Below are 72,089 nucleotides of genomic sequence, written 5' to 3'. Positions count from 1 at the left end.
AGCTGAAGAAATTGCTTTTTCATGAAGTGTAGCAGTTACTGAAACTGCAACAGAAAGAAGAGATTGCTGACCACCACAGAAAGATCTTTTTGCCCAATTAGAAATGGGTATTTGATATCAGAAACTGAAGCAGTGCAGGGAAATTGAAGCAGGCTGTACTTCTTTGCCTTTCTCTTTTGGAATGACTGTACAACATGTATGGACCAAAGCAAAGGGCTTTTCTTGTGGCTGCAATCTCTGCCATTTCTCCTTTCTATGCCAAATAACACAAAGACATTCCAAAACTGGGCAAGTTTTTGTCAAATACTCCTAATCTTAAAGAATTATGATTACGTGGGGATTTTACTGAACCATCATTTTTTTATTATTGTTATATTTCAGTTTGGTCAAGTATGCTGCTGAGAAAGAGTATGTTTCTACCTGTTTTCTATCTTTCAGTGGCAATATATTCTTTGGTTCTGTATCCTTCCAGCTTTGCATGAATCACTAAAGCACCAAATCCTTTACTTTTCAACAACTCCCTTAGTGGATGCAAACCTTCCTTTGACAGAAGTACCATAACTACCTTGTTTACGAGGACAAGGACTAGGGCTCCATGTAATTTTCATCTAAACAAATAACTAAATTTATATGCAGCTTTACTTCCAAATCAGAACTCTCACGCTGGTCTTCAAAATCTCTCTTGTTCTGTTAGCTATATTTTGGAATACTTCTCTGACTTCCTGCCTATTTACTCTCTTACCTGACAAAGTATATACAAGCATTGCCAGGATCAGCATTATAAGTAGTATATGCTCCTTCCACCCCAGAGTTTTCTTCGATGACACCCTGAACATCCTTGCAGAGTTGTAGAGCCTCTGTTCACACTGGCTGAAAGTACCTGGGCTTGGATCAGGCATCAGAAAGCATTTCAAGAAGCTATGTGCCTGTGCTTATGTACCTTTTTGCTTTATGTACCTTTTTTTCTCTTTTTCTTTTCTTTTTTTTTTTTTGGCCGTGTTCAGTGAAGGATATTTTTGTGCTTGTTTATTCTTAAGTTTGCTAGATCCTGATTTCAGTCATCCTGGACTACATCAGAAGTAATACAAATGCAGTAAATCGAATCCCTTCTGGTGTCCCTGAGATCAGGTCTGACTCACTTCTCCTATACCTAGTCTTTAAAATCAAATCTGTTCTTTTTTTCTTTAAAACTGTCATTATGTTCTGCTGTACTTTAAAGTGTAGTATTACTTTGAAAAAAAGAGCATAAAAATGACATTTCAGGGTTCTATATTTGTCTGACAGTTGTTTCTGTTGCAGAAGTGCTCATTTTATAAGTTAAAAAGCTGTCTTTCCTAATACAGTGTTATGATTCAAGTTATTGACACACCATCATCAGATTCTGCGACCAGTGTAGGCTATATTACATTGTAAAGCCTCTGTCTGCTTGCACCACCCTGTCTTCTTCAAATCATGCCCCTGGTAACACTGACAGACCTTTTGCATTGCATAAGCACGTTGGAGGTCTAAAGGAACACAAAATGCAAGGCAAACATACACTGCAGAAAAAAAATGCAGCTCAGGCTTTGTGTTAGAATGGCAGGGATCACTAGTATTAATAACAGTAAAACTTTATGTTTCCTACCAGAAACAAACATAGATCCACTCAAGGTCATTCTTTGGGGGCCAGGTTTGAGGCATAGAACTTTCAGATCTGGTCACCATTCTGCTAAATGTACCAGAAAAGCTTTAATTTTATCTCAATGAGAATCTAAGAAAATCAAGACAGTACCTTTCAGTTTTTCAGAAGTGGTGATCTATTCAGTTGCTTTGGCAAGAAATGTGTTTCTAAGGATGCATAGGCAGCACTTGGCTGGGAAAGGGGTTACCTGAAAGTGATGGATGTAGCACCAAGCAAACTTCCACATATCCTTGCAGTCAGAGGTCTGCCTTTCATTGTATTTTATAAAATATATTAACCAATTTGGCATTAAAAGTACAACTTTTGTCATATTGAGAATAACAACATGTTATACAAAGGAACTAAGGTTGGAAGTTGAGGGAAATTAAAAAAAAAAAAAAAGGAAGAAACAAAGCAAAAGTGAAGACATGGAGCAGTTGTGTTTAGTATGGGGGGAAAAAAAGAGTCCAACATCTTTCCCCTCCATTTTTGTCTTTTTTTTTCTTTTTTTTTTTTTTTAATATACTTGAAAATGCAACATTTGGAAAAATCTACACATCTAAATTTAGAGTCTGTGTTACTTTACTCTGCATTTCTTTATCACACTTTAGTCATCTATATATCATTTTGTAGAAAGCATATGTGTCAGGCTGAAGCATGTCTTATTTTATAAATATTTATTACCCACTGGTGTGTTCCTATCTTTGAAGTTACAACCACTTCTCCTTTTCAGTCCATGTTCCCTCCTTTTCCCTGTTAAAAAAAAGAATCTTGTCAAACAATTTTGTTTATGTGGAAATGCTATGAAGACTAGTTTAGTTTTGGTTTTAGTCTCATCTTTATTTTAGCTTGCCTTGCTCCCCCCCCCCCCTTACTTTTCTTTTTAGAAAGTGTAGGCCCAGAATATTAATGTAAACAACATGATCTCTGCTGCTATTGCGTGAATGCAGCAAGGCAAACCTGGCTGTTCACAGGCTCATGTGCCCATTGGTCTGTCTCCCCAGGGATGCCTTGAAACAGTTTGAAGGAAATATGACTGGCCTTTGAAGAAGGCCCAGAGACAATCATCAGAGGCTGTAACTGCTCCACAATGAGGATAATACAATTTTGTGATTTAACAGGAAGGGATCTTAAAAACCTACCAAACAAAATAAAGCCCAACAACAACCAAACAAATAGTTGGCTGCATCTGAAGGATAACCAAACTGTCTGGTTTGCTGCAGCATAACTTTAATTTTGTCTTGTGACATGGAGTGAATTCTTTCTGCACACACAGGGTCAATGTTTGCTCATAAGATGATCCACCATGCTGTTCTACCAGAGAAAGTGTGGTATTATACTGAGGTAAAAGTGACATAACTAACTGAGAATCAGAAGCAATCAGCTTTTCCAAGCAGAAACATGATGACCTAAAAGTTGTGTCTTATTTTTCTTCCCTCCGTCTTTTCCTCTAAGGAAATTGTATGTGAGGAGTTAGATTGAGCTGTACTCTGAGAGAGCAAAGGGAGGCCCAATTGTTCTCTTGAGCTGTCTAGTGAGAGTTTCTGTTTTACCCTCGTCTACCATTCTCTTTTGATACTGAAGCTGGCTCCCTGCCAAGTCTCCAAACCTTACCACAAGAAGTGTGCCCCCCCCAAACCTCAGGGAGAAGAGGGAGAAAAACAACTAAGAAATCCCGAAATGAGAGAGAGAGACAGCTAAAGTGATATATATAAATATATATAAATATATTTCCACTTATGTTACAGTTATATACAATTGAAATATAAATACAATTTCACAAGGGAAAGGGAAGGGGGAAGGGAAAAGGAACAAAACCAAAATAAAATATATATATATATATATATATCCCGATTAGTAGCCCAATATCTAACAATTAAAAGAGTTAGTAAAGAAATATCTCACTACTCTCCTTGGGACAACCGAGAGTCGCTCTGGAACGATCGCCGGCAACCTCCGTCTCCCAGGGTCGACAAGGCCTAACCAGGCCTCTCAACAGCAGGGAACCTGCACCTCCAAGCCACCGGAAGGAAAGAGAGCGAAGGCCTCTCCTCCTTTCTTCTTATAGCTTGGCTTACGTAAAAATCGTAGGGAATGCTGGGTAAATCTGGACCCTTCCTTGGTTACAAACTGGTCACCGAGGAAGGCCTAGGCCAAACTACCACAGATACCCAAAACCATGCCTGTGTTTTCCAGTTATACCAACCAGTCTAACAAAGCAACAAATGCTGTCTTGACTAGCAATCCCCTAATGTTCAGCTTGCTTTTCTTACTGATGATGAGCATTTAGCTCACACTGATCATTATAATGCTCAAGTCCCTTCTTGAGGAGCAGCTAATTTCTATGCAAGTGTTGAAGACCAGGTTGGATGGGGCTTTGAGTAACCTGGTCTAGTGGGTGGCATACCTTCCCATGACAGAGGTTGTGAACTAGATGATCTTTAAGGTCCCTTACAATGTGAATCATTCCATGATTCTATGATTACTGATTTTCAGCTGTTCTTTCATTATTTTGTGAAGTTCTTCAACAACTCCATGCCATCAGCCATTTTTCATTCCCTTTTTCAGATTTTCATGCTCACAGCACAGTCCCTAATACTGAGCCAGACACTCATAACATGTCTCCTTTTCCTTCATCTATTTTAATTAAAAATTAGGAAAAAAAAAAAGAGAAATTAGTTTTGTGTGTGTGTGTGTGTTGTCTTCTTTATTGCATGATGGGTTGGTTTCTTTAGGAAGAGTTAGTCTTTGTAAAGTCTTCCTGGAAAATCCAAGCTGACTATATCAGTGTGTTTTTCTTTCCATGAACTTGTTGATTCCTTCAGAGAAATGAAGCAGGTTTTCCATATAACAAGCACACGTTGACCCTTATTGCACGTATCTTCTTAACCTTTTAACTCATTCTTAGATATTACAGATTTTACAGGGTGCTCTGATTCTTTTCAAACTTAATGTAATATGTTTTTAGAATTATTTACTGATATTTCTGTTCCTTTCAATTTTTCCTCACTTAAATATTACCTTATCCTGCTGACCCATCATACTGGTTTTTGGGGTCTTTTCCAGTACTGTGACTTTAATACAGTATCCTTAAATAGTCTGCAAGCTGCTTTGAAATATTTTGCCCTTTCAGCTGTGCCTTTCAGCTTCTTGAAGTCGTTGTAGGTTTTTGCAATTTCTCTTTCTGAAAACGCGTTCTGCTGTAGCAGAGATAGGTAGAACTATGGACAAGTACAACTTACCTTCTTCCTATTTCAGAACAATGTTATGATAGTAGATTATTACATTGGGTTATGCATAGAAGTTTTCTTCTTTTCTGCATCTGTCTAGATGCTCTCTGAAGAGCTCATGAGTGATAGCAAAAAAATTAATCTCTGCATCATGACTTGATGTCAATGTTACTACATGGGAGTAATTGGAAACACCTGCTGTTGCTGTGTTTCCCCTCTTTGCAGTCCCTCTACTCTTCCTCAGATGCTGCAGACCCTCGCGGTATCTGCAGTGGGTAACTAGCAGGGCAGGTCTGGTACTGAGCTGCTTCTGTTTGGACTTGGAGTTTCTATTTGTAGAGAATGTCTCTTATTTGTTGACATAATTAATTTATTTATCTGATCTTTCTTCTTCCTGTCCAGACGTGGGGGTGGCAGAAAGCTTCCAGACCTGAGAGTATTTTTTTAGGCTATGGAAATAGGAATGGAGGAGCAAAGCCTGAAGCCTAAACCTAGAGATGATTTCGCCACAACAGTTGTGTACAAATGACCAGACTGTCCACTGAAAGCGTGAGAAAGGAGTAGGATTTGCACGAAAAGGTATGTGTTTGAAAGCATGCCAAATTTGAACCTGATTCATACAAAGATAGTTTGCCATTGCTGAGAAAGACCTGAATTGCTTCTGAGGGTTATGTCATGTGCTAGAAATTTTTTTAAAAAATTGAAATAGTGTGATATCTCAGTTGTTAGCCAATCTGTGTGCCCAGACTTCAGATACATTTGTAGCCTTCGTACACTCTCATGATGGCAAAACCAATGAGTGTCGAAAGTCTGAAAGTGGTGCTGTGTCTTCTTCCTGCAATGTGTCATTTCTGAGGCTAACATGACCCTGGGAAGGGATGTGTCAGTGAAAAATACAAACAGCTCAGTTGAGAACTAAGATTTCAACCTTTGAATGGATTCCTTCAGTAGAAAGACTGTGTGAAATTGCATTCTGTAACTGGGAATTTTTCTACCTCTACCCTCATTTCAGTTATCTTCACGTTTTCCAAAGGCATTCAACTCTGATCACTCCCATATGTAGTTCAGTAAAGTGCCCATGTCATCTGCCACCTTACTGTTTGCTCTTCTATACTCAGTGATCTTTCTCAGAAAATAGGACTTCATTTTACTTTCATTTAAGCCATCCAGGTCTGTAATGCCCATCTGACTTCATTAAGATTGAGACAAGTGCATCTTAATTCAGCCGTAAGAGGCATTCTCGTGTGTGCCTAAGTTGTGGAGGAGCAGTCTGCTCAAGAGCCCCTCTAGGGGGCTAGTGTCTCTTGCTAACTTTGCTCTGAATGATTTTTGTTTGTTTGAATTAAGCTGTTACGTTGGTTTTGTCTGCTGTTACATGACATTCTGGAAGCCATAATTCTCTTGATACACATTTCTATCTTCTCAGAAACAGAGTAATTTTCTCATGTAATAGAAACTATATGATTCATATATATAAATATAAATATGAATATGTAAATATATAAATAATATCAATAATTCATAGAATAATAGAATGGCCTGGATTAGAAGGGACATTAAAGATCATCTAGTTCCAAATCCTCCAGCATGGTCAAGGACACCTTTCACTAGACCAGATTGCTGAGAACTCCATCCAACCTGGCCTTGAAGACTTCCAAGGATGGGGCAGCCACAACTTTTCTAGGCAACCTGTGCCAGTGTTTCACCACCCTCACAGCGAAGAATTAATTTCTATCACCTAATCTACGTCTACCCTGTTGCAGCCACTCTCCCTCGTCCTATCACTACATGTCCTTGTAAAAAGTCCCTCTTCAGTGTCCTTGTAGGCCCCCTTCAGGTACTGGAAGGTTGCCCTGAGGTCTTCCTGGAGCCTTCTCTTCCCCAGGCTGAACAACCCCAGCTCTCTCAGCCTGTCTTTGTAGGAGACATGCTCCATCCCTCTGATGATCCTGGTGGCCCTCCACTGGACTCACTCCAGTAGGTCATGTTCTTCTTATGCTGGGCCCCAAGATCTGAATGCAGTACTCCACGTGGGGTCTCACAGGAGTGGATTGAATTTGCCCCTGTGTCCACGAACTGCAGTATCACTGTTCAAAGGCAAAATAAACCCATTTCCTCTCACAGTCTTTATAAGACAAAGATACATAGATACTGTCTAGTCATGTGGACTTTTCTTTCAAACCTTTCACTTCAGGTGCTCAGAGTTGCTGGCTGTCTGATGGGAATGGGAAATCTCCCTGTTCACTTAACTCTGTCCTGCAGAGAGTATTTGGGACTCTATAGTAGATGATGACTTTCTACACTATTTTTCCAGCCAATGCAATTCTAGCAAAGCTGATGAGAAACAGTAGTAGACAGGAGAGATGAGATCAAATGGTGACATTGTGTGATACAGCTCTTTTGAAACCAGGAACCACAGAGAGGTCATAGAAGCTGGGCAGCAGATATTTGCAAGCCATGGATTTGATCACTGTGCTATATTTCTATCAGCAGCACAGGGGAGGACAGTCAATCTGATACCTAGGCAGTACTTAAAATCAGTCTGTGTATTTCCAGGAAACAGAAAAACTTAGGTAAGAAATGAATCACTGAGGACAGCCATAGAACTACCAAAACTTTGACTCTGTTAACCCTGTGACAAGCATGCAAAAAATCATGATATGCACTGAAACTAACCCAGTGACTCAATAGCTCAAGTAGCAGTGTGAAGATGCTCCTCTAAGGGAGGAAATCCACACTGAGTAGACACAATCTGTGTATCTGTTTTGAAAAATCATGAGGTGTTATCTGCTGTTGTCTGTATATTATTAACTTGGTCTAAGTTGTTTAGAACAGGTTTTTTTCAGTATTAGCAGATTGTTCTACTTGTGCAAAAGGCAGTTCTTAGTTCTCCACTGTTCTTTTCAGATGGAGCGTTTCAATGAGCTTGTACAATAGCAGCAGTTCTCAATAGCATTCTTAAAATAAAAAGGAAATAAAATGGCTTCAGAAAATGAAAAAGAAACTGTGCACTATCTAGTACTGCATTCTATGTCATGACAGAAAAAGGATAGCTCCCTGTTTTACATTTGAGATGTAAGCTTCATTTGTACTAGGTTATACAGTTGGAATACAGTTGGAAGTTTATGCAGTTGGAATCAAGTTACCCTTATGATTTTATTGTCTTAGAGCAACTTCCAAATCCAGCTGGATTAATCTTTGCTGGCAGTAATAATTATAGAATCATTTAGGTTGGAAAAGACCTTTAAGATCATTGAGTCCAAGTGCTTAGTGATCATAACAAAGGAAAGAAAGCAAATATTCAAACATGTCTCAGTTCTAACCAAAACAAAGGCTTTCTCTAGCTCTACAGGCCTGTCAGCCTGACCTCAGTGCCTGGCAAGGTTATGGAGCATCCTAAGTGCAATCACACAGCACCTCCAAGATGGACAAGGCATCAGACCCAACCAGCATGGGTTTAGGAAGGGCAGGTCCTGTCTGACCAACCTGATCTCCTTTTATGATCAGGTGACCTGCCTGGTGGATGAGGGGAAGGCTGTGGATGTGGTCAACCTGGACTTCAGCAAGGCCTTTGACACTGTCTCCCACACCATTCTCCTGACAAAGCTGGCAGCCCACGGCTTGGACAGGGGTATTTTGTGCTGGGTCAGGAACTGGCTGGAGGACCGGGCCCAGAGAGTGGTGGTGAATGGTACTGCATCCAGTTGGCGGCCGGTCACCGGTGGTGTCCCCCAGGGATCAGTGTTGGGCCCAGTTCTGTTTAATATCTTTATTGATGATCTGGATGAGGGGATCGAGTGTACCATTAGCAAATTTGCAGACTACACCAAGTTGGGGGAGAGTGTTGATCTGCTGGAAGGCAGGAGGGCTCTTCAGAGGGACCTGGACAAGCTGGAGAGATGGTCTGATTCCAACAGGATGAGGTTCAACAAGGCCAAGTGCTGGGTCCTGCACTTTGGCTGCAACAACCCACTCCAGCGCTACAGGCTGGGGACAGAGTGGCAGGAGAGCAGCCAAGCAGAAAGGGACCTGGGAGTTTGAATTGACAGGAAGCTGAACATGAACCAGCAGTGTGCCCAGGTGGCCAAGAAGGCCAATGGTATCCTAGCCTGGATCAGGAACAGTGTGACCAGCAGGACCAGGGAAGTGATTCTTCCCCTGGACTCAGCACTGGTGAGGCCACACCTGGAGTACTGTGTCCAGTTCTGGGCCCCTCAGTTCAGGAAGGATATTGAGGTGCTGGAGTAGGTCCAGAGAAGAGCAACAAGGCTGGTGAAGGGACTGGAGCACGAGTCCTATGAGGAGAGGCTGAGGGAGCTGGGGTTGTTCAACCTGGAGAAGAGGAGGCTCAGGGGAGACCTCATCACTCTCTACAACTCCCTGAAAGGAGGTTGTAGCCAGGTGGGGGTTGGTCTCTTCTCCCAGGCAACCAGCAGTAGGACAAGAGGGCATGGTCTTAAGCTCTGTCAGGGGAAGTTTAGGTTGGATATTAGGGTGAAATTTTTTACGGAGAGAGTAATCAGACATTGGAATGGGCTGCCCAGGGAGGTGGTGGATTCTCCGTCCCTGGAGGTTTTTAAGATGAGGCTGGATGTGGCACTTAGTGCCATGGTCTAGTAACCATGGTGGTGTTGGATCAAGGGTTGGACTTGACGATCTCAGAGGTCTTTTCCAGCCCAGTTGATTCTATGATTTGTTGAAAATATATTTTCAGTGACGGGAAGCCAATTCAGTTGTCTAGCTTTTGTAGAAAATGTATGATTTCAGTGCATGATTATTTAAAGCTCTGCTTATAGCTGTGGTGGGCTATGCTTGAGCACTGTGCAAATAATCCATTTAAAGTTCAACCTCAGAATTCTTGTTACCTGATTCTCACCCCACTGGAATGTAGCACTAGTCCATTTATCATCGTAGGAATGCAACGACTGGTGAAAACCCTTCATAAATTCACTTTATTTTCAAATATGAGAGTGTTCAGATAATTTCCCACTCAGAGTAGGGATCAGCTGCTTGTGATCAGGTCTCTTTGATCATTTCATCTGACTACCAATCAATTTATAAACTAGTGCATGTGAGCTGACAGCCTTGCAATTTTGTCTCAGTAATGAAAATTCTCCTTTTATCTGTGTGAGCATCTAATTCTGGATTATTCAAGGGAATTATGGTGATGGTAGTTGAAGACCTAACAGCCTGCAGGCAAGGGAAAGTTGCAGCTGGCTTTAGCTTTTGTACTCCATGTATTTCAGAAGTAGTGAACGACATAAAATTCCATTACTTGAATTCAAATGTCCATTTAACAAAGTCACACCAAAGAGAAAGTTATCACCCTGTTCATTCCAAAGAGGCACCCATGCGTTTCACCTTTAAGGTGAATTTTTTTCTGTTATTTCCCAAGTTCCCGTTAATTTCCCAACAAGGAAAGCATATTAAGGGACGATTACACAATGCTTGGTGAAACTCCCTTTATTTATTTCACTTGTGTTGTTGCTGCTGTTGTATAAGAAAGAGCAAAATAACAAAAAGAACAAAGTAAATTAAAATAATAGCTGATCCAAACATTTTCAACACGCTGAAATCCCATTCCAAATGCAAAGACTCTTTCTTTCTGCCTTTTCTTTGCATTGATTTGCACAAGCATTTTCTCTGTGAGCCAAATACATCTCTGGTATAACTTCACTGAAGTCATTGGACTTACACCAGAGGTGGTTTTTGGTCCTCTGTCCTGGGTAAATACAGTAGGAATAAATTGGTCACACAGGCAGAGTATCTGGCAATAAGTGCACTGAGTGGTCCTGGCAAACCAATAGGAAAGATCTAAAATAAAAGCCCAAATAGGTCTTTTACTTAACAGAGGGCCTAAAAATCTACTGGGAGCTGCTGAATACTGCCCACTAACTGTACAAAGTATAGGTAGCATGCCTTCCAAATATCAAAATACCAGACGGAATGCCGTGAAAATAAATAACTTCTAATATAAACAAATGAGAACATATCAAACTGTTACCTCTTTAAACATAATGTAAATAAAAAAAATACCAGTCCTTCTACACAATAAATATTAAGAAACCATTGACATAGTTGAAATGTACTCATATAAATTAACAACTTTAATTACATTAGCCAAACAGACATTGGTTAAAGCACTGCATGTAGTATGCAAAATAATAATAATAACAATAATAATAATATCAACAACAAAACACAAAATGATAAAAACAAAATAGGCTTCATAATATCTTGGCTTTCATAATTTATATATATGTATATACATATATATAGTTGTGTGTATATATATACTGTAGATATATATATAAGATGTATGTATACATACATATATATATATCTTCAACCCATTGTCAATGTATTGTTTTTGAAAGTATTTAAATACAAAGAAACCCACTGAGAATTAACACAGATTCACTATATCTCAAAAAATAAATAGCTATATAACCCAGAAGTGCTGCTTGTTTCAGCCCATGAAAACCTTGTTTATAGTTGTTCACAAAAGGTCAGATTATGACTTTATTTACTCATACTGAAAACTGTTTACTCCACGAGTAGTGTAGTGAGAGCAGATGGGGAGTAAAGCTTTTTTTCAGTGTAAGGAAAGTGATTAGCATCTGATTCTTTTACTGATGCACAGTATTGACATGAGGTTTAACTTTAAGAACTTAACCATTTCCATCACATCTACCTATGCCTCAGAAATAGATTTTGCTCAGTTTTTTGATGCTGACTGGTAATTTTCTAGGAAAGGAGACCCTCTGAAAATCAACGTCATTGCTTACAGAGTAAGGCACAATTCCACATGAATAATAGTCCATAAAAAATTTAATCTCGCACATAGACTTTACAGACGCCTGAACTTCTCTACCTTAAGAGATATTGCTGCCAGCCTCTATATGATCTTGTGGCGTCACAGTTAAATGAACTTGATGGCTTAAATCTCAACGAAATACAAAAAGAAGGAGGTATATATAATGGAGTCCTACTTTGCAGTGATTTGGTAAGAGGCTGTTTCTATTGAAGTCAATGGCAAAACTCCCGTTTCATTCAGTTCTACAGTTTTGGGCCCTAGATCAGTATTCTGCTGTGAGATAAGAGTGCACAATAATTATAAACATTTTAAGCATTTTCTTTTGCTAAATCTGAAGAATACAAATACATTCAGCCCTCCCAAAGAAACATCTTAACATGAACTTCTGTCAGTTTTGTAGGCTTTGTATCCAGTGAGCATTTGACTTGGAGATGGGGAAAGTCAACCAACTGTAGTCAACAGTGAAGCAAGAAGATTGTGGATGTACTAAACAAATATATTTCTATAATTAAGCATATACTGAAAATGTATTTTCAATATAAACAGAAAATAGATTATATGGAAATTAATGTGCTAGTAGTTAAGGGCTTCATTCTTTTTTAGATATAGTCGCACCTGAAAGGAGAAGTAATTTTCGAGGCTACGTGCCATAGGACGACTGCTTAAATATGGTATTTTTAATGCTATTATAAGTACATGCAGATTTAATTAAATCAAATTATCAGGGATGGGGTGTTTTGCTGGGATCACTCAGTCTTGATTAAAATCCCAATTTCTTATTTTACTTTATCATACATTTTTTCATTTTCCCCAACTTTAAATAACTCTGACCACAAATCAAAACCCCATGACTGAATCTAGAGACTGGAAAGAGAAATCTTTAAAATTTGTGACCGATATACACATACAAATGAAAGCTAAAAAGGAGGACTTAGGAACAGTTACTTCTTGATTTAAAAACCTTTTTCTGTTTTCGATGTATCTACCATGAAACATGCTCACAACATCTAAAATCTTATTTTCTTTCCTCACTTGGAAGTTGTCTCAGGCTAGTTTCATATTTTCCAGGGCCAGTCAACATTCATCACATAAAAGGTGGTATCAAACTCTGAATCAGACCTCTTTTAAAAGGGTATTTCTCCTTTGGCCAGGAAAACCATAGGCCTAAACCTACTATGCTTGCAGTCGATGGGAGTTTTGCCATTCTCATCTAGGGGAAGGTTGTGGGATTTCAGGTCTCTGATACTCTCTAAATAATCACTGTAGAAAATAATTTTTATCAACGTGAGCCATCTCACCTGCTTCCCCTGGCCACTACGTTCAGAGATGAAGCATGATGCAAGCAGCCTGGTTTAAATAATTGAATTAAACAATGTTGACTATGGTGCCATTCATTCAAAATCCTTTCTCTCCCTTCACAATGCCCACAGCAAAAGAAACCTGTGATTCGCCCTCGCGTACCTTTACTCATGTAAGTAGTGTTACTGCTCTTGCACAAAGACCAGTAGACATCAAAGAACCTGCTGACACGAGTAATGGTTCTGGGACACCCAATTATATGAATAAGGGTTCTGGAGCACCCAATTTTAAGGCAAAGTCCAAAGTCTAGTGAACTAAAAGGAGCTCTCTAACGACTCTCACAGACTGTGTCCCTGCTCCTGCTGTTTCAAAGCCTGGCTCTGCTTTTAGAAAAATCAACTGAAATTCTGCTACTTGCTTTAAATAAGTGGGATCAGGAACTTGGTTTAAGTTATAAAGATAAATTAGTTGTGCATCTTTGTTGTTTGTTTTTTTTTATTTTATTTTATTTTAAATAATTTCCCTACTAGCATTTGGTATCCCTCCCTCTCCCCAGGAAGAAAACGCAAAAAACCCAACAAACTTCTGCAAATAATTTAAATTAGAAAGCCTTGATATTTTACAGAATACTTTAGTAAATTTAGAGTTTAACCAATTGTTATATTTTTTAATTTTTTTTTTGCAAATTGCAAACAAGTCTGTAAAAAAATGCATTGTATAAAAAGTACATAAATGTATAACCCATTAGCTGTATTATGCAATCTAAATATTGTGGAATAAATTAGATAGAAAACTTAGCTATAAGCACATATGTTGATAGCTATTCAACAGAGGAAAGGGCTTTTTTAAAATTTTTCTTTCTTTTTTTTTCCTTTTTTTTTATTCTCTATTAATACATACAAATACGGACATGCGCCCATGTGCACATACATAAGCACACACACAGAACACACACGCACACATGCACACGCAAACAGTTTTGGCTGACAAAAATGAAGGCCCTGATTACACTGTTTAAAAATGGTTCTTGCGATGAAGGTGCTAACACACTATCCCTAGCCAATGTGACTGGGTTATACTGTGCTATCTTTTTTCTTCTTTTTTTTTTTTCTTTTTTTTTTTTTTTAACAGACTGTGCTCTTAACAAGTTGGGGAGCCACGTTAGTGCTTCTTTCCGTGAGAGGTATTTTGAAGCCTGTCCCGTCAGAAGGCAGCTAACAGGGTCTTGGTTCAGCAAACTTATGAGAGTCTGAAGCTTCAGGCTCAGGGTTATCAAACTCAGTGTAAACAGGGCCTAAAGGTTTCTCCCATTCGCTCTTATCATCTCCCCCTACCCAAAGACAAATGTTGTAAGTTTAACATTCTTTTAAATATGACAGCGAAAAATTTGAAAAAACAACAACTATCTACCTATGCCCTACAGGTTGGACCCTTCAGGTTAGGTGTTGACACTGAACATTAGGTCTTACAGGTGATGCGCAAACCCATTAAGAGTTGTCATGCTAGAGGGTGGTCGTTGAGACACCAGTCTTTTGGCAAAGACTGCATTTCAAACAGAAATCCTACCACAACTGCCTTTTTCTGTATATTTGCAGGGGCAATGGTGGAAAGGGCCCAAAGCTGCTTGCAACTTTACATCAACACTTTCTAAGTGTATACCAGTACTTTAGGTTTCTCTCACACAAGTACCAATTTTGAACATGTAGCCTCCCACTTGGCAGTAAGAAACAAACAATCTTATAACATACTGTGCTTTGCACACAAACATTCATTGTTTTAAGAGCAGTAAAATGAAGCCAGAAGTGCTTATACCTTGTGTATACATACATATGTACATACAGAAATATCTATCTCTATATATATGTATATCCCTTGGACAAAGTTGTTTCCCAACAATGCACAGTTGCTGTGCATCTGGGCCAAGTTTAGTGTTGTACGTACAAAAGAGTACAGTTATGCTTAGATGTACCTCAGATCCGAGCACGTTGGATCCAAATCTCAGAGATTTTCTGGGCTTACTTTACATGGCAATTTTCTGCTGAGGGCACTATTTGAATTTAACTGGTTAACAGAGATTCTAGCCTGAATGTAATCAACCCACTGACCCCTAATTCAAACCCTAACTTATTACAAGTGAATGGTACCAACCACAAACAGACTTTTTAGAGGCTCGCACAAATGTCTTTGGTGTATGTGTCTATTCATTTTAAGGTACAAAATAATAATAATTATTATAATAATAAAAATAGCTATTTTGTGTGCTGTAGCAGTTCTTGTATAGCTCACAATAAGTGCAGCTCTCAACCCCTCCCACACCCAACCACCCTCCCTTGCAAATATTTGTTAAATAAGGATTAGACAGGTCAGACACCATTGTAGTGCAAATAGTAAACGATTAAAAATTTTTTTTACAAAATATAGAAATGTTTGACTCCAGTAACTGGACAAACATGTTCCTTTCAAGTATCTCTCACCAAAGAATTTTTTTTAAAACAAGTTACTTCCATTTAAAAAAAGTCTCTCTGATTTTTTTTCTTTCTCTTGCAGGTAAACAGTTTCAAACCAACTAGGTTGCATAGTTCTAACATTGTAAGCACCTTTACAGAATGTAACTTTTATTCTTTCATTCATTTTTTATTCTGTTTTTTTTCTTCATTTTTCTTTTTTCCTTTTTCCTTTTTTTTTTTGTAAATGTAGTGCAGAAGATGAAGGTGTATACACCTGCACATTGTTGTTCTTGATCAATGTTAAGTATATGTATGTGTATAGTGTCTGTATGTATAGATATGTATATAAATACATAACCATATACATATACACACAAACACTACACACCTGTTCAGTTTCTCTGTAAATGCGGGGGGAAAGCGCTAGTGACTGTATTGATCATACACATGGCTTTTCAATGACATTTTGGACTTTGTCCAAATTGATGCAAGTCAGATGAGCTGCTACCATGGCTTGAACTGATGGGTAACTAAGGGAGGGAACAAAACTCCCCTAGTAATAACTAATGTTTAGTATACTATGTAATAAGACAAGGAGCATACTGAAAGGAAGGGGAAATCCCCAACCCATACCGCTGTTCAGATGCATCTTATTCAAGCCCGGGTTCATGAAGCTTTCTTCCTTTTTTATATCTGAAGTCTTCTCTAATCCTTCATTAGTCTTTTTTTTTTTTTTCCTTTTCTCTCTCTCTTTTCTCTCTCTCTTTTGTTTTTACTTTTATTTCTGATGATTGTTTCATTCAAAAAAGGTTATACCATGTCTGGTCTTTCCTCTTCTTGGGCTTTTGGTACATTTTCTTCCCAATGAGAAGGGTTTTGCGCATACACGAGTCTACGAACAGCCACACTCCTCCACTATCATATTCTGTATGTCTTTCTTAATGATATTCTGGCCATCATCGTAGTAGAGCATGGACATAGGCCGCAGCTTGGTGGGCACACAACATGACTTGAGGTTGGCAAAGGGGCTATGGCCCCGCATGCGGTAATGGTTGATGACAGTGGAGTGGAAAGATAATGACGAACCAGATGTGCCTGCTATATGGCTGGGGCACTCTCCTTCGCAGTAGTTGGCATGATAACCCGTAGGAGCAATGATCCAGTCACTCCACCCTATGTCCTTGAAGCTGACAAAGAACTGCTTCTTGCAGCAGATGTTGACTTTGCCATCACACTCCAGGCCTCGTCTCCGCCGCCTGTGCTGACGGTCCTCTGAGTGCCGAGCAAGCATCATCAGGAAGGGCCGATGCGATTGCTCTTTTTCCTCTTCTCCTGTGAATTCTCCAGGTTCCTTTTCTTTCCCTTCACCATCATCTTCCTTTTTCTTCTTCTTGCCCAGTAGCACCAGGCTGGCTCCAGTCTCTTGGCACAGGTCACAGGCAATCCGCACATCCAAAGAGTTCTTGCCTTGGTCCAGGAGTCTCTGGACGCTGCTGGAGACAGGAAAGATGTGCCAAGTGCTCTTACGGGTGTCCACTGCCTTTTCCGAAATCAAAGTCTCACTCCTTTCACCTTTCAGCCTCCCATCCTCCATATCTTCTGCTCCTTCAGAGTTGCCTTTTGGCTGCCACTGCTGTTGAAAGAGGCGGATGGTGACTTTTGTCCTGCTCCGGTTGGCTTTGGAGACCTTCAGGAAGAGCCACACTTCAGCATGTTCAACCAGTGATAATTCACTGCCTTCCTTTGAAATCTCAAAGTGCAACATTTTCTTGGCTGTGCCTGATTTAGTAAATGGAAATAGACAGGAAGAACTTGTTAGTATGTCTGCTTACATTCTGTTAAAGAGACTTCTGTTAACTTTTGCTACAGGCATGAAGTTCCCTAGGTTTCTACTTTCTAAATTTTTATGGTTCTTCTGTTCTAATCTTCCTTCACCTCACCCCCTCCTCAGTTTTGTATTTTGTGAAAATTCTTTGTTTTGAAAAGTTTATATTTGCCTGTTGTTTTCCAGCATAATATTTTAACCAGAGTGTTTTGTTATAGCAACAATATAGTCATTATTGTAAAGCATCTTATGACAAATAAGCATGAGTGGCTGCTAAGAGTTCATTTGCCTAATCTGTCTTTGTGATCACTGTTAACTGAAAGGTAAAAATGCTTTATGATGGCAGTCCATATATATCATACGCATAAAAATCTGCACTTAATAGCTGGTTAGGAAATGAGGTCCAGTTCTGCCAATTATTTAGCAATATTTTGGAAATTATGTGGGGAAGAGGTTTGCCCTTTTTCTGTCCATAAAAAGCCATTCGTCATATGCATCTTAAAATTAGTTTTAAATGTCAATTGCTTCAAAAACAAACAGGCACTAAAATATGAGCCTCAGCTTTAAGAGTTTTGCAGAGTTATATTGTAAAGAATTGCAGAACTGCAGCAGGCAGATTCTTCATCCCGTGAGATGTTAGCTGTAGATCCTGTTCTTAATTTAACATACTGTACTTGCAGTGATTATAGTAATGGTGAATACATTGGGAAATGAGCTAAAGAACTGTATAATTATGGGGATGGTTCTCTGGCATAATTGTATCAACTTGCTGAGATGTCATGATGATGATTGTGATGGTGAGGAGGTGTTTCTCTGATACAGAGCTCATATCCCTGGCAGAAGTTGGAATGAATAATGGGGGCTGTTTAATGATTTGATCACTAGAGCATGAAAAAGTTAAGAGAGAATGAATTAGCTGGGGGATGGTCGTGATATTATTCTCTTAAGAGAGGTACTTTTCTATTTTCTTGACAAAGAAAGAAGCCCTGATGACATCTTTTGTTCTTTCTTAGCATGGAGGTCAGGATGGACTGGGGTCACACATTTTCAGTGTGGAGATACCTGAATTTAGTGAGACAGAAACAGTATTCATAATTATCAATTTGTCATTGATATTATTCTTGAGTTACCTAGAGTTGTAAACCCGATTTTCTGTGCAGTAGTTCTACTTGCCAGTGAACTGGAATTTTGCACCCTAAAAACAGCAGATGATGATCAAAACAGAAGTAATTGGACACATACAGGAAAAATTGCCCTCACAGTATCAAGGCTCTTCTCCTTGCTTTCCATTGCCACTGAACTTCACTAGTAGGGGTTTCCTGACTATCTCCCTGCTCACCCATTCTCAGGCGAGACAGAAGTGGGGCAAAATCACAAGAGACATCTACCCTGTGTATGCTTGCTAATTCAAGAGTTGCTGATATCTGAAGTTTGTAGGCAGGCTGTGCTGACCTTTGAGCTACCTGTTCCTTTTCTTCTCTGTGAAGTACTGGCACTAACACATTCAGATTTCCCTCGTGGCTTTCCCAGGTCAAAGAGACAGATGTTTCTGAATTACAGTGTCCAAAGAGCACAGCGTTTTGTTTTTGTTTTCCATCTGAGAGTGTGAAATTGTAGACTTTAACTGTCACTGAGATAGGGAAACACATGGTTTGTGTTAACTGCTTCTCACAGACAGCTGATGCCAGTCTCTGAAGTAAGTTACATAAATTTCTCAGGGAGCTACATGAACCAGTGGGACTGTGACTTAGAAAAAGAAGTAGCTAATAGAAAAGAAAGAGCAAGCTGACTGGTACTGTGCGACATGATGGATTTACTGTTTTTCTATATTTTTTTAATTAAGATTTATTCGATAATGACTGAAAGTTTGCTAATCAGTTCTTACCAGCTAACATAATTTTTTTTCCGTTCTGGAAATCAAAATATGGCAAAGTTGCCAGCTGTGTTGGAGTAGACGTCAGGTGGTAGACACTAATCCCACTCCTGACTTACTTTGAGCATGAGGAGGTGTACAATGACATTCTTCCAGTCCAAATAAAGTCTGGTCCAAAAGGCTGGTTGCCTTGCACACATGGATGTTATAAGGAGTGTTCTTTATGAGAATGGATACTTCTAAGGTCTGTGAGGACCAGCCGGCCTGTGGCTTCATTCCCCCCAACTCTCTCTTCTAAAGCAAACTTCTAACTTTAGTTTATCCCTTTCCTTAGCACAGTCTTGATAAACCCTTTCTGAGGGGAATCTGGGCCTTAAGTGAACCTGAAGGCAGGTGATGTGCCAGGAGTCATTCCTGCCCATCCAACCTATTCTGCTTGCTGCCTCTATCCAAGGAAACTTTGGTTGAAAAAAAGGCGGTTTAGACAAGGCCACAGAAGGTGTTCTGGCACCCAGCTGCTCTCTTTTTCCAGAACTCACAGACCGGTGTGTGGAATAAGGATGTATTGCTGGGAATTGCAAAACTTTTTCTGTATTCCTGAGAAACCAAGCTGGGTACAGACAGCAGTTCTGATACTAGCAGAGATCTTGTGCATGGGCATATCATCTGTGCTGGATATGGACACAAAAAACGTACACTCTGGAGAAAGCAGGTGGGTGTGCAGACCTGGCTTGCTCAACAGGGAAAGAAGCTGTATGATCCATCTAATCTGAAAAGCCAGGCAGTCCTGTCTTACAGAACAACCTAATGCTGTTAAGTGTTAATGCATGGTATTTTACATTCTGCTGTTTCCATGCTAGTGGTAGTTGAAAATAGTTACGAATTGACATATCTGCAACAGCAAATATTCATATGACTTTATGCACTGGCCAGAAGCATAGTGATGCAAACACTCTTTTTGACAAATATTTCATGAAAGAAACAGGATCTCGAGAATCCTTTTTATTAGTTTTTCAAATGCTCATCTATGTGTTAAAGTTGAGTACTTCCTTATTACAAAAAATATTTGAATAGTTCAGTGAAAATACATAAGTATTGCCTTTTCTTTACTTGAGAGTAGTGAGCTTGAGCAAGGTAGCCTAAAACATGACCTTATACAGGGAGAACAGCCTCCCTATATGTTGTTAGCTATAATTTCAGCCACTCTGGATGTAGTTATCTACATTTTCACAAAAAATTGTGAATTAAGATTCTAAGGAAAAAACATACAGGGAGTTTATCTGAGCCTAATATTTCTGAATGAAAGAAAATCCTGAGTCCTCAAACCTGCATAGCTAAAAAAAGTTTTGTAGTGGTTAAAAAACACTTTCCCTTTCACAAGTATTTTTAGAAGGAGACTGGGAATGGTGCAAAGTTGGGGATAAAAAGCACGCTTTCACATTAGGAAAAAACAAAGCTTTTCTGAATTCTCTTCACATTCACAACTAGTTTGTTACGATCACACAGCACAAATGGTATGAACCCTGCAGTCTTTAAGAGGTCACTATGCTCAGACAAGTTAATTTTGAAATCAGAGTTTGGCCTGTGCTAAAACTAAATCGAGACCTCTGGATTTGGATTATTATGGTCACACATTCACTTTGTAACAGGATCTTTATTTCCAAAAGGTTCGGTGCTACAATAAAACAAATTCTTCAAGTGTTCTGAGACAAAAAAAACCCCAAAACTGTATTTCAGTTTCTCCAGATATTGCTTACGGATTTAGCAGTCTTTCCTTTTAGGTCTCAGTTAACAGACAGGATCAAAGCTTTGGAAACACATACTGTTCATCTAACTGAAGGTAAAAGAGAGACTCCTGAAAGTTGCGGGTTGTATCACTTCCATAATTACATTTTGTTTATCCTCTTGTCCTGCCTTTATATCTGCCACAGCTGATTTGTAAGGGTCTTTTTCCATTTCTAATCATCCTGCTCCTCCTGTCTGACTACTGTGGAAAGACCCACAGCCCAACACTGGTAATGCCTTCATCACTTTCACGTTCATATAAACAGCAATGTCAACAGCCTGGATTGTTATCATAGCAGAAAGCAGCTGAAAAAGGAGACAAGGGATTACTTCGAGCCCCCCTTGATTTCCTCATCTCCCTTTCTTAAAAGTTTGGAGAGGCCACCTCTCTGCTTTATTGCTGAATGAAGTCCCTTCCAGGATAAGAGCTGTGATGCCAAAGGAGCAGTCTAGCAGCACAAGTGACACCAGCAAATGCTGTGAGAAATGGTTAAAAATACAAGACCTAAGTAGTAGTGCATATATGGTAAAAGGTTTAATGGAAGGAGTTACTGAATGGAAAGAAAGCATAGCATCAGTATATATAGCATGGGAGTTTGCTCATATCTGTTTTTCTCTTCACTAGTGCTCGCACACATTTTTAAGAGAGAAACCTGAACATGCAAGCAGAGGAGAGCCTGCACAGGTACCCTCCTCTCCACCTCTGGAAGGGCTATTCAGGGCTTACACACAGGACTCAGCACTCAGTACCTGCTCCCAAGCAGCCCTTGGTGACGGGCACAGCACAGGAACCCATGGAAAGATTGACAAAACCCTTGAGGGCCTAGGCACAGAGTGACTGGAGGGGCAGCCCTGCATGGGCTCATGCTGGGCTCACAGGAGTAATCTGCAGCTCCAGTGTGCTCTTCCTCTGAGGCTAAGGATCCTTCCTTCAGTATGGCTGGCTTTAGCTATGTAGTCAAGTTCCTTTATTTGCAATTTGCAGCAGGATTCAAGATCAAGCCCTGTTAGTTCAAGCTATATACTTATATGTATACTAGGTAGAGTCTAAACTATACAAATAAAAGGATCTTCTGTTGAGTAAAATGCTGAGATACTTGATGAAATTTTAACCATATGCTGTTAAATAATTAAGGCTGGTTTTTTTTCATAATGAAGGTGATTATCCTTTCTGACATTAGAGTGTGACTTATTCTTAATTTCTTTTAATACACAGCATTTAAATTTTCCTTTAAAAATACTCACTGTGTAAAAAGATGCTGTCACTTTAAATTTCTATGCTTCACCGGTGCTTAATTTTGAACCATTTTTGCATTAAGTGAACTGTTTTTCCATACAAAGCTAGCTTTTTTTTCCTTTTTTAGTTGCTAACTTTACTACTGCCTATGTTTAGATTTGGGGGAATTTGTACTGCGTGCCAATCTGTAATTACATTCAAAAGCATCCTTCCCTTCACTTCTCATTTCCGTTCCCCAGGAGACAGAAAAAAAATAGGTTACTAGAAAGGTTCCTCTAAAGGGAGTGAAGAGAAGAGCACAGTTATTGAGAGATAATTGCTCAAAATGTTTACTAATGAGTGACCACTGGAGTCAGATGAATTGTTTGCAGTGTAGAATTTATTCAGTGAATTCAGCACTGTTATCGTCTGGCAATTATCCCCTAGGCAGATTGATTATTATAAACATCCTATTACCATGATTAGACAGTGGTCATTTCTGTAAATGCCTTTCAGCCTATGGAGCACTGGCAAACAATTTATTCTAACTATTCATTATCCGGCTTATGTGACTGGTCATCCAGGTTGCAAACTTTTATTCCTGCTCCCTAAGTGTTGCCTCTTACAATGGGAGGAGAAATTACAACACAATTAACAAATACCTTATCTTTATGCTCACCTATTATTTGCTTCCAGAAAGAGGAGATTTTGTTGTAAGAGAAAAATAAACCAAAAATGAAAATCAGGAAAAAGAACTATTCCCCAGGCATTCTTGGGGGGGTGGAGGGGGGGGGAGAGCGGTCAGGGAGGGGGAGAGGGAGGGAGCAGGGAGGGGGGAGAAAGCAGCAGCAACTTTATTTAAATACCTTTTCTTGAAAAGTTAACCCAAAGAGGCATTGACAAGGTCATTTAGAATGTGGAACAGTTCAGTTCTGGTGAACCCTGACTCTCTCCTGCTATTTTGTTAGGAGGGAAGCACTTTACATCCACAGCTTTGAGTTCTTTCCAAATTAAAAGCCCTTCCCCCACATGGCTTTAAATATTTAGAAACAAAAAAGGTGTTTGTTTGGTTGAAGTGGGGTTTTTTTTACTTGATTTTTGCATTTATGTCTGAAATAGCTGAAGTGAAGTTTAGGGTCATTTGCACCAATAACATATTCCAAGGTAAAAACAATACCAAGTCTTTGTCTTTTATAAAAGAGATAGCAATTTTTTGCACATACTTATAATAATTTGTTGTAAAATCTAAAATTAAGTGGATTAGAAGACGCCAGTCTTTTTTCACTAAAATATTTAATTTCTGTGCACTAAGGCCCAAACCTCAAGCCCACTGAAATGAATAACAGAACTTCTAGTTGCTCTCCAGTAGACTAAGCTTCAATGCTAAATCAATGTTGCAAAACTCTGTTGCATTAAATGAGATTGCCTTTTCATAGACTTGCATTGCCTTTTCATAGCCTTTCATTGCCTTTTCATAGACATATCTAGATATAAGAACTTCTCAGCATGAATAATTTACATGTATGCAGTGTAGATATATCCTGCACACAGGAAAACGTGTGAATACACATACTTTTCCACAGGAATGTTATGTGTAAAACTACACAGGTATATAAGCATGTCTACCTCAGCATGCCTGTACATAAGGACATATGTGTGCCTATACACACATACAGGCAAATACACGTTCAGATATTCCTAACTGCCTTTCCATGCAAATCTGTAGGCATGACTATACACAGATATGGACACATACAGTACTTTCTGTCTCTCTCAGGTATCTTTTTCTAGACTGGTTCCCACCTTCTCAGGTTCATCTGTGCTTTCTCAGGTTGTTCTTTAAACAACCAACCTCCCTGAATTCTCACATTTTAATACAATAAAACAGATTATTACAGAATGGCTTTCCTCTTCTGGAATTAACTTGCTTTAATTTCCTAAACTTGAAATCTTCAGCATAGCATACCAGAGGAAAAAAATAATCAAGGGAAAATAGGCTTGTTTTCTAAAAGCCAAGGAGACTGCATTAAAAAAAGATCTGAGCAAACCATCTCAGATGATGATTCATGGTCACATTTCTCAGTATCTTGTAAAAAATAATATTGATAATTTCTGATCTCTCTAGATTTCCAGAACTTTTAGCATCCATCAGTTTATCTTTTTCCCCTCTGTCTGTTCCCTTCCTGTACTATTTTCCTTGCAGTTTTCCACTCCAGTGAATCTCTACCTTATAAATAAACTAGAAGAGAGGAACAATCTGCACTCAGAGAATTTACAGATAAGCACAAAGATCTCAGAGAGTCGGGATCCAATTAGGTAAAACAGGAGTTTGAGGGAAGGCTGCCTCGTGTGAAGCAAAAAGCCTTTGGAGTGTGCCCTCTCGTGGACGTTCTTTGCTCAGCACGAATACCTGTACTACTAAATACAGCTCCTTTCAAAAGAAAATTGATGACATTATTCATAGAGACATAAGCGATACATCCTTTTTTTTCTTCCCGAACTCCCAGATTGGCTGCATAGGGGTAAGTATCTTCCTAGGAAAAGGCATGAGTATATACAGACATGCATCCATCTGCACATGAAAGTGGGCATCACATGATCAAGGCAGTTAACCTTGAGTTAACTGTATGAAGTATGAAGTATGAAGTGGTATAAAACGATAGAATTGGTCTAAATAGCTGTCAAATATCTCCTTTTTTCCCTGGCAGTTCTCCTAACAATAAACCTTTGGATTTCAGTATTTCCATCCAGTAATTCCTATCACCTTCTCGGGGGCTGATGTTAGCAACCCGTTTCATTGGTAGTTTAGTTGCCAGGATCAAATTCAGTTGGCAAAATCCCAGATCCACCTAATAAGCTATCTACTTAAAATAATAAGTGAGCTAGTAACCAATTATATTTTATGAGTATTGAGTATCTCTGTTATAGAACCTGTTGGATTTGCTTGTCGCAAAGTTATATGACTCCTCTCCTCAAAACACTCTTTAAAGACCTTGAAGTAACCCACAGAACTCTGGCATGGCTACCCTCACAGTACAACTAACCGAGGTTAGTAATCTTAGTTTGATAGGCAAATAGAAAATAATTTTCATGTTTTACTTGTAAGAGTGCCAAAGGACAGTAGGGTGCATTTGTAAACTTTTGCCCAATATTCACAGTCATTAGTTTTGCAGAGATCTGTCTGGATTTGTTAGCTGTGAAAACTACCTGCCAACTGTTTTGCTGATTTCCTGGACATAACTACACCTGTGCTTCAGACAAGTTCACTGCATTTATTTCCCCTCTAATTGTCTGAAGTCGGTGCTCATTTGAACTTTGCTATTTTAGAAAATAGTCTCAAGCCAGAGCCACATGCACAGGGCACTGTTTGTTCATTCACTCCGTTTCTTTGTATGTTTGAGGATATGGCTGATGAAAGATGGAAATACTACTTTTTTATGAAGGCAAGTAGTAAATGTGGCTTCTGAAAGGTATGAGGAATGGCTGGTTTATGTCAAGCCGTACTCAAAGGAACAAGAAGCCTAAAGCCTTATTTTTCTTTTCATAGACCTTTATTTGATACAACGTGAGATGTTTCCATTCATTTTCATTGATTTCTTATTGCCCTCTATTGAGACAGAGTGAGTTCCACATTAAAAGCAGAAAGAACATTAACCCAACTGTGAGAGGAACATGTTTATTCTCCTGCTTGGTGTTTAAACTTCTTCATCCTATTCCCAGTTTTCACAGAATGAAAAGTGGGGACTGTCCGTGTGGCTATATTCTATTCCTGTCTTTTTAACTCATAGTTCCCTTGTCTTTGCTTTTGCCTCACTTTCCTTGACAGGAAAAACATAGTGCTTTAATATTTGAAAGCAAAACTGCCTGTGCATGATGAGAAGAGATCCCATGTGGAGTTTATTTAAGCTGTTGCAGCATTAGCACCTGTAAAATGTGGTAGATCCTCTGATGTTAGAAAGACACCAGATATGAATGGCTATAGATGAAGAATATGTTTCAGCAATCTGAAGTTACTCCAGAGAGTGCAGTTATCACTTCCATTATAAGCCCAAACCCAAAGAGCTTGGTTTCTAGGTTGCTAATTGCTCCTCCCTTGTCCCAAATCAAAGCCTAGCAGGTATGGGAAAAAGGTACAGACTAGCCCTCCTGCCTTGGCTTCCAGGATGTCCCTGTCCTTCAGCTGTGCAACTCCATAGCATAACTGCTCTTAAATTAATTTTGCTAGCAGCAGTAGGACAATGCTATGTAAATCAAACTGAGTGATGTGTCAGTATTGGGTAGCTGGTGGTGGGGGGGATCAGTGGCAGGATGATTGGCCAGTGTGTGGGCAATGGCATGATTTTTGCTGCTCACGTGACCCCGAGAGCCAATGGCTTCGGGAGCCGCTGTTGGAGGGTGTCTTACAGAGTAGGCATATATCAAATTCCAAATTCCTTTGTGTCAGAGCTCAGGAGAGACAATAATGTGTTTACAAATGATTGGGACTCACACAGTGAAGAGAAACCACTGTTCATGCCATATGTGTTCCACTGTGCTCAGAGCGAGCTGCTGAAAACCAGGTGGGGAATCCGACTCATAGATAGCTTAGAGATTTCCTTGCTTTTACAAATTCATTTCTAAACTAATGTTGAGCTGCCCCTGCTTCTAATGACCTCTGGCATTGACACCTTCTGCCTGCTTTCTGAAGAGGAGGGGATGGAAAATTTGAAAAGCCTGAGCTCTCATACTGAAAGAACTGATGATGTGTATATTGACAAGGACTCCAAAGGCAAGGATTCCTTGTACAGTTGAAAATCAGACAGCTAGAAGGAATGTCTGTTCTTAAAAGCATGCACACTTCTTGTGCACGGCTTCCCTGCAATCAGAACATCTGAGTCAACAGGTTTTCAGGACTGGAAACTCTGAGTGTTGTCTTAATTGTTTATACTGCTGCAGCAAACTTTTAAACAAAAATGTTTGGAGTTCCTTTGCATACTTTGCCTACCATATGCTGTACCAAACAAAACAATGACATTCTTTTAAAACCGTCTTGGCAACAGGAAAAATGCTTTGGCTAGACAGCATCATAAAAAGTTGCTGTTAGTTAGATGATAGAGTTATTGCAAGATACTGCTATTGATGCATGCATGAACATACTCATTTATAATAACAGATATATATGCAGATGTAGATACGTATACATTGAATTAAAATGGGTTCTGGTCCTATTCGTGTAGGAACAGCACAGCAAAGTACAACTTTAGAGCTGTTTCCTATAAGCAGTTGAAAGGAGTCTTAAGCCATTACTTAGTAAATATACATATTCTGAGCTCTTACTGTGTAAGTGTTAGGGGAAAAGAACTGTGAAAGAGTTCAAAATACACCATATCAAGGTTGCATTTTTTGTCTGGAATGTTTTAGGAACAGAATCTTTTTTCCAGTATGCAGAAGTCTGCATTACAAATTGGATCAGCTACAGCAACTTGTCCGGTTCTATTGCAGTCATCTGACAGTCCCTGCAACTCTTTATTGCCAAAGATGCTGTGTTAAATTAAAAAGAAAAAAAAAAAAAAAAAAAAAAAAAAACCAAAAAAACAAACACAAAAAAGCCCTCTCACTTTTAACAGTTAAAGCTGCTTCATCTGATTTTATAACTTTCACTCTAATTTTTACATGAAAGGTTGTTTCTAAAGTAGTTTGCAGCTCACTTTCTGTCTTGATAAACTCTCCAAAAGGCTTCAGACTTTTTTCCTTCACCATCAACTCTGCAATCCAGTACTTTACTGCAAGTACTCTGGCTTCACAGACACAGTTTGGAGGACCCTGCTGCAGCCTGACTTCCCTGTGTGGCTGACTGTACTTAGCAAGTGTAAGCTGTAGCCAAGACTAAGTCAGAAAAGTCAAATTCCTTTGGAGTCCTATACCACCCCCCCCATCCCATTCCTTCTTCTCCCTTCCCCCAAGTCTCATCCTACAGTCTTTCAGAAAACATTATTGCTGAGAAGAAGAAAATAATTGCAGTTTTGGCACAAAGGATATTTTACAGTTTTGCTTTTCAAGCACTCACCTGATTCTGCAAAAGTGATGATTTCTGAGGTTTGCTCCACAACTTCATTCATTTCAGCTCTTCTTCCAACATCATCCTCTATTTCCACATAACCATCCTCTCCCACCTTTCCCACATGGAGTTTTTTGATGGCATTTAAAAGTGCTGCCTTGGGCACCGGCTGGGTGATATTAGGTCTGTCCCTCAAGTGCAACATGTTCAATATGTGCTTCTTTACTGCTTCCACCATCTCAGGCTGTGAGCTGGGCACATCCTTTGAAAGCGTGGCAAGGGCACATGATGGACAGTCAGTGACTGAACTGTGCCCCTCGGATCCTGGGGTTGGGGAACTCCTCACTATAATCCAGCAAAGCACCAACAGAAATCCTCTCTTCCAAAGCAAAGGCATCCTGGCAGCAGAAGTTGTTGTGATTCCCTTTTTGAAAGGCCCTGCTTTTCCTCCCCCTTCACGAACAGTTTTTTTGGGGGGAGCTGGTTTAGTTTGTTTGTTTGTTTGTTTGTTTTTTCCTTCTCTTCAGCAAATTCTCTGGAACAAGAACCAAAAGTTTTCTGTGAAGTTTTGTTTGCAGGTTCCCTCTCTGAATGCAATAAGTGCTGTAGATGTTTGTGGCTGTCAGGGAGAAGAGTTCTGACTCTGTCTCAGAGTAGGAGAGAGACACAGAGAGAGGGAGAGAGAGAGAGAGGACGGATTGGCCTAAAGTGAGTGAGTGAATGAGAGAGGGAGGGAGTTTTGTCTGTGAGTAAAGGCTATGATTAGGAAGGGGGAGGAACAGGCAGGCTGGCTTCCTTATGCTCATTGCTCCCCTAACACACACCTCTCTTCAAATATCACTACTCGTGGTTCCTTCCCTCCTCCCTTTCTAAAATCTCTTCCCATTCCTGTAAATCTCCTCTTTTTTTTTCTCTCTCCGTTCGCCCCTCCCCCCCCCCAGCTGTCATTTCCCCCTTTTTTTTTCCTTTTTTTCCCACTTTCTTTTTGTTTTGTTTTGTTTTGTTTGTTTTATTCCTTCGACATATCACTGGCTTAACTAAACAGAGGAAACATGAATGAATGAAAAGGGTGAAATCTTTAACGAGCACCTTACTCTTGGTCCTGCCTGGTATTGTTAGGGATAGCAGGAGATGTTAAATAGCTTGTGAAAGAGATGGGGATGAGGGGAGTGGCTCCAAATATTTTAGACAGAACATTATTCTGCCCTGAGTAGAAGAAAAGATCTTTTCTGGAGGTTATTAACACTGGCAAGAGATCTGAAGGGTGCAAAATCACACTGTTATTTGGAGGGCTCTATAATACATGATACACTCCCCAGCTGCAATATGCAGTCAAGCACTGAGAGTCTAAACATGAGTAGGTACAGCACATATCTGTGATGTGAAGGTAGTGCCCTCCCACCAGAAATACCCCTACTTTTATGCTAGTCTGTGCCTAGAAGTTCTCAGGTAGTTATATTTAGGTTTGGGTTTAATCAAGCAATGCCTGAAAAATGTTTTGAAGGTAAAAATTGTTACATGTCATCTGGCCAAATCATACTTGGTTCTGGCTCAAGCAAATCCCTCATCGATGCCAATAATAATTCTGTCTGAGTGAAGGCTGAGTAAGATCTTCTACATTTGGCCCATTGTTATTAAAAGGCATGTATTGCTTCATTCATTTAAATCATGCAGAGCAATCATAATATTAGAATAAGACAGTAGGAATTAAAAGAAATCTAAAGCATTACTAGGAGCAGGAGTTTCAACCAGTGCTGGTAGCCCCTTGACAGTTTATGCTCTACAGTGAAAAAGCATTCCCGATGTCACTGCCATGGCTTCATGTTGCCTTCAGATTCTGTCTCCTCTCCATTCTGTTCCTTACTGAGCGAAGTTGAAGTTAGCCAACTCGCTTACATTTGAATTTGATAATGGAAAATGGAAAAATTACAGCTATAACTATAACTTTTTGGGATTCTTCCCCTCCGGATGTTAACTTGTACAGATTTTCTTAGAACAGCTTCTTCTTTTTTAGTGTTTACCCTTTTCCTTCCTTTCATTCTCTTTCTAACACAGGTCTATCTTCTCAGGTGTGCTTACCTCCTACCCAGCAAATATTCCACTTTTAGTATATTACCATCAACCATTGTATTTCACAGTGGAAAGGAATAATTTATAAATATAAGCATTTAGAAGTCTCTAATTTCCATGAGATGACTACAGGCACATGGGCTAAGAGACAGGCAAGGAATTATAGTTAGAGTAAATGAAACACACAGAAGTAATTGAACAATCAACCAAAGTTTTACAAATGTTATATATTGCAAGTCCTTTTCAATTAAGCTCTTTTATAAGTCTTTTACTGTTATAAGGCATCCACAGTACACCCTCATCTGTGTTTTACTGACCTCAGTTGCTATACAGTTATATACTGTTACACTTACAGGTCTGTCAGCATTATAAACCCTGCAGCCATTCTTATAAACACATCTTTGTAACACAAACCTCACTATAATACATTGAAATTTCTTGGATCTTGTGAACAGCCCAAAGTCTGTTGTAATTATACGAAGTCTGAAAGTCAGCTTGAAATAGAACTAAAAGTTTAATGGACGAAAAAATAATTTCAGATGAAAATATGCATTCATGATTAGATGTACTAACAGATGACATAATTAAAGGAGTTATTTATAGTTCTAATATAGCACCTATCCCAATAGTGTCTGATGAAAAGGAAAAGATAGACATAAACCAATATAAAATACAGACAAGTATGTTTGGGTTCTTGCTGTGGAGTATACGTTGCTTGCCATCTACTAGAGGTACACTTATCACATACAATCTCTATTACATATAGGGATAGCATATTTCACTTGCATGCCATGATGATGACAGATTTAACATTAAAGCATAACTTTCTAAAAACCACTGTTTTCTAAAAGAGTCTGTCAATACCGCTGATTCCAGTTCATTTGTACTTACATGCATATACATATGTGTACAAAAATACATAGCATTTGAATACATACAGAAATGGTGGTTCAGACTCTTTCTATAAAATTACCTGAGCTGCAAAGGTCTGTATATGTATTCATGCAATATAACCCTAGCAATATGCAACAGCATGCACAGGAATTAAAAGTTTCGGTTTTAAAAGAAAAAAGCCGATTTAAAGTTTTACCTCTCTAGTCCTGACTCTCAGAAGGAGACTGCTGTATTGTGCACTAAGAACTGCTGAAGTTCCTCTTTGTGGTATTTATAATGCGAAGCTTTGTACTGTACTTCTCATGTGTACACTCACATATAACGTCTGTCAAAAGTAAGTGGGCCGGATCACTGTGCTGGATTGGTTAATCCTGTTACATCAGCATTGACTGTTTTTCCTGTATGAGACATACTTCTGGTAATTATCTAATGGAAACTCCTAATTGTCTAGCATGACAAAATATCGTGGATTCAACTTGTAGTGGTGATCTCCATTTAAAGGATAGAACTTAACATGAGACTGAAAGCAAACACTATGAGTCAGGAAGACACACTCCAGCTTGTTTCATTGCATAGCTATATAGATATTATTAGATGTAGATTTCACTGATTTAGTTTAAATATAGTATTTGCCAGATATTTAATTACCAGTTTGCAAATTGTTTTCTTCTTCTTTCATACTCCAGGATATATCAGATACTCTTTCTGCAAATTTGGATCCTTTTCAAATTCAGGAAAATGCATTTTAGTAAGAATCCTTTTGCTGTGGATGATTTTTTTTTAATTCAATCTCTGAATAAATATGTCCTTCTGTTTAACTTAGGGATCCCTTTAAAGCTCTTAAAAAATGAATCATGTTGCTCCTGCCCAAGTCTCCTGGCTTTTTGACATGCAGATTGCATCACACTATTAAAAATGGCTTAGACATCTAAAAATAAAATACAATGAATGACAAGTCACATTTTTTGCAAGTGTGATATTAACACTTGTGGAATAAAATAAAAAGCAATTTTCATTTCATTTTACCTTAATGAAAATCAGAAATAACTATGCCAATTAGGCAGTACAGAAGTAATATATATATATAATACATATATTATATATATACACACACACACATACATGTGTATACATATATATGTATAAGGTCGAAAGTAAATCTAAAATCCATCTCCTTTCTTAAACACACATAATAACTGGCTTTATGTGGTACCATTTATGACAAATGGCATGATCATGCAGTCTTTACTCATTCAAAACACCCACTGATTACCAGAAAATCCCCATCCTTCAGATTTTTTTTTGGCCTGAATCGTACTTATAATTGTATTTTTGTGTCCTGTTGGTAATGTCAGTTTAATCTGTCTTGGAATATGGCTGATCTGGATCAGAGAAGAAAGATTTAAAACTTTCAGTTTACAGTGATACCAGAGAGTCCTTAAAGCAGTGTTGATCCCAACTAGTGTATGTGCTGTATTCACACAACAGCTTTGGTAGAATGAGCAAAAAATCAGAAGTTAATGGGAAACATATGACCAGATAGGTTGTTTTGTTTCCCATTTTTAATGTGCATATAAGAAATTTTCAGGCTGTAACATGATGTGGATTGAAGCCTCTTGAAACAGGTTTCAGTAGCTTTCCTGCAGTCTGATTTTGGTGGTTCCAGTTGTTACAAAGAACAGCTTTTTTATGGTTTCTTTTTCCTTTTTTTTTCTTCTGTAGCAGTGAGAGACTTGCTTCAAGAAACAGATAATGAGCATGCATATACCTAGCTATTCACAGTTATTTTTAACGGGGATCCTAAACCTAGTTTTGGCAAAAGACTTTTCCAGTTTGCTATTCTGTTTCTGTTTTTCTCGAGACCAGAGTGAGTTTGGTTTTAACTGTCATCCTAAAACTCTTGAAATTAGTTACATACTGGTAGTGCAGGGACTGTTGCAATTTGGCAGCAGACGTGCTCAGCAAGGGATCTTGTATTGCACTGGTTTTACAGAGAATGGAAGATTTGCCCTGAAAGTAACAGAGCTATCTTCTCCTTGGACTCACAGTAGTGTGGTGCTCCACTTGCAGCAGCTGGTATGAAGGCTGCTGACCATCTACTGATGCAGCACCCAGCCGGTCCGGAACTTCTCCCGCAACGGCAGCGAGTCAGAGAATTCCTGATGAGAAAGCGTGTGGTCTGTGACAAAAAGAGAAAGCTACCTAGTGAAGTACAGCAAGCATGTATGTGATTTATAGTGCAGGATAACTTCTGAAAGGAGTTTAGGAGAAGTGAAAAGCATTATTCATTTCAGAGCATGCTCCTTATTGCCTCAGGGAGTTTGTGTATAGCTTTACCAAAGGCCTAATGAAAGCTTTACTCAGTGACTAATTTTTTTCGCACCTATTTCTCTCTTTATAAATATTTTTCTCCCCATCCCCCCCGCACTTCTTTTCATTTTGTAGAACACAGCAACACCTGCTGGCAGTGGTCCGGGAGTACTGCTGGAAAGACCCACTGATCTAACTCTTCAGACCAGCTGCCATTAAGCACTGCCAAGCCATATTAATGAGCTGCCTCTATTTTTACCCCTTCCTGCCAGAAAGGGCAATTGCTCTTGGGAAAGACTGTAGTTGGTTTTTTTGGTTTTGTTTTTGGTTTTTTGGTTTTTGGGGTTTTTTTCTGATTTTTTTTTCCTGTCAGCTTCAGAGTCCAGACAATCATTGTTCATTTAGTGAAGCTGGGATTTCTAGTTTAAATTCTGATACCACTGATTTAGTCTACATAAAACATCAGAGTGATGCTGAGCTCACATGCATATTTTAGTTCTAAGCTGGATCAGAAATAACTAAAGGAATGGGACTGAGAAAGAAAGGTTAGTATTCCAGCAACCTGTCTCCTTTTTCCTCAGTTGTGGATTTTATCTTACAAACCATAAAAAAAGTGATCCAATACCACTTCGTTATTCACTCAGTGGATACTGTGTGATTCACTGACTACTTTGGAATCTCGAACTGCATACAACATATTTTTCCATGTCCATTCCTGCTTTGAAGAGCAGCCGTTAGAAAACATACTGTCACAGATTTCTTTGCAAATCAGCTGGAATTTCACTCTGTTGTACCTTATTTTCCTGTAATAGCAAGAAAAGATATGCCAGAAACTTATATTTAGAAGGTTTATGTTTCTACTTTTATGTAAGTGAACCAATTAAGGCTGATCTTGCTGTTGCTACTAACTCAAATGCTTATGTGCTCTTTAGAGGGGCCAGTGATTTCAATAATAATTAGTGAGCTGGTCAAAAAATAAAGTTCATCTGAGGATAAGAACTCGGTCTAGAGCGTAGGGTAGATAGTAGCTTTCAATTTCTCACTTTTTTTTTTTTTTAATATTGATGGATGACACTTTTTGTAGGGGGGCAGGATAAGTATAAATGTTCTGTTTTACAAAAATCTTATGTAAAGTCAATCTGACTAACAAAAGCAAGTAGTTAATTTTCTTTCTAAACTATACCTATATCTTCTGACCTGACATTCATTGATCTTTTTTCTTGCCAACTCATGGAACAGTGAGCTTTAACAAGGATATTTCATGTCCATGCTATTTTAGCATTTGTGTTGCCTTCTTATACTTAAAATAAAAACCAAGGCATATCAATACATAAGGTGGGTGACACAGATGATGTTATTAGCATGATGGGACACCACTTAAATATGTGTCATAATCAGAACTTGCTCAGAACTTCCCATTTGGGGGCAAACCTATTTACAAAGGGAATTTTCCTGAATTTATAGAAAGAGTATGTAGTTAAGTTGTAACTGGAGAGAGTAGTCCAAGGAACCAAAGTTTTTCACACAGCTTGTTCATTTGACAGGGGATTTTTCAGTACATTACTGGAAAAGTAATCTTTTTTTTCTTGAGAAACAGCTCTGTAATGTGTAAAATGTCTTCAGTGGTGCTGTCCTCAAAGATATTTTGAGGTTATGATTAAAGTCACATCAATGATTCAAACCACACAGGGAAGGACCACCAGGTGATAGATCCTGTTGGCTCCATGTAGGGTGAAAAATTTATGGCTAAAGTTGGAGCAGCATTTAACATTTATATGTGAATTTAAGCTACTATTGAAAGTCCACTAAGTTAATTTGCATGCTGTTGAAAACTTAGACCGTTGCACAAAGCATACATTGGAATAATTCCTTGTGTAATTGTACTTCAGTCAGCATAGTTTTATCAAGGACGTCTTTGGACCAAGTTCAAAATAATGGGAAATAGCATTATTTCTCTGACAAGCGCTGAACTCTCTGCTCTGTGTCCCTTTTACTACAGTTAGTCAAATCACAGCACAGACAACAGTCTAAGTACAGACTGCTGTTATCTTTTGGCTTCTAGGGCCAACTCCCGCTGCCACTGAAGTTAGTGCTGACTGTGGGAGTAAAAATCAATTGAATCAAGCTTTGACTCTAAGGATAAGTATTAACCTTATGGATGGAAAGAGAAACAAAAAATCGGGCCTTAGACAAAAGCTGTTCAGATGATTATTCACTGATGTACTAGCCAAAGTAACATTGTCTGTGGATTTTAGAAAGATTTACAACTGTTTTTGCAACAGGAGCACTGGACCCTTAGTTAATGTAAATGGAGGTACCTCTTCTGACTTCAGAAATTGGGTTGCATCAGTAGAAGATCTGATGTAAAGTCTATTTGTTTAATTTAACTTCTATGTATTAATGTCTTGTTTTTAGCTTTTCCTTTTAAAAACAGATCCTAGTTTTTGTCTTGTATGAAAGGTCCAATTTCATCTTGTTTTAGGTCCCTCAGTAATGGGGATACACTTTGTCTATTATGTTTTGATTACTTCTAAATCTGCTGATGTATGGAAGGGAATTGAATGAAGCTTATAAGATTGCCCCTTTTGTTGAGCTGAACTCAACCAGAGACTACACTCGAAAATCTTCCAAGGTAGTCATCATGCACAGGTCATTGGGAAAAGTTGCAGTGCCACACATTAACAGATATTCCCATCTGTGAGAGTGGCCAACAGAGAATTGCCATAAGTGAAATACTGAGGACATGAACAAGTGACTTAAAAAGGATATAGATCTTCTGCATTGTTGCTGCTTTGTCATTGTAAATCCTCTGTAGAGCAAATCACTGTAGATAAAGTGAATACATCCTGCAGTAAAAATGGTAAGAGGACTCCTGACTGCTTATAACTGTTTAGTGAACAGAGTTTTAAATGGGGACAAGAAAATCTGGATTCTATGGCTCTGTTCTTGACTGCAGAGGACAAGCACCTCATGTCCCCCTCTGTAAAGCTGAAAGAATCAATATCTGTTCTGAGATCTGTGGGGCAAAAATATCAAACCAGCCCTTGCTGCTGTTTGGTTTCTCATGGCCACTGGTTTCCATGAGGGTTATTTAAACTAATGTTTGGGCTCATGTCCAATACACACACAGGTTAAGTCTGAGAGATGGGTTGAGCTTCAATGATCATTTTCATGGAAGCACAGGAAATTATTGAGAGCACTTCACATGTGGGGAAGTGAGGGGAGTGAAATGAACAGTTATCAGTTACTGAGGTAATGAAGGTGCCCACCTTCCCCATACATAGTCTCCCACCTCCTGCCTCTGTTTTAACAAGCACTAGAGATTACCCTGAGATTCCAGGTTCAAATGTAAACCTGCCTAAGTTTTGAGAATTTATCTCAGATTTTTCCTCAAATCTGGGGATTTAACACTTAAGATTTGACTTGGTAGCAGGAAACTGAACTTTGGAGTGGATATGGGATTACCAAATCTGGATTTAATTCACTAATCCACTTCCGTTAATTTTTCTCATGTGACTTCACATTTTATGGTCGAAATTTTATACTTGTGGTTCAGTGCAGGTGGGACGTGTAACACGTAGTCCGTTAAATACCTACTTGCCAGGTGTCTGATTACAGACTGCAATGTGCAGGAACTATTAGGTTTAAGTCTGTTTATTGGTGAGCACAAAATAATACCCGCCAAGCTCAGAGGTCTTGGAGAAGTGCTTTTAAAATGAGCTTTATAACACCCAGTAACAGTTAGGGGAACAGAGGGTTGATAGGCAGCAGTGATGGCCAGTTGCCTAGAATATCAGTTCCTCTTCAATAACTTTTGTATGCCAACTATGAACTTATAAACAGTTATTTTCTTTATTCATTGTCTGCTTATTGGTGTCATGCCCTCATGATGACTCCTGCTAAAAGGGGTGACATAAGGTAGCTCAGAATAAAGTTTTTGTGTGCAAACAGGGCTCAACTGTGTGTCTATGCACACATTTTTTAATTGCTCCTTTGAAGCTGCCCATTCAGGGACAGTAACCAAGCATCTAGGAAGTATAAAAACAACAAAGAAGTGTTCAGATGTTTCTCATAAAGCAGATTCTTTTTGGGGGGTTAGTTCTGGTTCTTTTTTTTCCCCCTTAAACTGAATTTAGGTCACGTGATCAGAGTCAAATTGACAGCTTTGAACAATAACTTAATCTGCTTGCTCACAGGAGAGAATAGCAGGGACAGCCACAGGACAATGTTCCTCCCTCACCCATGTTCTTGGGTACACAGAGACTAGCTCATGCCCTTGGCTCAACAAGTTCTTGAGATGTTCAACAGAGTTGCCTGTTGTAGTGTTTTGCTTTGAGTGGGAGCTGAGCTGAAAGAAGTGAATGCTTTCATACAAATCAGCAAATAGCCAATCTAGAAGTGGCAGTCAGGGAAATATTCATGAGGGATATCTGCAGACTAGGGAGAGAGGAATCTTGGATGTATTATTTAGAGGTCTCCAAACTTAAAAGTGTAATGTGAAGTGGCAGTTCAAAAAGGCAACAAAATGTTGGATGTTGTCAGGAAGAGTGTGAGAGCAAGACAGAGGGTACCATTTTGCCACTAAATATATTTGGTGCACCCACAAAGTGAATGCTGTCTGCAGTTCTGGTCTCTGCATCTCAAGTAGGATATATTAGAGTTAGAGAAGAGACATTAAAATTATTAAGGTTTTGGAGAAGCTGCTTAATAAGAAAAAAGGGAAGAGCAGCTTGGAGAAGAGAAGGCTGAAAAACCATATGCTTGGGGTTTAGAAGATCATGAAGATGGCAGATAAGGTGAATGCTGAACTGTTATTCCACCAAATCCTGCAGTACTAGGGGGAACTTGTTGAAACTAGTAGGAGAAGATTTAAAACAGATACAGTGCTTAGACAATGAAAAGGGAGCTTCTGGGATTTGTTGCCACAGGAGGCTGTGGAGGCAGGCAGTATCAGAGGACTCAAAAAGGTCCATTAAAAACTACCAGAGGGAATAGGCAGGGACATAGCCTTTAACATCCTTAATACAACAATTGCAGATGCTGGGGAGCTTGAAGGGACGGGCCCACAGAAAGCAGCCAGGCTCACATTCTCTCTCCAAATAGCATCTACTATTGCCACTGCTGGAATGAAAAAGGGGGTTAGATAGACCACCAGCACAACCACTCAGGGAGTGTCCTTATGTAGTAGTGAGGCACTCCTGTCTCCATGCTGTGGAAAGAAGAAAGCTCCTGAAGGTGATTCAGAGTAAGATCTAACTGTTCCTGCCCTGAATCACCCTCAGGAAAGCCCATCACTCATCACCAATTTCAAAGGAAATTTACTCTAGACAAAAGGAAGTCTTGTGAATAACCACGTTAATCACAACAGACACAAGCTGAGTTTGAACTCTTGCTCTAGAACAGACAAAAAGTGTCATATATAAAAACTCAATCGAGGCACTCCACAGTCATTTTGGTGAATGCTTTTAAGAGCAAAAACACTGTATCAGATTATTGGTTAACTTTGATCACCAGCAACTGGAAACATTTCCTCAGCCAGTGATGTTGAAGCAGTATGTCAAGCTCTGGTTAAGATGAAAAGTTAAGAAAACATTTTTTGTATACATTAGACTGCTTTCTCATAGTCTCAAAGCTGAATCACTAGGAAAGACTGCCTCTGCTGTCTAGCTGCAAAGCTGGTCTGAATCGCCCAGGTATGGCCAGATGTCCTAACATTTATGGGAAGTCTGCTGCATGTTAGCATCTGGAAATGAAACAGGCTGTGAGGCTGGAATAGCAGGATGACTTCTGACTCAGAAAGAAGGGTGAAAGTCAGGATGTGATTCTTTTGTGTAAAAGCTACCCCAGTAGATTCATTTGAGCACTCCAGCTCAGAGACATGAAATAACTGCTTAAGGGACAATTAAGTATTTCATGACCTGATTTCTACATACAGTGAGCTATTTGGATGTGCAAATATAGACATATTTGGACATAAATTACTAGAGTTACACATGTGAAACATTTTTAGGCATCTGCTGAAAACCTGGTCACTCCAGAAAAAAAATTAGTTATTCCCAAGCATATTCTGAGATTCAAGAAAAGGCTAAAATACAGTACAAACTGCACAGAATCGAAACTTACCTTTTGAATGTTTTCTAACTGTGAAGTCAATTATAAGGGATAAAATGACTGATCTCTGGTAGCACAAATACTTGGTATATAAATTTTCTTCAGAAATCAGCTGATTAATCACCACTAAATCCTTTGAAATAGCTATATGTCTTTTTTAACTTTGAAGATATGAGGTGGGAGCTTGCTCATGGTACTTAATTTGCTGTTCAGGGCTACCAAAGAAGTCTGTGGTCAGGATGGAAATGGGAACCTACCATGATTCTCAAGCTTTTTTCCTACTTGCTAAAATATGTTTCTACCTACTTATGAACTGTAAAACCACACAAAGCTGCACAAAGCCTCTGACAGAAATGTTTAGAATACAGTTAACTGGTCTGCAGTTGACCATTTCAGTATCTGTAGTACTCCTCAGCTCATCTTCTGGCTGAGTTTCCAGATATTACCATTGGGACCATTATTCACTGATTTAGTTTAGAAAATTCTGTTTGTTTCACTAACAAGAAGTCTTTTGTGAAAGTGAGAAGTACAATGTTATTAGTGTTTGGACAAGTAAACAGTTAGTTTGCACACTCTATCTTTTGTTTAATTAATGTTCAGAAAGGGCATTTGAATTTCCCAGCTCAGAGACAATTTTGGTAATATAATGTCCAACCTCTGCAGCTCCAATTTGGAACTGTTTTCTTAGTGCTTGTGGGACAGAGAAGTTGAAAGTAGTTTCATACAGCCTTTATATTATCAGTGCAAGTGCTGTACACCTCGCACAAAGAAGTTCGTTTGATGGAAAGAGCCCAAAGTATCTGACCTTCTCTCAGAGCACCCCCTACTTATAGTCTGGGCTGCACAATGTAAATGCTGTTACTCCACAGGGGTAAGAATTCAATTTATACTGGTAGTGCTTTCACAAGAGCATTTCAGTTCAGTAGGTAAATATTTCCAGGTGGCCAAGTCTAATTTTAGGGAGGGCAAATTTGCAGAGGTTAAATAGCAAACAAGATTGTTATAAGTCTCTATCAATTTGAAAAAAAAGAAAATGTAATTTAATACAGCATTCTTCCAAAGATTAACCGGAGGCTTGACACACTACATAGCATGTCTGACTGTGTTGTTGCTATTAAAATCCATGTTCCAAACATTCGTAAGCTTCTTTTGTAAAGATATTCTGGAATTAGCAATGAAGAAAAAAGATATCACAATACCAGTAGATGAAGCAGAAGATGTGGATCATGCAGCTTTATGTTGGAAAGGCCATTAGGGGAGTTTTTTACTAGTTCTGAGTCTGAGTGTGCGTGCATTGAATGAACAGAGAAAGGGAAGAGCCTGCTTCAGGCCAACAGAAATATCTTGCAACTGTAAAATGAAGCAGAAGAGTTTAAATGGTGGCTCCTATTCAGAAGTTCCACCGGAAGTGTCCTTCCAGTTTCAAGGGCCCTTTGTGATGTCAGATGCTGTTAGCCCCTTGTTAGTCACTGCCAGAGGAAAAAAAAAACCCTCAGCAACACACAACGAAATTTGGTCAGTTTGCTCAGCTGCTGTTGATGTCACCCCTTGCCCACTAAGAGTAAGTTACTGTAATAATCCTCCCCTTTTATTAATCATAACTTTGTAGAAAGCAAGAACTGGGTGACATCTTTATTGAAGAGGACTGGGTCAGCTTTAGTCAGCTTTGCTATAACATCTCTTGTGTGTCACATGAAAATAATTACCAGCTCTCACTTTCCATGTCGGACCAATCATCCCCTTTTTCCCCCTTATGAGGCTACAAGCCTCTGCCAATTTCAAACACCTGCTGAAGGTGTAATATATTTAGAGGTGAAAGAGACTATCTTTAACTGGAAGTTGGGATATTCCAGGGGATCCATATCATATGAGGCCACTTGCCATATAAACCATTAATGGTATTTATTATAGTAAAAGCATCATCTTCCATAGTATAACATATTAAAGTGCCTCAGATACAGGCTATCTCACACTCTGAATGTGATTTCAGCATTGGTATATTCCAGTATGTTTTTGCTGCTCTGCTTTTGTTTTGGATAACATAAAATGTTTGTCTCCTTGAACAACTATCTATATAAAAAAAGACAAATAAGCTAAATTTCAAGGGCATTTTTTTCATTGTTGATTTTTTGAAAGATATTTAATTAGTTATTTGCTAAGAAGTCAATGCCTTTTTGTTTGCTGACCTATTGCCTAAGACTGAAGAAGAGACAGACTCTACCCTTCACTTTTGCCTCCATATTTCAGTCATTTTCAGGACAAAAATACCTTCTTACTTCAAGAGAAGTGCAGTTGAGAAGAGGAATTTAGACAGTAAGGGAAGGTTATTTCATTAGGGCAAGCAATTTTTTCACACCAGGGAAGGAAATACAGGAGTTTGAGTTAGACAGTCTGTCATGTGTCTGTCTTCTAGTTGAGATGTTTTCACTGTCTGATACCTTCTCTTGCTGTAGAGACTTGAAAACTGTCATTAAAGTTACATATTAACATTCTCTTTGGAAAGTTAGTTGTTTGAGATTCATAAGTTTTTCACTGATAAACAGTCTCCTCAGGTGAAGTTATTCTTGTATTTTTTCCAAAACCTTTATGATTTTGTGCCCCTGCTTCAAAATCTCTTTTTTTAAAACAAAAACAAACCAAACAGGAAAAAACCCCAAAACCCCAAACAAACAAACAAACTTTGTAGTTTCATAAACAGAAGAAGTACCAGTTTGTTACTTTTTTGCAATACAGTACAAGGAGCTTCGCTCATTTTGTTTATTTACTGTGACCTTTTAAGGTTTTCCCCTGGGGCAAAATGCCACCTGCTGTATGACAGGTATTCTCTGTTGGAAGGTGTATTGCATTGGTCTCCATGGTACTAAGAAATCTGTAGCGCACTTGAGAAGAACTTAACGAAGTTTGGTCAGCATGTAAGATAGGTCACCTATACAGATCCACTGTCAACTAAGCACTCTGCATAAGTGATCTATATTATTATTATTATTATTATTACTTTGACACCAAACTTGCATTGCCTTTAGCAGTTTCCAGCAATGATTTAATATTATATTCTATGTTGTGTATTCAGATTGCAATACTGAGACATTGGAAGGTTCAGTGGAATTGAAATGATTTGCACTGTTCTAAGCAGTTCCCAATGTGCAATAGAAATTCTTACCTGTGTACCTGTTCTAAACTTAGGAAACTCTGAATTTTTAGGAATCAGATAGAGTGTAATGAAACTAAGTCTTTTTTTAATAGCTATAAAAATATTAAAATAATTTTTAATATTTCACTATATTTTGTAATATTTATAGGTAAATATTTAATTTATGTAATGCATTTTACACTTGAAAAAATGCATTTGATCTGGGTTTTGTTAACATAAATACATTATGGCAAACAACATCTGTAGTTATTGCTAAACTTGAAAGTAATCCATTATAAAACATGCATGCAGTCTCCCATTTTCCTTTTTACAGAAAAAAAACATGGAACAGAAATATTTATCATTCATGTTTGCTCTTTTTCCTTCATTACTGCTGACATAAAAATTCCAAATAGAATTTCACTTGATAAATTGGAGGTGTTCCATTTATGCCTGATTTATAAACTAGTTGGGACAGGAGGTATTTCTTTTTGCAATTAACATGTATTGATCATAGAGTTTCATTAATACTTTTAGCATTCCTCTGCATCTAATTTATATTCATTGAAATATCATGCTGTTCAATATTTCAGCAGAATCTATAATTTTAATGGGTTATCAAGAGCTTTAGTGGAAAAGGAAAATCATATCACTAAAGAACACCCATAAAATAAGATGATTTGGAGAAATACAAATTACTACAGATAAGCAACACTTAATCTGATGTCAACTGATCTGGCTTAATCTTCCAGTCCACTTAGGTTAGCCATAAGTTGCCATAATGTTTAAATTATCCACCTTTCTCAAGGCTGTCTGATTTATATTTAACATCATGATATTTGTCATATATACCATTTTGCCTGATTTTCTACTTCAGTCTGTCTTGAAATTCTGTGTGATTCTGTGAAATATGCTATAACCTTTAAAAAGAAGTTGACCATGTCAAGTTTGAACAGTGTTACTGGAAGAATGCAGGAAACTTGCACTGCTTCTGGCTGTAAGATACTGTATTTCGTGCATAAAGGGGATTTTGGTCCCCAAGCCATTAATCTGGCACCTTTCATGAACACTAAATTCACAGCCAAAAAAGTTTAGCCTAGGAAATATAGAATTCTGTATCCTTTTCAAATCTCAAGGAAAATATAGGCAGTTGGAAGTTAATTAGAAGCTTAAAATTTGGCTGGAATTACTTAATGTGCTTATTCATGAAATTCAATGTGCCTAGATTTGCTAACTTGCCCCATACAACCTCACTCCAGTATTTGCATTTTCACATGATAATACATTTGAATGTGTATTAGCATCACGCTGCAAAACATGCTGCTCTACCAAGCAACATTATAAACTTAAGTTATAAAAAATTTTATGTTGTGTAGTATTGGCTTGATTAAGTGAGTTTCTGTATGTTCATGTATGATTGCATCTACATATGTATATATATAGACATGAATAGGTGAGTATGATTTTTTATGTGTATGAAGCCAAGTGCTTCACTAGCCAATTTTTTGGAAATAACAGGAAGGAGGTAGACTTTTAAAGTGTTTCTATATGGATTGTCCTGTCAGTTTATGTTTTTTAAGCACAATTTCTCTGGCCTGTATATGCACCACAAATATCAACCTCATTCCCTCAGAACAAAGAGCAAGGGCAGATTTAGGCACTGTACATCTTCCTAATGGTTGTGACAGTAGGGCTGAGCATTGTAAACACTGCATTGTGGCATTCAAGTAGATGAATCCCACTGTTGATTTCTTAACTGCATTTAGTTATCTTATGCAGTTATAGATGACTGAGGCTTCCCTTTTTCACACCAAGTGCACCAGGCCATTTCAGCCGCTCTCAGTTCATATGGTGTCTTGCCAAATGTTTTCTTGACACTTTTCTTGTGAAAGCCTTCTTGCCAAGGGCTTTGCATCTTATTTCAGTTTCAGACTGTGACATTCATTTATTATATTTGAGGGAGTAACACTTGTGGAGTCTCATCTCCAGGGATTCCTCTTTGAAAGTAGGTTTCTGCTCTTCTAGAAACTAGTCTTTCTTTTTCTAGCACAAGGCAGAGATTGCACAATAGGAACGTCATTCTTATAATTGCTCACAAGGTGACCGAGGCTGTTATGACTCCTAACACCTCAGGGAGACAAGTGAACAGATCACTGGAAAGACTGGATGCTGGTCATCATCCCTCATGCCAGTCAAGAAGGGGTCAAAGTACTTCTGAGTTTACCACAGGCACTGATGCTAAGCATGGCTGTCACCATAGGTCTGTGAGATCCATCAGCTGTGGTCCCATTTCACATATTTCCATTTCAGTGGTTGTGTGCTTATTGCCATGAGATGTGGCAAGTTTGGTACTGTAGAATAGATTGATAACTCTTCTACCTGTCAAACTTATCTTTCAGGGCAGAGTTCTCCAACTCTCGTGCATTTATAATGCTTGCCAAGCTGAGTATCACTCCTGATTGGCATCTTTGTCCTTGGATATTTCCTCTTTATACTCAAGATTTAAAGTCTCTTCCAATGACAGCCCAGATTGCCAGTAATATAAATGTCATTGTAACCATTATCTCTGGTCTTTGTAGCTGTCTTTCAAAGTTTTTTTCCTAGGAGTCCTATTAGTCCTAACTAATTACAGGTCCCATTTTCAACCATCATTCTCTTGGAGTTCCTGAAGACTTCAATTAAAAAAATCCAGATTATTTTCCTCAGAAAATCACTGGGAAAGTTCTACTCAATATAGAGGAGAATTTTTGAAAATATCAAAAGTTCTCCATGCTCTGTTTTGGGACATGACTGAACTTTAAAGCACTATACCTCTTAAAGTTCCTAATAATTTCTGTTGGAGTATTATAACAAATGTTTTCTTGAAATACAAACTGTCTTACTTTTCTAGGAAGTTGCTGTTAATACCAAAGAAAGATTTGTGGATGTTCTGGCACACAGTATCTCTGATGAAACCCTGTTCACTTTTTACTATTCAGCTGCATGTAGCTACATGCCCTCAATTACCCTTTTCTTTAAAGCCCTCATGAGATCAGTCAAAAGTCCTTTTTTTGCCTGGATCACATTTCCCCCCAATATCTCTGGCAGCCACATTCAAAATTTGCCAGTAATTCAGTGCTCCCACAGCTTGACAGATTGATTAACAGATTGTTACCAGGCTTACTGCTTAACAAGCCAATTTTTTTTTAAAAAGAATTTGGGATGGCAGTTACCTTGTGATTTGAGCATGCTTAGCTGTTTCAGTTTTGGTTTTGCTTCAGATGTGTCCATTAGAAAATCTCGTTTACATTCACTCTATAAGCTTCTTTAGGCTCAACAGCTGCATCTTTGCTTGAAAACTGAGGCAACGCAATCAGATCATTGTTGGAGCCACACCTTAAGTCCTGTCTGACCCTTTCTACACAGCAGTAATTCTTGTTATTTTATTATTTGTATCGAACAAAGGACCTTTTCCTGTTTTCTTTAAGAAGTGTCAGGAAAGCCATTAAGTCTGTGTGACTCAATATAACTTCACACTTCTTGACCTCCAAAATGCAGTCCCGTTCATGCGTACTTAGTTCCTTTTCTATAAAAGCATCTCTACATAATCCTAGTTTTCTTCGTGTATCCTTGTCTGCCCTGTTAATCTAGAGCCTTTTTCAAATGACTTCTCGTATTTTACGAAATACAAGGTAAAAGAAAAGTAACATTTGAGTCTACTGAAGTCCTCAGAACTGGCAGAAAAGATTAAGGCATGAAAGCTGTTAGAACATTTTAAAATTTCTCAAACTGCAACAGAATAAAAAAAAATAAAAATCTGAATAAAACATTCAGTTTATGACATTTTCTATCTACTTCAACCATTTTTATTTTTTCTACATGTTCATACTATGAGTATTTGAGAATGCAATTTGAAAAGTGTTTTCAAACCCCATTTGTCAATTTCTGAATGATTGGCACTTCTGCTGGGACAAAAATTGAAGGTACTTTTTCTGTCTTTATTTCCCAGGGAAGATATAAAGGAAAACTTCCCTTTTCTATTAAGCTTCAGCTTAGCCAAGTCAACATTTTTTCTGGAAAAAAAAGTTGCATATGATGGAACATTTTCCATCCAAATAAATTCATTTAAATTTTATTATCCAGAACTGCATTACAATGCAGTGTCATATTAAGCCACTACCTTCTGTCACTTGGCTGTCCCTTTCATTTTACAAGATGCAAGTTCATTATATGCTGTAGTATTCTGATTCCAAGGGATTTAATCATACAAGCTAGGGTATAAAAAGTGTAGCAATTTGCCTTCTGCCAGGTCCCATCATTTTTTACTGTATCAAGTTAAAATTATATGGATGGATCAGCATTAGATGAAAGGTATCTGTGTGAATGGAGGAGGCTGATGAAAAGGAGGGTTTTTTTCTCTTAAAAGAACATGTACAAGTATGTCAGAAGCTGAAATGACTAATACTGGGATAGAGATAATGCCTTTGGGAGCATAAGCAAGGCCAAATTTCTGCCCACTTGCTGTCATTAAGTATCCCAGGCTAAAGGAACTTTCAACAAATTATCTTCTTCAGTCTTGCCTCCTTGACCAGTTCTTACTTGACAGTTACATCCTATTGATCTAACTTTCCATCACAGTTCTACCTGCATGGTATCCTTCTCAAAGCCTTTCTTCACAGCAAAGCTATAATGTTTAGAAGTTGTCATCCTTCACTTCTGAGCTATTTCCCTCTACTGGGGAAAAGATCATGCAGTCCTAGAATCATAGAATATGCTGAGTTGGAGAGGACCCAAAAGGATCATAGAATATGCTGAGTTGTAAGGGACTCATCAGGATCATCAAATCCAACTCCTGGCCCTGTACAGGACACCCCAAGAACCATTGAGTCCAACCCCTGGCTCTGCATAGGACAGCCCCAAAATCACACCGTCTGCCTGAGAGTATTGTCCAAACACTTCTTGAACTCTGTCAGGCTTGGTGCTGTGACCACTTCCCTGGGGACCCTGTTCCAGTGCCCAACTACCTTCTAGGTAAAGAATCTTTTCCTAATATCCAACATAAACCTCCTCTGACACAGCTTCATACTGTTCCCTTGAGTCCTATCACTGGTCACCAGAGAGCAGAGCTCAGCACCTGCCTCTCTGCTTCCACTGTAAGGAAGCTGTAGACCATGATGAAGTCTACCCTCTGTCTCCTCTTCTCCAGGCTGAACAAACCAAGCAACCTCAGCCTCATGCAAATTCCCCTCCAGAACTTTCACCATCTTTGTGGCCCATCTTTGGATACTTTCTAATAGTTTTATGTCTTTCTTGCACAGTGGTGCCCAACACTGCATACAGTACCTGAGGTGGGCCCACAACACAGGTGCAGAGTAGAGCGGGACAATCCCCTCCCTTGACTGGCTGGCAACGCTTTGCCTGATGCCCTCTAGGAAAAGGTTGGCCCTTCTGGCTGCCAGGGCACACCAATTATTTATGTTCAAGTTGCTATCAACCAGGACCCCAAGACTCCAGTGTCTCATTCCCCAGTCTGTATGTACATCCAAGGTTGCCCCATCCCAGATGCAGAATCTGGCACTTGTCTTCATGAAGCTTCCTATGGTTGGTGATTGCCCAGTCCTTGTAGTTTGTCAAGGCCTCTCTGCAAGGCCTCTCTGCCTTCAAGGGAGTCAACAGCTCCTCCCAGTTTACTATCATCACCAAACTTACTGTGTGTAACTTTGAGTCCTACATGCAAGTCATTTATGAAGAGCCTTGAGCCTATGATGGAGCCCTGTGGAATCCCACTAGTGACAGGTCACCAGTCTGGTGTTACCCCATTCACTGTTACCCTCTGTGCTTGACCTGTGAGACAATTGCTCACCCACCACATGATGTTTATCCAGCTGTGTGCTGGACATTTTGTCCAGAAGGATACTGTGAGAGACAGTATCATAAGGTTTACTGAGATCCAAAAAGATTACAAGTGGCTTACCTTGGTCAGCTCGGTGGGTAACCTGGTTTTTTTTATAGGACGTTAAGTTTAACACACTTTCTTCTCTTGAAGCCATGCTGGATGTGACCAATTACTTCAGGTGTTTTTCAACAACTCCCAGAATAATTTTCTCCATAATTTTACCAGGCACTGAAGTGAGACTTGACAGGCTTATAGTTACAAGGGCCATCCCTCTTGGCCTTCTTGAAAATTAGGGCATTTACCAGCTTGCAATTCACTGAGATGTCTCCAGATTTCCAAGACCACTGAAAAATCATTGAGAAATGTCTTGCGATGACATCAGCCATCTTTTTGAGTACCCTGGGATAAATACCATCAGGCCCCATAAACTATAAGGATCCAGTTAGTGAAGTGCATAATGCTCATTTTCATTTGTGATTGTAGAAGGATCAGACAGCTTCAAAACTGTCGTAGTAGCTTCCACAGATCTGATTTCTACCACTTGTATGCTTAATTTCACCTTTTGCTCTATAGACAAAAAAGTATGTGTATTTCAGTGAAATTTAAAATATGTTCATTCTTTTTATGCTCCACAGATCAAAAGTACAAAAGTTATATTATAGTGTGGAGTCAATATAACAAGATTCCTCTTTTTCAGACTTTCTCAATGGAAACTGGAAATCTTCTGAGAACAGTGGCTCAGCAGATAGTGTATTCTTCTTTTTACCATTGTTCAACTCGAAATAAAATTCATTTATAGCTCTGTCTTCTTGACAGACAGTAATTTGTATCTTGAAACTTAAGACCACTAACTCATAATTTGCAGAACTTGACCATTTCTGGTCAGGAAAGTTTCAAGTGTGAACTCACACAGAGACTGAATTATCTCTGTCCCCATGAGAAATAGTCCCTCCAGGTCATGGTTGAGGTCATTATTAGAATGTTTTCTAAAGGCTTGTCAGTATTCAGAGCATACTGTTTGCTTGTTCTTGGGGGATTTAACCCTGCAAATTGCTGAGTATTTCTGATAGATACTGAGCACCATCAGCTTTCATTAGGATTAAGATAAAATTGAGGACACTCAATCTGTCTTGAAAATGTTTAGTATTTCATAAGATTGAACCTTGACTGATTTTTTTTTCACTTTACAGTCCCTAAAGAATCTTAAATTTAATTACAAAAATTCTGCTGAAGCTCAGGCAGAATGGACACTAGTAAGTGCCAATGGTATTTGAAACTGTCTGTCAGTGGAGTATTGAATTGCTCAGTCTGGGTTTTAATAGTTTGTACTTTCTAAATGAGTACAAAAATATTATTTAAATCCTATGTAATGTAAAAGTAAGTAAAATGTACTTTTAATGCAAGACAGTACTTGTAGAAATTGTTGGATATCTCTTCTGTACTTAGGGGGGAAAAAAGACATTGGGCTTAGGAGCTCTTTTTAAAAGTCTAGTGAGGGCTTAACATTTTTCTATGCACTCCTTCAAATCAGAGATAACTAAATGATGAGATAAGTGGGTAGCTCTTTTTTTGTTGTTTTTAATTCAGTGAAGGCCTCCCAGCGCATATTCCTGTTGGAGTTGATGAATAGCTCCTTTGGGGTACTGTAAGCTCCACTCAATGTATTTATGGAATATCTTCCATTTACACAGACCACATTTTTCTTGATCGGCCCATAAGGATGAGGAGAGACAAAAGGAAGCTGTAGGCTTCTTTTCTTTTTTTTTCCCTTCTTGTCACTATTTTATGCTCTCAGATTCCATCTGACCTTAACCTTAGAAGATATCCTCCCAAACCCTAAAGCCATCCAGTTAAAGGGTCCATTAGCCATTACTCTTCCTTTTTAGATTAATCAGTTGCACTCTACTTACTTACTTACTGGGAATGAATGGTAAAAAAGGTCTGTTCTTCACCCAGCTCATGAAACAGCAGCATTTTTGATGGACTGTCTTTTTCAGCTATACCTTTAACACAGCCTCAAATGTTTCTTATATTTCCCTTACAGTGCCACTGGCAGCAGATCAGTCAGTGTACTGCAACAACATCCTTAGAGTTTTGCAGTATGTATCAGGTCATGTGAGTTGGCCCAAGGTTGCATACCTCCTCCATGGGCTTCTCTAGCTTTTTCAGACCTGCCTGATGGCTAAAATACAGTGACTGTAGCACTGTTGATGGGGGGAAATGAAAAGGAGATGAATTACAGACAATAACACATGCTTCCATCATGAACTCCTCTCCTATAAGTGAGTGGGAGGTGAATCTGATTCACACACTCCAAGCTAAATGGATTGAAAAGTTTTAGGTAAAGAAAAAATATTCCTCTGTATCAGCGTAGTGTATGCTGGGATGTTTCTGGTTTTGCCTTTTTACAGCAAAACTCATGCTTTATGTCTCAAAATCATTCTACCCTGAAATGATGATAGTTCCCAGTACTTAAATGCTGATGATGCTTGATGCTGTATTCTTCCTATGGCACATTACAGTTCTGGATGCTCATTATTATTCATCATCTTTCTTAATTGTGTTACATAGGGACTGTTTCATGGCCTGTGACATGTGGAGTAGATGTTCTGTGCACTGTTTATAATTAAACATCTAATTCATAGTAGCCTACAGTGCAAGGAATGGTTCACAGATGGTTCCAGATGGTCCTTTCCAGTTCTGTGTTCTCACATTTTTATTACAGTTAAAGGGTAGCACCAGCAAAAGGTAACTGGCAATCTCTGTAACTTCTCTTCTGTGGATTTAAAATGCTGTTTGATCTCCATTTCCTTTGAAAGAAATAAGGAAAAATATGTTACTTAAAATCAAATGCAGAAATGAAGAGTGAAATGCAAAGTTAAATTATTTTGCTGTAGTTAGTTAGAAGGTTCTCACAACTGTATTTTATAAATTTTGTGTTGAATGGCAGTGCAGCTACCAAACCAAGAGCTCACGAAATGTTTTCATCCCTCAAACAACATCTAAGAACATCTTGCCTCTTCTCTGTTATTAGTAGATCTAAAATGCCCATGTGTAGGAAAGCATCAAGACTTTCCAAAACTATACAGATGCTTATCTACATCTATGCCTTTATCTGTACTTATATCTTGCAAATAACTTGCATATGAAACACTTCATGCCTTGCAAAACAGACACATGACACTTTTGCTGCTGCGTAAATATTCCATGCTAATGTTCCCACATGCTTTACGTAACACACACATGCATTCTGACACAGGGGAATGAAGCAACCTGGTGGGGGCAGCTGCAGACCAAAGAGGTCACTGAAACGCAGAAGTGGGAGAACAACAGATCTGCTACAGGAAAGGTCCCAGACCTCCTCTGCAGCAAGTAACTCATGAAGAATTACCACAGTAATCCATTCCACTGAGTGTACAGCTTGTCCATGTCAGACAGGCACACACACAAAATATACCCTAGTTAGCAAGGCCGGGGTAGTACTGAAGAGCTCGTTTTACACATAGTCTGTAACACTGAGTTTCATGCTCCTTCAGTTATTAGTTATGGGGATAAGGATTCAATTAAGCCGATATATGTTTGAAAGTTCCCACTTAGGGAAGTGCATGTGTCTATGTTTCTGTGATTGTGTCGGTGACTGTGGCTCTTTGTACTAGAACTGTGGGCGAATAAAACTCTAAATCCAGAATTAGGGAGACACAGGGTAGACTTTGAATTCAGACCATAATCTTGTAGTTCAGGTTCATCCCTGTTGTAAGAGTTTGTGTGGCTCTGGATGAGTGGTAGTGCTTATCAGTGTCTGTACAAGCAATTGCATAACTAAGACTGACACAAGAGAGTGAGATGGCAATAGGACTAGTCTTGCCCTTTTGCTGAATCAAAATTTCTTTTCAATTGAAAGACTCTGTAGTGTCACTCTAGCATATTTTAAAACAAGATTTTTTTTTTTTAAATTCTGTTTTCTAAAAATTCTGGCTGTGGGCCAGCACTTGGAAGGAAAATCTCTAGTTGGTGAATAAAAGTCAGCCAATCTTTGAACTAGACCAGGATCTCAAAGCTGAGAAGGAGAGGGTAAATCATGAGACAGTTGTCTCCTGACACTGCAGCAATTTATGGGAAATGAGAGGCTGCAGTGCTTTTAATATTAACCGATTTTTACCTGAAGAGTAAGTATTCTGGACCAAATCTGTGCCCCAGACCTGTTCCTTAAGGCATTCGAGAAAAGATAGATTTGGTTTGTTATGTATAAACCCATTTTTGGTGTTTCAGCCTGAAGGGGTATTCAGCTGGAGGTAAAACACTGGATTTAATTCTCCATTTGAATAAGTAATGGGGAAAGAAGCTTAATCTGATATCTTTTTTCATCATGGTTTTCATACATTTGACTTTTTTGTTTTCTCTTCAGTCTGTTGAAGTCCCAAGAGTGACCTTGACAAGTGATTTCTCTCACTTCTTCTCAGTGTGAATAATCCAAATTTTTTCTGTGCTTATGGATTTCCTTGAGACTAAAAAGCTTGAAATAGCAGCTTTTATCTTAAAATGTTTAAACTTGATTGAGTCACAATAAGTCTCTAGCTGTCTGGATATGTAGATAGATATCTGTTCTTGGCACCTATATGGCCTTCACTGATATAGTCTTCAAGCATCTGGAAATCCTAGCAGGGTTTTAGTCCCACTACCCCTGGTGATGGAAAACTAAAATGTGGCACACAGGGAGGCGGCCTGTCCAGAGGCTCCTGGGAGGTCCAAGTGCAAGTTCACAGCAGCATCCACTAGATCAAGCCTATCTTCTCACCGTATTATCAGAGCAGTTGTGGGAAAAAAGGAAAAAGAGCCTTCTTTATCATATGTTAACACACTTTCAGGCTAAATTTGCCCCTTCATAAGAGTCATAATGGTTTAAAAATAAGTTTAAACATGGAGAATGTTGTTTTAAAAAATACACTTATACAAACAAATCAAATGGATAGCTAAGGGCAAGTTCTCTTACCAAGCTGTAATAAAAGCAGACTGATTAAGACTCAGGGACTTCAATAAACCAGTTCTGGATTTGTGGTGGAACTTGAAGAAGCGAGTGAGCCAGCAGAGTCAACACTAGTGAGCATCTGTAATGACAAAAAGTGACAATCCTTCACCTGCTATCACTGAAAGAAACTTCTTGATCATTTCAGATGAGACATTTTTCTGGTTGGCCCATCAGAAAATGCCATATTTTCCTTCAGGATTGATGTACACCATCAATTAAATTGATGTTCATATATACAGTGAATCCAGGAGTGTAACTGATATGTAATCTAATGTAACCCATCCCACACTTTACAGAGTTTGTAAAAGAAATGTGAACACAGCAGCGTAGAGAAGAAGGCAGTGGTTTGCTGAGGCTATCAGCTTACAGGTTCTGCTATGGCTGGCTTCACCTGAAGCTTTTTTAGTCCTTAAAATTGACTTACCCATCTAGACCTTTTGCTTCTGCAGTGTGAAATGGGAATAAGGATGTACTTATCCAGAACCAAGAATCACAGAACCATTTGATTTGGAAGGGAACTTTGGAGGTCACTGTCCAAATTCCTGTGCAGAATAAGGCCAACTTGAAGCCATACCTGGCTTCAGGGTTGGATCAGGGGGCCCAGGGATGTCACCGTTTCTGCCTGGTGTGTGAGACCTCATGCATCAGATTATGGGCTAGGGAGAGGGGGCAGAGGGACCCCTTGGGGCAGGGTCTTCTGAACATTATTTCCTGATGCAGGTATTAGAGGGATGCTTCTGGCTTTCTGAACATCACAGGAGGCCAAGGCTTGACACGGCAGGTGGGTGGGATGTGGGGTCTTCACTCCAGAAAGCCCTTGGTTGTCTCCTCACCATGCAGGATACATGCCAAGCCTAACAGAGGGGTAGGACACGACAGAGTAGCAAGAGGACAGAAGCCAGCGTGCCATAACTCTTGCAGGAGCAGCTGTGGCTTCCCTGTGTGTCCATCCCTGCATCTACTGTAGGCTGGGAAAGGGCAGCAGTAGATTGAACGAGGAATCTCACAATCCCCAGGTATAACACAGGGTACAGAATAGCCTTATTGCTCCCCTGCCTTGGGGAAGAATTTGGTGAGTGTAGTGAAACAGGAAAGTAAAAAGAGAAGCTTCTGCAGATGAACTGCGGTCGCTGCTCTCCAGCAAGCCTGTGACCTGCGCCCTGGCCACCGCTGTTCTGCTTGCACCCTCCTCTGCATGCGAGCGAGCTAATCCCGCGGAACGGGAGCCCGCAGCCGGAGCGGTAATTAGCCGCGAGCGCTCATTAGTGTAACTCCCGCGCTTGGTTGGTGTTTGGGCGCCCTCTCCTGGTGCGGACCGGCCGTGCGGGGGGCAGTGTCCAACGTCAGGGAAGAGAAAGGGGAAGGGAGACTACCTTTATCCTACGCCTTGCTGCCTGTATGTAAAAATCCTGTACCGCCTGTAGGACGTTGCTGAGCACTCAAAACTTGGTCTGGTCAAGTTTCCCAGACGCCCTCCTTTCCCCCTTCCCCACCCACTAAAATTCTTCCCTTTTGCTTCCCTTTCCTGTGTTTTTTAGTGTCTGTGAGAAAGGTTGAATTGTCTTGCATTTTTTATGTCACTGGCTTCTCTGATGGTCTATAGAGACAGGCATTAACACAGGTTTGCCCCTTAGTCTTGTTCTGTCCCTGTCATAGTTTTGAACTATCATCTCTTCCAAACACCTGAGCCTGTGTTGCTGCAGACAGGCCCTGGACCAGTTAATCTGAGGAACTTAATGCTGGTTGCATACTGGCATATATGAAAGATTCTTCAAGAACAGCCTTATAATTGATTGTATGCATCTTACTGTTTTGACATCATGACGCATAACTTAAAAAGGCACGGTAGCTAGAGTAATGATCTTGCAGTGAAAGTAATTATCCTGCAGAACAGTCTGGATATAAGTATAATTTTCATTCATTTAAGTAACTTCTGCTACATTCAATGAGCTATAATCCAGTGTAGACTTTTTTCTTCCTTCAATCTGTTCCACAAGGAATTCTTCAGCTTCTTATAAGGGATGAACTCCAGCAAAATAGGAACTGCATGAACAACCACAGTCATTTGCCACAGGGACCAGCAAAGACTAAAAGCATGAGAAAAAAGGAGCAACTTCTACATAGCTGTGAAAAAGTACCTGGGCTGCCAGAAAAGGGAATTGCTCTGTTATTGGACGCGGATTGCTGTCACATGTGCAGGAGGTTCAAGGAAGCTGGGTTGAATGAGGCAGGAGCATTCTTCAGAGTCAGAGAAGACCCTTGTTCTGCACTGAGATCAAATGTTTAACATCCTGTCTGCTACTATCTGTAGCCTGCCCTCAGCTTTGTTTCTCTCACCCAAAGATCCAGGGAGAAGTCAGTAATTGTGTAAGGCTGGAGATGCCATGTGGTATGCAAGGGAGTGGGAAAAAAAGCAAACCTTTGGCTTACAGGCCACAGAGTTGACATAGACTGAGGTTGTGGGCCAGCCACAATTGTCTTGGGACTGCTGTTCTCTTCTGCTGGCACGTCATCTGCCTGCAACAATATGCTGACTGAGCCTGCTTGTCTGTTGTAGCACTTATCCTACCACTCCTTTGCCCTGTAGAGAATTTCTGTATTTCAATTGTAGATCATAGCAGCTAGACTTTTTCTGTTCCTCTTCACTCAAGGTAGGAACAGAAGCAAGAGATTTTCTTGTGAGCACAGATACCATCCTAGGATGTGGGAATGGGCTCCTCAGATTTCTTTTTGCTTTTACCAACCTGTGAATCTTTCTTTCATATTCGTGAAGTCCATGTCAGCACTTCAAGCTTTGGTTGTGGTATGATAGCACAGAAGAGTGTCACACAGACAGCCTGCCTCTCTGCAGAATCTGACTACACAATGCGTGTTGCAGTGCTGTGGGTAGTACCCCACATATCCTAGTAGCCTGCAGAAGGTAGAAGTAGTATGTATTCATAGAAAAGAGAGTAAGGAGAAGTTAGAGATGAACGTGTTTTATTCAGTGAACTCTCTGCAAACACAGACTTCAGAAGAAGCTTCCTTTGAGAAGGGTTCCAAAGTGCTTGTGGAACTGGCATGAGCAGATAGCAACCAAGATGCCTATGGGTAAAAATGTGTATCAAAATAAAAATAAAAAGAACAGCTTAGAATTAAACTTTGGCTTCTCTTTCTGTGCTTCCTCAGGAAAGGATATAGACTAGCAGCAAAATGTTCTCAGCAGCAGCAAAAACTCTGGTGCTGTCAAAAAGATCTGACATGCGTTAAACTTCTGCAGATGCAAACTGAAGTCATGTCAGATGTGATCACTGAAGGAACTGTGTGCCCTGAAATTTCACAAGAAGACATTCCCCGCAGCTCTCTGAATGCCCATTGGGACACAAGGTTCTACTTACAGTCTAAAATATGGGGAGGAGGAGTCATAAGCATTCTTCTTTCAAAAGTAATTTTCTTGTCATTGTGGCGAATGTGGATAGTTATATTGACAGCATGAGACGAAGAGGTGTAACAGTGCATGTGGCCCCTTGAAGGACCTGTGGGAATAGCTGGTGCTGCTGTATAACAAATAAGTATCCAAATACTGGAAATTAGCTGAGAGCTATGATTCCCAGCTGAGAGTTATGATTCCCAGCCCAAAAGGAACAGAGAAGACTAGAGGCACATCTTTTCAAGGGATAGACTTTCAGAAGGGTCGAGGGACTAAGAGGCTGTTGCTAAGTGAAAGAGTTTTTATTCCCTCCTAGATTAATTTTAAAGTGCATTTCTGTCCAGCTTGCTCAAAAAATGTTTATCACACAGCTATGGCTTTTGTTGTCCTTGGCTAATAGAAAGCAAAACCAACCTCAACTGTGTACTCAAAAAGAAAATTGTACTTAATGCACATTTTCCCTCATCATCATTCTGCTGTTCTCTAACCTGCTTTGGAGGAGGATTATCTGGAGGTGACCTTAGATAATGAATGTCATTGTCTTTTGAATGCTTGACCTCCCTACTAGGGTTAGCCAGAGGGTTGCAGTGGTGCTTTTCATGGTACTGCATGAACAGGACTGCAATCACTAAACTTATTTTATTCATTTCAGGATACAGAAAGTAGATCACAACAACTTCAAGTCATTAGTGTAATGTTTGACACATTTTCTGTTTCACTTTCATAGATGTTGCTTATTCCAACACTTGTGACTGAATTTGCATTAAAGGCAAACTTGGAAGAGGTACAGATTTTACCTGGAAAATTCAAAAAAATCTACATCACTACAGATAAACCCATTCCTTCTGGCATTTTGCTACTTCCACATAAAATTTATTCCAGAGAATTCCAGCAGAAAATTTAAATCAAAACTTACTGAAATAAATGAAAATTATCATTCAGATCTCAGTATTTCTGTCTGAGTGTTGGTAAGGTTGTGAAAGGGAATTGTTTATATGAGCTGTTTCCTCCATTGCTAGTAAAACTTTGTCTGCTGATAGTTGCCACTATTGCTTGATACTCAGCTGGGTGTGGGAGGCAGGTGTGGGCAGGAGAATGCAAATGTGTCCAAGGTGCTCTTCTCACACACTCTTACCTTTTAGAGCTGCTGTTACCTGTTTTATAACAGCAAATCTAGATCTCGGCAAAGCTCAGTGTTACATTATGTTTCTGCTAAAATAAGGATGAACTCCCTCCTCTCTGCTGAATTGTACTTCACTGTCCTCATCACATATGATCCCCTCAAGCTGCAGTGTGAGGCCAGTTTTCACCTCTTGCTTCACACTGCTGGCTAGCTGGGATGCCACTTGGACACCACACAGGCAGCTGGGACAGCCATGTCCACTGTCTGTGGTTGAAAGCCTAACCCCATTGTGACATTTCTTTCTGACTTGAGACATATTTGGTCTGTTCTCAGGTGAATATTCTGGCTTGGCACTGTGGCTGTGACCATCAAGCCGGGGAATAGTTTTCTATGTGTCATTCCTCACAGAATGCTTTTCCTTTGCTGTTTAACAGAACTGTAAATACACTATTGTACTTACGTATTTATGACATTCTGAACATCAATGCCCATATTCATACATTCAGCAGCATAAACGCTGAAGAAGCCAGTCCTGCTCAGTGGTGCACTCAAAGATCCAGTTGGATCCAGTACACATCTTTACTAGCACTTTGTGCTGTGTTTAAGGGAGTGAGGTTACCGCAGCCTTTCTCAGCTGTCTCATTGCCCCATGAATGTTTTGAGCAACTGATACACCTCGTTGGCTGTTCATTTAGTAACTTGAACTGGTGATATTCTTCGCCTTGCACATCATGATTTAATATGCATAAGCATTGACACTGTATAATTGTTTATTAGTTTTGGCTTCTCTTTGAATTTTAGAGTAGAAATCATGTTCTAAGAAATAGGCTTTTAGGTCAAATTCTCTCTTGCTTTTCCCATAGTCTGTCATTTCGTGAACTTGAATCAGTTTTTTTCATTTGTGTTCTTTGGAACTATCATGTCTTTTATCTAACCATATATCCCAGGCCATAATAAAACTTGCCTTGCCTTTTGCTAACCTTTTGCAATACCTTTAATACTACGTTTTTCTTAAACTGCTGAAATCATCATATTTCTCCTTCTGACACTACAAGGTTCTGTTAGTTCTTTTCTTTCTCAAATGCCGAGATTGTGGGGCTTTAAATGTTATTTACTTACTCCATCCTTATAAAACTGTGGATTTTAATTAGTGCAAAGCTAGAGGGGGGAAATATATGTCTGGGATAATTTTCATACTCTGTGGAATGAAAAAGAATGGACTTTATTGAATGGGCTTTATTTTTAGTTGATGTAGATCTGTTTATTGACTAGCTAAGCATACAACTTCTCTTGAAGTTGAATTATTTTCCATATCGGTTGCAGTTAAAGACTAAAAAAATAAGTTTGTAAAATACATTTTTCAGTTGGAAAGCAGTAAATTTATATAAATAAGGTATTGTGCTGTAACAATAAACCCTGTCAAAATTCTCTATATCAATACAGTATTTGTGTTCCATTTAGGAGCAAAAGGTGGCTGCAGTGTTGTTGAGAGATGTTGGAATAGATAAATCACTGCCCTTTCTGCAATAAGTACCTGTTCTTCTGAGAGATTTATAAACAAGAAGGTAGCTTGATCAAAAAAATATTTTAAAATAAATAGACAGAATTCTTGGTGGCTGGATTGTTTGTCTCTGTGTGTCTCAAGGCAACATAAAAATTACTTTTTACAGGAATATTTTCGGTAAGATACAGAACATTCCTCTGTGTCTTACTGCAGTTGAAGACACCCACAGAGGTTAGTAAAAATTGCCATCATCTTCAAAGTGGTGTATTTGCTTCAGCTTTCCTCCCCATCATACCAGAGTGCGCTATATTCTGCAGCAGGCAAAGGATGCCAGCCATTACCTTGCAAACAGTTCAAGCATGGACTGCACAGGTGACCTCATTCACATGCTCATGGGATGTGAGCACAGGCCAGGGAACAGAGGATTGGGCACTTGTCCCCCTGTGACAAAGTACCCCAGCAGTAGTTGTTGAGGCTGGAGTCAGCATACTCCTGCAGGAGTGAGCTACGGGCATAAGGAGCACGCTGAAGCAAGGAGATACCTGAAGTAGTAAAAAAAAAAATGCTGTTGTAAATCAACTCTTTCTACTTGGTTTCGATTCCTGGGTAGGTGGTGTCTATTCAACCAGATTGAAGTTCAGCATATGTTTCTGTATTACACAGAAAAACCATCTATGTCTTTCAATATGATCAACCTAAAAACTCTTCTGTAAACTGAGTCATTAGCTATTGTAAATCCATCACTTCCCTCTTTCCTCAGGGATCACTGAGACTGATTTTGGGAGTGTTTAGGGAAAGAATAATACTGACTTAGCAGACTTTATTTTATATACCTTATAATTACTGTGAATGTAGATAATTTTTTTCTCTAAGCAAATTCATCAATGAGTTTTTTTAACGTGTCTGCAGCAGGTCAGTCAGATATATGAATGCTCTGTTTGACATTGGGCATATGGCACAGAGATGTTGTTCTTCCTCTTCAGTAATATGTGCAACAAGTCCAGTGCTGTGGCTGGACTGCAAGAAGGGTTTTATGAATCTGCAAATATTTTTGGTGTTGGGCTTCATCTGTATTATCAGGCTGAATTTTTATAGAAGCCCTTAGTCAATGGAATTTCTTTTGGCAGAAGGATCATTACAATTATTGATTTGCATCTCTTTGTGAGACTTTTTTTTTCCATATCATATAGATCTGAGGGTTGTGCTGGTTAGCCTCACTGTACATGATCTATAACATCCACAGCAAGAATCTTTTTAACTAATATCAAAGCTGAGCAAGTATTTATCCTAACATCCGAGATACAGCTGTGTTTCTGACCTAGAGGACCATTGTTTCATTAGGCCTGATTAACTACAGCATTATTCAGTTTTGCTCTGTGTGGATTTATATCAGTGTACAGCTTCAGTAATATGATAAATTAAAACCAGTGCGCCAAAACCTGATTCAGCTGAAGTCAATAGCAGCAGTGCTGCTGACCTCACGTAGCAGAATGACCTGTTTGAAAGCAGTTGTAACATCCTTCTATCTCAACTTCCTCATGGCTTTTTATGACTGAAAGTGGAAAGAAGCCAGAATTTTTTTGTTTGTTTTAGCTTATTGTGTGCTCTCAGCAGCATGCGATTGTGCTGCTTTTGCAAAACACAGTATATATGTTACAGTCTCCAGTTCAAAGGATGCAGCTCTGCTGCCGTTGTCTGTTTAGTTATTGTTTGCCCTGCATTTGCTAGGCCTCCAAAAAGATCTGATTTACTGCCTTACTGTTACCCAACTGAAGGACATTTTTGTGGCTTTAACTGTTTCATGTATCCTTAAGAATGGTTTTAATTTCATTTTTAAAGCATAATTGATCAAATAAAGGATTATTTGCTGCCCACGTGCTTGACCCTTATTTAATGAACAGGAGCTTTTCTTTCTCTGTGAACCATTTACTCTTCTTGAGCTTGCTATCTAGGTTTTCACACTTTAAAGTCTTTTTCTGATGATGTAACATTCACTGTGCCATTTGATAGTGGGGGTTTAACACCATTTACCTCAGTGCGGCTCTAACAGTTTTACCAGCTGAGGATTTGGCCCTGATCTCTGCTGCATTAATTCACACAGGGTCCCTTCCAGCATCTCTGGTCAAGGTTAAATCAGCTTTACACAGCAGTCAGAGAAAACATTGTTGATTCATTCTATATGGTACATATGAGCCTTGATATTTTTCCTGTCTGTTTTGAGATGTCTATGTCAAGTGCCAAGCAGCTATCTAAACACTGAATATCTCCTTGTAATAGAGTTACATGGTTCCCTTAAAATCATGTTTGAATTCCAAGTTTTAAGTCAGTAACATGAATCAGCCATACCACAGTGCCCATGGTGACAAATGAAAGGCAAAGGCGACAGATATGTGACACAGTTCTTGAGATTACTTTGCTTCTTACATGTGTTATAACCTCTCTCTCATGGTCTTTACTCTTTTCTCGTGTGAAAGTGCTGTGTATGTACAGGGAGAAGCGCCATCACATGAAGAAATGTCACTAAGTACATGTGAGGAGCCTTCTCTGTGAGGAAATGTATATAAACTGTCACATAAAATCCGGTTCTCCTGCTCTAGTTTTTTCCAGTTGTAGTGAAATTTTACTAGATTGATAACTCCAGCCTTGTTGGAATAAAATATCTGCCCCTCCAAAAATTCAGGAGTGCTGTGCCTCATACAGACTATATCATATTTATTTAAGGAATAAGCACTCAGCTTAAATGTATTTTTTATAGCTTCTGGAAAACTGTAGCTTATGTTGGACACCTTTATTAACTTACTTTGAACCTCTTGTCACTGATTTAATAGCATAAAAATTCCATTCTAATATCATGGTACCTATACTTACAGTGTTCACACCATGTCATGTATATCATCTTCGGAGGCATCCACTGAATATGGGAAAATCAGATAACTCCAGCTGTTGTTATTACTTTTAACCCAGTGAGCTTTTGGGAATTATTCCTGCTGTTTCTTACATTGTAATAGTGCAACGCATAGTTTTGTATAACATCTCAATTTTGTTATAATTAATATAGAGTCCATAATCTAGCAAAAGAAAGTTTTGATCTGATATATGAAAGAGTAAGGAGGAGTGGAGAAAGAATGTTAAAAATTTCAGAGATTTTGATATTCTTTGGCAATGGCAGTTGTAGATCTGTTCTACACAAATTAATCCTGCATGAAAATGTGATTGGCCTTATGCATACCCTAGCTTCACTTGAAATGGATGTCCATCTAACTCCCATTGGTAGATTCATGACAAGGAAATATTTGGATATGCTGCTAAACCAGTTTTGCAACCACAACCTGGGTTAAGATCTGGATTTACTTTCCAGTTTTCCATATGAGAAACTTTATAGGGGACACCTGCTTCCATACAAGCGACATTCAAGTTCTGCTGGGTTTATATGAAAAACAAAACATTCAGTACTTCACCCGGGATGCGTCAGGAGGTTGTGCTTTCATGTTCTATTGCACAGTAGGAATGATAATACAGCCACATCATTTTGAATGCTGTTGCTTCATTTTCCACCTGCCTTAAATCTACTTTGCTGTGCACCAGTGTCTCAGTAAATGTCAATTCCCAGGAGCCGCATCTGCCAGTTTCCTGCCATAACCACCAAACCACACATGAAGGATTCTTCCCAGTACATGATGTATTCATTTGGCCTTGGGAACCCAGCCCTGTTGTGCCTGATCATCTTTAGACAAAGTCCCTCAAGGTGCTAAGAGACAAAGAAATTTGTAATGAAGAAAACTATATGGTGTCCCTCTGTTTAAATCTCATGGGCAGATCAGGGGTATATTGTTCCTATGCAGAGCAGCAAGGGAAAAAATCATTTTCTTTGCTGTTGCAAATGGAGAGATCATGACACTGGAAGAGCAGGACAGAAAAACCTCAGATAAGACTCTTTTTAAACATCTTTAGCTAACAGCGTAAGGGTTTTTTTCCTTTGACAACCCATCATTTTTACATTGCCAAATTCCAACTCAGACTGATTACAGTGGTTTCAAAATGCTGTATCCATACCTCTGCATGGGCACTTGACCCTTGAAAGGGGAAGCTATGTTATGTGGCCTCCATGTTTCCCTGATTACAGGTTTCAGGCAGGAGGATGGGTAGTTCTATGAGGCTGAGGAGTCATAGCTGATCCTGAAAGAACCAAATCAGTAGCAGGAAAGATTTTGTATGGCCAGTGTAGATGCGGGCAGTTTCTGTACCAGCCTTGTATATGGGGTATCCACTAGTTGAAAGGTTTTGTACTGACAGTAGTTTTTTTCTCTGTGTCTTAATAACAATTTTCTGCCTGCAGCTGTTTGCATTGCAGAATGCCTATGTTAATGCCACTTAATCTGAAACAAAGAAATCTGAATAATGAAAGTGATTGGGACTTCTGGAAGGAATGATAGTTTTAGGATAATTTCACACGTTCAATGTGTTTGCTGCTTGATATTTTATTTCCATAGCAAACATCCATTTTTCCATTTTACCGTGCAACAAAGCATGAGGTAAATTTGTTCTGTGAATCTGAATACCCTCAGTTCACAAGTTCCTGAACTTTAGTTGCTAGGAGTATCAAAGTCTGAGCCAAGCTGAAGGGCAGCCCATTTCTGTAACGGTCAGAGTAAAACCCTTGATCTCAAACATCTTCACTTATCCAAGAATCAAACTCTGGCCCAAGCTTCACAGCTTTAGCCTGATCTCTCACAGTGATACTAACATTCCACTTTTATCCAGAGGGTGCTACCAAGAAACCACTTGTAATATCATTAATCGCAAGATGTGCTTGTAAGTGTAAGAGAAGCTTAGTGTTGCTTGGTGTTCCTCACCTCAGCTCCTGGCAGAGTTTGCATGGCTGGTTCATAGCAAAGAAGGGACATGCTGCACTAGCTTGCTGCTGAGCAAAGAAAGTGGTTAACCTCGCGTATGTCTGCACTTCTGTCTCTCTACAATGTGCTCGTTGTTGAACTGGACAGCTATCGTGGAAAGACTGCTGATTCTCTTCCCATGTTCTTTAACTGTAGTCACATGTGGCCAAGCTAAACCCCCGCAGTGCAACTGTTTTTTCCTATTTACACATGTTACTAAGAAACATCAGCTAAGGATATGTTATTACAAGTTTGTGAATGACCCTATTCTTGGCACAGGGCCAAGCCAAACATTTTATTTCATTTAAAAAAGCAAAATGTGATAAAGTCAGTAGTTATGATTGACAAGCAGAGGTGGAGTGCTACTATGAAACAGAGAGACGGGAAATTCCAATGATCCTAATTAATAGGCATAGTCATTAATTCCATCAGTGGAATTATAAAACAGAAATGTCATTCTGTCTTAAGAGCAGTTAGGCCAGGAAAGGTTACAGGAGACAAACTGTAAAACAAAGACTGATTCATTGATCAAGGCACCTTGATATGACAAAGATGATTTTTTAAAAATCTTATTTTTGTTAGATTCATTAAGATTCAAGTCTATAACAAAAAAGTAAGGGGGAAACTAAAAAACAGAAATATGATTTAAGTAGCAAGGGTAAAAAATGAAGGGTAAAAAATCAAGAGACAGTTCTATGAAATAAACAAAGTAGAATCTAAAAAACTTTTAATTATCTCTAAGCTCAACACAGAATGCTTTCTCTTTGTCACATGAGTACTATTGTAACCCATTTGTCACTCCTCCCTTTCATCTGTTTATATATACAAGAAGGAATATGTCATTTTCTCTTTAATGGTCTTGTTAGAACATATAAACCAGAACATTCTAGTAACAAAATTACCCTCTTTTTGTGGTTATTTTCTGAGGAGGGATAGTAATTCAGAAATTACTTTTTCCCCCTCTTTGTACTGGTTATATCATTGCGGACTCAAAGTGCTGGCATGAGGCACACTGACTGCACTTGGAGTAGAATTTGGAGGGGATGTTACTGGAACACTCACTTGCACCATTCTGCTTGAGAGTTTGTCAGTGTTTCAATTGCAAACTGTTCCTTGCACAGATTTATAATTAGGTCATAAAAGTTCCCTCCCAGCTAAAATTTGTACTTCTTTTAAGTTTTATGACACAAGCACAAAATAAAAGTTGGGATTTTTTCATGGAATATATTTCATCATAAGCCATAAAGATTTATGCACTTAAATCTCATTCTTGTTTGGAAGAGTTACACATCAAACTCCATGTGCATGCATCAGCATAGAGTTATAGAGGCAAATCATCACCTGGTTGTCCCTAACCTCAGTGAAGCCCACAGAACAACACTGATTAACACCAGCCAATCTGGCTCATGGTTGGTGTTCTTCATTTGCTGGCTGTGGCCAAATTGTTTTTGTCAGCTCTTTGATCAACGCACTTGCAACAAACGTGGGTAGAGCCCCTCCCAAATCTTTGTTCGCGAAGCCTAGCCATGATGATGATGATCAATATAATTTCAGTATGATTTCTAAACTGATGGTAAAGGAGAGGGAGGCTCCATTTCAATGTACCTTGTAAATCTGGAGTAAGGACAAAACATAACAGATATTAGAGAATGAAATACAGGTTTTTTTCATCTATCAGAACTAACAGCCTGAATCGAAAATAAGTGGGGCCCATGATGCCCATTGGCCTCATTGTGTCTTGTCAAAAACTATAGAAAGCAACAGCTGGAAAAGCATCCAGAATATCCACAGCCCCGTTTCACAGGATGATCTCCACTGTTATGCCAGATACAAGGTTTTATCACAAACCATTTATTTGTTTATGAGTTATATTTCATTCCAGACATAAGAACTGACGTACTATTTTCATGTCTGTTACTATTCGTGGGAAAAACTGTGCTTCAGTTCATGAGCACCATTCACCAACATTGTATAGGGCTGGCTGCTAGAGAAGCATATGGGCCATTGTATCAAAGGTTCACTTCCTTCCTGAAGATTTAGCAGACCTATCAGTGATTTGTTTCTTTCCCAAGAGTACTGACTGTTCTTCCTCAGTTACTGTGGATTCTTGGAAGATCTTACCATTCGTCCGAAAGCCAGATCTTCAGGTAGTTGTGGTGAAAGCTGTGGGCTAGACAATTAAAGGATAGTGCAGTTGAAATGGTGCCAAATCCATTCTAAGTGCAGGCTTTTTGCAAAACCACCACAAAAATACTTAGGCTGTCATTTCACGTTATACTTTTTCTAATAACACTGCTGCTATTTTACCAATCTAGTTTTCAGGGATTTAGTTCTCTTTTGTAGACACAGCCACACTGTATTTCCTTAGCCAATAACTAGGGCTATGTGAAATACTCTCTCTCAAATCCCAAACCACCAGGCACTGTCCTGGTTTCAGTTTTCTTTATGCAGTGAAAATTCAGACTAGGAGGGTCTGTTGAGAAAAGGGTTTGTTAAGGTTCACAAACCTTGCAAACAAACTTTGGGCCTATTTTGATTAACTCTGTTTCTAATGGGTGGAGGCATGTTTGAAAATCAGGTTGAAGATGGCTCCTCCTGATGCATTTCCCAGGTCTTTGGCTAAGCCAACCAGACAAACCAAGCCTCCACTTAGACACTGCTTCTGAACAAAATTTGTAGTGCAGTCTGGCACTCTTTACCTCTCAGGTGGTTAACCTATGTTGGAGCATAACAGTGAAAGAGCCATTTCAAATTATTTTGAAACATGCCTCATTCTCAGTACAGGCATGGAACTAGCTAACAAGAGCTGCATGGATATAGTGTTCAGACTTCTTGGTCTTCATCCAAGGGTAGTCATAGCTCAAGGTCTTAAGTTACTGTTAGCTATATATTCAGAACAGAATGACAATTTTAACTCCTAAATAAGGTGATTAAAAAGAAAGCACCCCTCACCCTCATTTTTAACTCTCTGAAACAGCTCTCACCACTACAGCATTAAATGTGCAAGCGTGTATATGCATGATGGAGACACTTTTGCTTTTGTTTTTTGTCTTTCCTGATGTTGTATTCCTGAAACACTGTTTTATCACCAGATGAAAGTGTTGGAAGTGAAATATTGCCGTGTGGCTTACATTAGTGATAGTAATAGTCTGCTCCAAAATTACCCACCCAAAATGCCTTTGAATTTGTTTGATTGAATTGACCCGACAAGGTCTTGGACATGGCTAATTTTTGTTCTCTGGCAGTTTGTCTTCATTAGGATCCTGCAGAAGCAGCATTCTGCTGGAATACTGTCATTTCACAGTATGAAGTGCTTAAGGTTGGTAGATTTGTTGCCTCACATTTAATAAGTATTGAGTTTTTCGTGATTTTGGTTTTTTTTCTGTTTTCTCGATATGCATTCTAGCTCCAAAACTGGGGTTCCTCATACCATCTCCTACTAAATGGGAAGCTAAAATAGGCAGACTGTACTCTTTGTGTGGGAGAGGCACTAAATCAAGCATAGGTTGTGGTACTGTTGAAGCTAATTCTGGCTAGCAAATATGAATGAGACTGAGTAATGCTGCAATCTATCATATCTCACCCAGGGCAGTGTGACAGCACTTGCAAGGCATCCCATGTAAAAATAAAACATATCTTAAAAAGTGTTAGAAACTGGTATAAGGTGACCTGCTTGGTTTGAAACATGGAGTTATCAAAGAAACCAGCCCTCTGTCAGTTCAGGTGTACCCATGAAGTAGCAGTCCATAGTGCATGTGCTGTGGGTTTCTAAAGTGCCCATTCAAAATATTTTCATCTCTTTCTTTCCCAATACTTTAGTTTATCTATATATTTAGATGTCCAGCTTTCCATTCTTGATGTTCTATTCAAGATTACTTCACTATATTGAGTAAGGGAAGTAAAAAATTTTTTTCCTCTGTGGCTAAGAGACTGAGCTATTTCCATCTTAGTGAATGGAAGCAGAAAGAAAGGGAAGATGCATTTAAGAAGGAAGTAGGGGATTTGATGTACATTTGTTTAACACCAAGCATCACAAATTTACCTGAAGATTGGGACATACACTAAACATAAAAGAAACACATCCAAAATTATCAAAAGAAATCTTTTTGTCCTTTTTTAATCTGCCATAGTCACTGCCACAAGATGTTCTTGAGATTAAGAAGAAAATCTCAAATTTTCTGGAGAAAGGGACAATGCTTCAGATGGAAGAATGATGAGAAGACTACAGGAACCAACAGAAGAAAAAAGAAAGTGATAGTGGATGAGATGGATGAACTTAGTGCTGGCTTGAAAAGGAAAACAGAATTAGAATATACCTGAGCAGGGGAAGGAAGAGAGGGAGGGAGGGAGAGGTGTACTAAAGAGGAGTCTAAATCTTGAAGCAATAAAAAAACCTGGAACTAACTGACTAGGGAAATCTTTAAAGGCAAACAGCTAATGACAAGGTAGGTACAAAGACTGTATATATCCTATGTGTTGGAATACTGGAAAGGGACATATGGCAACAAGGAAGGGTAGGTGGTCAGGGGCAGTTGCCCAGAGGCTCACTGCCATAGAGCAGCAAGAATGAATAGATAAGGAGCTACAACGTAAAATGGTAATTGAGGCTGTCTGGACAATAAGACTGGGACTGGGAGAAGAAAAGGGACTGTGCGCAAGCACTCCAAGGACTCAGATGAAGAAAGAGATGTGCTGAGAGGAGCAAGTGGAAAGGTTTCATGACAAAGATGAAATTTGGATTCTGAGGCAGCAGCAGGGAAGAGACTATTGAAGGCAAAGCTGTGTCAGAGGAGGCGAGACAGGAGATTTAATGCTGACATGGCATAGACAAATAGCTGAGGAACATGGAATAGTACATGTGATATTTAGGTCCACTCACAGTTCCTCTGCCGTCAGCAAAAGTCTGTTTAAACGCTAGCAGAGTGTGTGTCATCCCACATCAGTGTTGCCAATAAAGAGGTCAGCAACCTATTACTATAAGCTACTCCGTTAAATTAAATTACTTAGACCTGTATGGAAAATTCATATGGTTGGCAGTGCAGCACTTACAAGTAGTTTCATGATGTAACCTCTGTTTTTTCACTTTGCTTTCAAAAAACGTAAAAATAAGCACAGAAAAATGCATATTGATAGTACTATTAAAGTTTCATTTAAGCACCTGGAAATTTTAAAATTTCCAAAGCACTCTGAACTTAGCAATCATTATTATGTTTCCCTGCCCTATCCCATAAATTTGCTCTCCAATACCATATTTAATTGCAAGCATACTGGGGTTTTTTGTTTTGTTTTGTTGGGTATTTTTTTCTCCACAGGCCATTTGCACACTGACCTGCTTTGGGAGTGAACCAGGAATGAGTACTGGGGAAAGATATTGTCTTTAATACTATTTCTTCATTTGTTACACAAACCAATGAGATGCATAGTGATGGAACAAGGCGGCTGTAGGAAGGAGAAGAAGAAATCACATGGCTATCCTAATTGAATACTGGCTCATGCGGTTGGATTCTCTCTCTTTCCCATTACCTGATTCAGTCCCTGATTGCCAGGCATCACACTTTTCCACAGGTGGTCACTAATTGTGTTTTCCTCATTTCTGAGGTCCTGACAGGAGACTCTAGGGTCTGGTTTGCAGAAGTGCTGAGCATTCACAGCTGCAACTGAAGTTAGTGGTACTTGCGTTTTTAACACATAAAGGACTATGTAACATTATATACTCTGAAATATCCATATGATAAATTTTAAGTGAGCTGGTTAGTGAAACCAACTGGCATGAAAAATACAGGGATTTGAATGTGGGGGGAGTTTGGAATTTCTCAAGTCAAAAGCAAAAATCTTTCTGTAATTTGGATCTCAACAAGGTGGGTGGAAAAGACATACCAAAAGGGCCCCAGCTTCAACTGAATGAATAACCATCTCGAAAGGGATATTAAGACTAAGCAGGGAGCTTACAAGGGATGGAAAAAAGGATCGACCAGCAAAGAAAGCTATGTCTTGGATGTCAGAAAGTATACAGGGAAAGTGAGAACTGCCAGGAATCAGACAAAGTCGAACTTTGAAAAGAAAATTAAAGTAAGCAGCAAGAAGTTCTTTGGCTATAGAAATAAATAGAGAACAAGAGAAGAAATGAGATGAAATTGCAATGATATATAAACTAAGGATATGACAGGGATTAGATTCTCAAAGTATAACCAAAAAAAAATAAGGAAGTACTTTACCTCACTTTTCAAATACGGGGGTGATGGATGGGTAGGTTGACAAGCAGGAATGAGAACCTGGAGAAACCAAAATGACGTGAAGCAAAATCCAAAATCCTTGCTACAATGAAGTGAGGAGAGTGGATAATCTCCACTTCTGAATACTGGCACATGAAATTGCAGGTCACAGGTAAAGTAATTTAATAAATCTATAAAAAGTCTAGTACCAGATAACTAGCAAGAGTAAATGACACATTACTTATGAAATTATATTTAATATTTCTAGTAAAATGAAAGAACAGGTTTAGTGCTCCTGAAAGGAAGGTAATCTGATTTGGAGAATTTACTCCCCTTCTAGGCTAACCTCGCTAATATACAGCATTTTAGTCTATATTTTAAAGATAAGGAGAATTGGAAATGGTGGGGAAAAGAAATAAATTGCAGTTGGAGTGTATCACATTTTGTCATGCCAGGATAACCTAATATCTGTGTTTGATATTTGGTGGATTTTGTCTGTGTGTATTTCACAGAAAATTTCTTCTACATTATATATGGATTAAGGGGCAACAGACAGGGTTTAACATTGAAACTTCAAGGTGGGTAAAAGAGTATGCAGGAATTGCTGAGACTTCCTGCTGGCAAGGGAACACACGTAGGCATTCGCCATGATTGTTTTTGTGACTACCTATTTGAATATTTTCATTAATGATGCTGTCTCAGAATTAATGGTATGCTAATAAAATCTGCTCTTGATTTCAAGATGGAAAGCACCGCCAAAAAAAGGAGATATCCAAATATCTTATGCAAAGAATCGTATGACACTCGGGACTGGACTCTTTGTGAGTTCATGCACATTAAGAGCTAAAGCCAGAAATTTCTGCTCTAGGCTTAGAACCCATCAGTTTCCCAATGCATGAGGAGGAAAAAGGACTGGGGTTTTGGATCACATGGTGACAACAAACATTCATGTCATTTGAAGGAGCCCAGGAAGAAGCAAATGAAACTCTTGAACTATGTCAAAGATAACTTCAGTAAAGATAGAGAAGAATTAATACTATTTTACAAGTCACAGATGAGAGCCGAGAAGGGTATGCCTTGAACAGTTCTGGCCCTGTGTAACAAAGAATGATGAATTTAAACTAGAACCTCTATCTTATAGGAGAAAAATAAAAACAGCTTTGCTTGCTTTGTCTGGTAGAAAAAAAAGGCTAAGGCAGGAAATTGTTAATCTCTATAAATGCATGGAAAGAGGTTTGAAGGTATGGGGGCTGTGAGAAGGAGAATAGACACTACTGGATTTCAAGGAAGAGTTCTCTAAGCTAAAAAAAAAACTAAGGGCAAAAGAATTCAGTGATAGGAACT

At 39.1% G+C, this 72,089-nt stretch overlaps 1 protein-coding gene and 2 long non-coding RNA genes across 4 annotated transcripts; 2 read left to right on the top strand and 1 right to left on the bottom strand.

Moving 5' to 3' along the window:
• Window positions 1-14,126: 14,126 nt before the first annotated feature.
• Window positions 14,127-40,889, bottom strand: INHBA (inhibin subunit beta A). Of its 2 annotated transcripts, XM_027712016.2 has the most exons (5): window positions 40,774-40,889; window positions 33,200-33,332; window positions 31,350-31,551; window positions 28,199-28,724; window positions 14,127-17,232 (listed from the first exon to the last, which is right to left on the bottom strand). In XM_027712016.2, exons 4-5 carry the CDS (start codon window positions 28,584-28,586, stop codon window positions 16,346-16,348), a joined length of 1,275 nt encoding a protein of 424 aa, XP_027567817.1. In that variant the 5' UTR covers window positions 28,587-28,724; window positions 31,350-31,551; window positions 33,200-33,332; window positions 40,774-40,889; the 3' UTR covers window positions 14,127-16,345. The 2 variants fall into 2 exon arrangements, with proteins under 2 accessions (XP_027567817.1, XP_039234342.1); XM_039378408.1 differs by lacking the exons at window positions 31,350-31,551; window positions 33,200-33,332; window positions 40,774-40,889 and having other exon boundaries at window positions 16,205-17,232; window positions 28,199-28,883.
• Window positions 40,890-41,114: 225 nt separating this feature from the next.
• On the top strand, window positions 41,115-68,906 carry LOC120322626. Its single transcript, XR_005562437.1, has 3 exons — window positions 41,115-41,135; window positions 67,779-67,852; window positions 68,664-68,906. It is a non-coding gene; the product is annotated as an uncharacterized LOC120322626 (long non-coding RNA).
• Window positions 56,849-59,744, top strand: LOC113983156. The gene is made up of 3 exons (XR_003539009.2): window positions 56,849-56,971; window positions 57,742-57,798; window positions 59,599-59,744. It is a non-coding gene; the product is annotated as an uncharacterized LOC113983156 (long non-coding RNA).
• Window positions 68,907-72,089: the final 3,183 nt, after the last annotated feature.

This window comes from Pipra filicauda, unplaced genomic scaffold, assembly GCF_003945595.2.
Source record: "Pipra filicauda isolate LSUMZ 115617 unplaced genomic scaffold, ASM394559v2 scaffold137_size4652046_pilon, whole genome shotgun sequence".
NCBI lineage: Eukaryota > Metazoa > Chordata > Aves > Passeriformes > Pipridae > Pipra > Pipra filicauda.
Note: the sequence above shows the minus strand (reverse complement) of the source record. Positions and strands in the feature narration are given on the sequence as shown.

Coding starts and splice junctions, on each gene's coding strand:
- INHBA (XM_027712016.2), bottom strand. CDS start 28,586: ATGCCTTTGCTTTGGAAGAGAGGATTTCTGTTGGTGCTTTGCTGGATT. Junction 17,233..28,198: donor CATCACTTTTGCAGAATCAG/GTGAGTGCTTGA, acceptor TTACTAAATCAG/GCACAGCCAAGAAAATGTTG.